Source organism: Dermacentor albipictus, chromosome 1 (assembly GCF_038994185.2).
Source record: "Dermacentor albipictus isolate Rhodes 1998 colony chromosome 1, USDA_Dalb.pri_finalv2, whole genome shotgun sequence".
Classification (NCBI taxonomy): Eukaryota; Metazoa; Arthropoda; class Arachnida; order Ixodida; family Ixodidae; genus Dermacentor; species Dermacentor albipictus.
Window position 1 is genome coordinate 52,764,565 of NC_091821.1, and position 72,089 is coordinate 52,836,653.

Here is a 72,089-nt window from a genome sequence, read left to right on the forward strand (position 1 = left end):
ATATATATATATATATATATGTATGTATGTATGTATGTATGTATGTATGTATGTATGTATGTATATGTGTGTGTGTGTGTGTGTGTGTGTGTGTGTGTGTGTGTGTGTGTGTGTGTGTGCAAATCAAGTTTTTACGATATGTTCTCAGCAGTTGCAGTGGCTGCGATGAACTATATATATATATATATATAAAAATTTTTAACTCCGGTAAACACATTGCGCTTCATCATGTTTTCGCAATGTTCAGTGTCTCGCAGGTAGCCAGTCTCGCAGGCAGCCAGTGTATATATATATATATATATATATATATATATATATATATATATATACACTGGCTGCCTGCGAGACTGGCTACCTGCGAGACACTGAACATTGCGAAAACATGATGAAGCGCAATGTGTTTACCGGAGTTAAAAATTTTTACGATAGCGCTTCACTGCATAATACTTAATGCTGCTGCAAAGCCCATTTGCAGACAACAATTATGCATTGCAGCGAATAGCTGGGTTTATTAGTTGGCTTTATTGTTGTTCGCGAGCGGTTGTGTAAAGAGGGCGCAAACAGAGAGGAATCCTGAGGGCAAAAAAACGGTTTAAAACACCACACCAGAAACACCTCTGAATGCATGTCGGTACACATATAAGATGGTTCTGTGCTCATACTGTGACCGGAGACGACGTGTACGCACGTGTGTAATTAGGGACTCTTATTATAGTCCCCGTGAGAGTTGAACTGAGCCCCCTTTCAATCTCAGTATGCTTCACAGCAATGCAGTTAGTTTGTATAACTCACCACATAACTTGTCTGTATTGTGGTGAAGATAAAGCAAAAAAACAACCATTAAGAAACACATACAAGACCTTTGCCCACGTGTAGGTGTGTGTGTGTGTGTGTGTGTGTGTGTGTGTATATATATATATATATATATATATATATATATATATTAGCACATATGCTCCTCTGCACTGCATTTTGTACAATTTAGCCCACAAGATGTCTATGGTGCGGTCAAGTTTGCCCCTGTGGGTTGTATTTTGTCCCCAAACAATAATCGTCATTTATGTTGCCCACACTTCCTTTCTTTAATGCTGCGAAGCCGGTACTTCCTAGTCACGAACGGCTTGTGCGTAATCAGCTTGACACAGCAGTCTCAACAGTAAAGTATCGAGCACTGAGTTTTCAAGAAAGGAAATATGCAAGTAAGGCAGATATGACGATTATCGCTGTAGGACAAGACAAGCCCTAAAGGATGTAAACTTTTTTAGAGTGTACTGTGGACTGTCAGTGGCTGTGAAATCTTCAACGTCTAGCTCTTCTCTCTCTTTCAAGATAAAATTTAATTGCATCTAGAGAAGCCCCAGGCTTGGAAAACTATTCTCCATGTTAGACGGCAAGGGACTAAAGAAAGGAAGTGAGCAAAAAAAGAAAAAAAGCACACTGACTTACACTTACATCCGTGCGAAATGCACTATCGCAAAAGTGATTTTCTCATTGCCTTTGTGGAGCACAGCTCACATATATTTTTGGTTGCACCACAAATCGTGTATTGTGTGGCTACTGAATTCCTAAAGACAGCCCTCACTGTTACAAAGCCTCTGCAAATATAAATCAATGGTCCCTGTCCTAGTTAACACAACAGAGGGGTACATGTATGGCATATGCTAGACAAATAATTCTAAATAAATCCCTCTTGAGCACATGGCCGTTAACGAGACCTTTAGCATTTTGAAATGCAAGTTTAGCTCTGAAGTGGTTAAATTGGTGATACAGCCATGGTGCGTCTCGAGGTAGCATTTTCTTGATTCTACTGCGTGTAAAACACACTCACGATTGTTGACAGTTGAATCGTTACAATTGCAATCAGCAGAGAGGCCTAATCTCGGCCTATATAGCTATACATACTAAAGGGCTCAGAGCACATATTCAACATTCCACCATCTTGCTTGAGTACCATCTCGTTTGCTTGAAAGTGGTGAGCTCTCAGGCTACATTTTCAAGAACCATTGTTACTCACTAGCCTCCACTTTCAAAGATGTTTGCACGTGCTGCAACATCACCATTTCTCCTTCGGGGTGAGAGAAAGCTCTATTAGAACTGTTTATGACATCTGGGCCTTCTTTGTAACCCCTGGTAATTAGAGGCATACTTGATCAAGTGCCTTTACAAATTCACTGTCCTTCGTTATTAAATGTGACCACTGTAACTGCAAAAAGACCATTGAACACCTCCCCTGTCAGTCTTTGATATCCAATGTCAGCCCTTTTAGAGTTTACCCACACAACTGGATAGTCGACCTTTCACAGAGGCTAGGATCCTGGGTGCTTGGCCATATTAATGAAGAAAGCTATGCATACATGCTCTTATGACTTTCTAAAATAAACGAATCTGAAAAGATACTTATAGACACCATCTGTCTTTTGTGCGAGTGAACTGTCTCGACTTGCCTCCTTTTTTTCTTTTAAACCCTCATACCCTCACCCCCATGCAGGGTAGCCAACTGGATGTACGTCTGGTTAACTTACCCGGCCTTCCTTGTTCCTTTCTTTCTCTCTCAGATGTAAACCCCATGCAGAAAAACCAAAAACCACACAATATCTAGTCAGCCATACCTATTGAAACTAAGATGTGACATGCTTAAACAATTTCAGACATGTAAATGCACCTAAAATACAAGTACAAAAGAAAGGACAACACACATGTAGCACATGCACTACTGATTCTTGTGCTTTCTTTTAATTGTTCTTGTATCTTATATACATTTACAAGCCTGCAATGCTGAACCAACTCGCCCAACTACCTACATTGCTTAAACCAATTCAATTAATATTTTGGTTAATGTATACCCAAGAATTCGTGCGATGACTGGCAGATTCTTCTCTTGCAGAACTTCATCCGACCAAACACCAGAGAAAAGAGTGATGCTGATACAGACACACAAGTTTTTTTGGCAGTGGAATATGTTAACTGCACAAACTGCTGCAAGCGTTGCATAGCAACATGCATTGAAGCTGGTGAGCAAGTTGAAGCGCATGATCTGCAAATTTTCTGCCAATAATTTGCATTGTCAGACATCTCTGACGAAGGTGCAGAAAGGATTGCTGGCATCTGGACCAGGTTCTTGCTAAGTTCGTAGCAACTGCTATTACACTGGAGGACAAAATAAAGCAACCACTGGGCCACATGAAGCAGTATTCTCGCTTGTTGCTTAATCCAGCAAGGACAGAAAAAGAGTGGAGAATGCTGCCTTCCAAGCTTAATTACAAGCAATGCAAAAGCAACCTTGGAAATCGAATCAACTGCATCATTCTGGGCAGAAATGGGAGAAGTAAAAAGATAGGATGACATGCAAGAGTACAGAAATATCTGTACATTGGCCCAGCACATATTAATTTTATATTATTGCTGCAGCTGAAGGAAGCTATGCTTAAAAAAAAGAGCAGCAGCTGGGCTTGGAGTTTAAAAACTGCATGCCATAATCACAATAATATCAGCTTTTGCCATGACTGGCAGGAGCTATGTCAACGTGTACAAGCATCAATGACCAGCAAATTAAAGTCCGCCAAACAGGAAGTGGACTAAACGAGACATTTGCTTGAGCTTTGGCAAGTGTTATCACCTGGCATTTCTACTTTCATGGCCTCATCAATAAAGTAATACGCATAAGTAATACAATATTGCTTTTGCTGTAATGGACTGTTTATTGTGTATTTGCTTATGTTAGTATACGTTTTTTTGATGTAGTTTTATAGGTGCAACAAAGCACAAAATTTTTTGTTATAGTTTGTATTGAAAGATTTCAATAATGGGGTTGTTACTCTTACATGTTTTTATGCCAACCCAGTAGCCCAAGTTGTATATTAGCTTGTGCCACTAGATGTGTGGATGTGTTATGTTTGTGATGCCATCGTGTTCGCTGCGTTGTCGTCATTCCAGCTTTGCCATGCGACTCTCACGCTACCTGCGTTGGAACCAGATGGCTCACATGAAAAGATTCAGGTGTCTCAGCAGCAGCACACCCACCCGTTGTTGGTCACCTCCATTTGAAATTCAAAAGGAAGTTTCACACGAGTGTTCATTTCGAATCACCGATAGCAATACCTCACCTTGGCATAGCCAACTACCTGTAAAATACTTCACATAACATCAATTTTCACATTGCGTGGGATTTACGCAAGTTTATCTCATAGTTTTCATGTAGAGCCTTTTGGACCTTTATGTGGGGGATAATAAAATGGCTTTTCAAATCTAGCTCCTCTGAAATATATATAATTCGACACCTTGCATGCTAAGCTGCAGCTTCTTAAGTTCGAAACTGGCATCAAGAAAGCCAGGACTGTAAAATGATACTGGGCTGGACAAATCAGTTTCCAAAGATTTATGTTACGTTCTTGACCTCCTTTCCAGAGTTCCTGTGATAAGTTTGTGTGAAAAGACATTCTCAAAGCTAACATATGTAGAGACCAGGCTGAGAAGCTTTATGTCAAGAATTGCTTAGCTGGCTGATGGTGCCTTTGGTGGAGCAATGAATTGCAATTTTTTTTATGATGTTATGAAGATAAATAACACCATAGCATGCAGACTTATGCTGCAGAAAGAAAGCAGGAAGCGAATGAGTAATTGCAAAGTGATCTGCATATTGTATCCCAGCTGTATTGTGCATGCCACATTACCAGAGAATCCTGCTGACCTTTAATTAACCTTTCCAGCACAACATGTCTTTATCAAGCCATACCTTTACATTGGGTTGATATATGCAGGGATGCCCTTTCACCTTCATGTAAGCTTAGCTCTGTCAACAGCAGATGCACTAAAGCTGAACACTCTTGCTACCTACTTCACATACTGCAACTGAAATGAAGGAAACACAAGTCTTAACAGTAAACTTTTAAACAGTGCATTTAAATACTTGTGCAACCTTCTTTTTGGAAAGACCATGTGGTGCCTAGAGATGTAGCTTGACAAATAAGAAACTGATGTGCTTTTATCTAAAAATAGAATTGATTGATGTTTTTGGGACAGGGTGCCTGGTGTCTCAATGAGCACACTTTATGGCTGAGAATATTTTTGCCATTGTGTCAGCTTTGAAAACTTGTCAGAATCTTTAATCTTGGTGCATTAGAAAACACCTTGACACAAAATGAATGTAACCCTTGATGTCATTGAAAGAACAGTGCTGAAAACAATTCGATAAATACAGCAGAATGAAATGCAGAGAACTTAGGTGGGAAATAGGTAAGAAATTTACCAACCACATTATCAATGCAAGCAGCTGACACTTAATAAAATAAGAAAGCCCTGGAGCAAGTCTCTGGCTTGCAGTGCAAGACCTGTGCACACTTATGATGATATTGCAGTATTCATGGCAGGGACGGGACCATTCAAGCTTACGCACTGTAACACTCTGTATATCTCTCTGAAATCTTCTTGTACCAACATGTACAAACTGCATGTTGCAAACAGCAAAATCATTGCTATTGTCCTACAGACAGTTTCCATGTTTATTGGATTCTCATTTTAACAGCTGACTTTAAGCTTCCATACTGAGAGCTGGACGAGTTAGTGCGTTTTTGAAAGAGTAGAAACAGTGCACAAAGTATGAAGGACAGTGAAAACGCAACAGGAGCACTGACTTGCAACTGAATTTTTTATTCAGGTATACATACAAGAATAATATGCACACACCATGCAATGTGAAAAAAAGCAAGCAAATGAAGTGCAAACTATTAATCATGATTGACATTGCTAGAAAACACAAGCATGAGTGACGTCGTGAGTTAACTGCGACATCATACTAAATCCATGCAAAAAAACATGTTAGAACTTACATGGGCATTATGCGATTCAATGAATTCAACAGTATGCTTATAACCTATGTATTCTAACATTTTACTTGAATAAGGTGCTAAGAAGATCAATCTATATATAGCTACAAATGCCTTAGTCACCAGATTTGAAAAGCGGGAGGACTTTCGTTTGTTTCAGAGATGAAAGAATACCTGTTGTGGGAGAATGCTGAGAAATAACAGCGATACTGAGGAGTCCATTGGGAATAATATAATGTACCAACATGCATTAGGAATTACGTCAGGATCTCCAAATTTATTAAATTTGCAGACATACTTCTATATTTTAACAATATTATTAAGGCATACAAATTTTAAAAAGAAATGCCACTACGTTAGTATTTGCCATAGCAAATGATTTCCTAGGGGTGCATGTACAATGGCACCCAATTGAATATTGTACAACTAAAGCTCTACCACATGTGTTTGACCCCTGTTGATTGCAAGTCGCACAAGCCTGTTCCCTTAGTGAGTGAAACTCAGTGAAAGAAACTTTGCCTTCTTTGTGGAGCAAAGACAGTTGGCAAAAATGAAGCACACAAAGGTAGAGAGGTTTTGGTATAGCCTGCACAGTGAAAGATCCACTCAAGATCCAGGTGCTGTACCGTATCTTCAGAAGATAAAGCATTCATCTAAACACAAGCACAGGGTGTAAATGATCGCACTCCGATGCACGTGATACATAATGACAATCACCACGAAAGCCTATCGCATTACTATTACTTCCACAGGTAATTTTCATGGCTGCTATGGAATGGCTGTCTCGCTGCACCACAATCTATAGCAACTAATACACTGGGCATTTCAAATGGTTCATGAACGCGGGTTGGGCCCTGGCCAGACAGAAGCAGCGGCACTCGAGAGACACTTTTCAACGCCCAGCCTCGTGTGAGTCACTTGACACTCGTCACGGACACTTGCTGACATTGCCTTCAGGCGGGAACAGGCCTTTCTGTTAGATTCACGTTTCACGTCCAGGCTTTCGTTACTAGGCTTCTGCGTGCGTAAGGCAACGCGAAATGTTTGAACGCACTTTGCTCATCGACAAAAGGCGCCCTTACTTTGCACAGCGATTTGGAAATGTGTATGCACCCTACATCGACGTCAATGCCGACGCGCACCACTTCTGCGTTTTCGAGCTCGAGAGCAGTATGTCGACGTGGTGTCCAAGGCCAAATAGGCATCCGACTTTGCCAGAAGGCGTACACACAAGTTAAAGAATCGCTACATACGACACACCCTGCAATATGCATGATCCGTGTCGGCACCATATGCAGTCGGCGCTGTGCTACCACGACTCTTCGAAACCGACAGTCCAAATGAGGCGACATGTCGTGCTGTTTCGTGGATGCAGCACAGTTCGTTCGAAGCTTCTGTAGCTTCGTAACGGCAGCGTTATTCGTACTCGCCGATATTACACAGTGACCCAATATGCAGTCGGCGCTGTGCTACCACGACTCTTCGAAACCAACAGTCCAAATGATGCGACATGTCGTGCTGTTTCGTGGATGCAGCACAGTTCGTTCGAAGCTTCTGTAGCTTCGTAACGGCAACGTTATTCGTACTCGCCGATATTACACAGTGATTTGTACACACCACACAGCCACAAGGAATCGCAACGGTCCTCCCACTGCGTGCACGCGTGTAGGCGCCGACAGTCATTTTCGATTTTAAAACGCTGCACAAAATAAATGCTTTATTTATTTAGGCGTAGTGTATTTAACAACAAAACGATAACGTTAGCATTTCATGTATTTTTTTCTAAGTTTTCTTTTTGTGACGTCATCATGCGTGGCAGCAGCGGACTCCACTTGGGGTCGTCTGCTGCCACGTGCGTGCACCCAGCGCCGGCCCCTATTCTAACACCATGACCTCACCCTAAGCGGGGGCGCGCGCATCGAAGCACCCTAACCGGTCCGCGCACAGCGCGCCACCTGTCGGGGCAGCGCCGTACATTGAGAGGAGGGGGTCTTCTGTGTTTGCCGCAAGATGGCTCTGCGTGTGCGGTAAGCGTAAAGCCCCTCAATCTCCCAAAGTAGCGCCATTCACTTCCCTCCTCCTCCGCTCGGCGCGGCCTCGACGGTGGCGCCGCTGGTGGTGGGCCTGCCGTAGCAGACGACGGCTAACACACTACGGGAGGAAATCCGCGGAAAAGTTCGTTCGAGTCCTGCGGAGCAGTTTTTTCAATCTAGATCTTGCTTTGTCAGTCGGTAACTGGCCTTAAGAATGTCGTGTCGGATTTGCGGAAGAAATAGAGAAAAGCACCATTATTCAAGGCGTATTTAAGGCGTAAAGCGCGCGCACGTTGAAAGTTCGTGTTGCTGAAACACGACACAAGCACGCGGTGTGCTCAGACACGCGAGTAATTACCAGAGTTTCAGGTTTTGACAGCGCGAAAGTATGTGCACGTGGTTTCGTAGGTTAATTTACGTACCTGCAGGATGCTTTTGTTCGGCCGGCACGTGAGAGATTCCGACTGTCTGCGGTCAGAAATGCCTGGCAGCAGGGCCGTTTCTGTTCCGCGCCTTTTACAGATGTACGTAGCTCATGCACAGGTTGTGGTGGCCATGAGCAACGTTTTCACACATAGGCGGTATAGATAATTTTAACAACGTACCAGCATATGAAATCGTTATTTATTTATTACAGTGCAAATGGTTAGAATTTGATAGAAAAGAAAGAAGGAACTTGATGGGACAACTGGAAAGAGGTTCAGAAAATAATTATCCCCCTCCCTCATTGGCACCAGCAACACTTTTGTTGAAGTGCTAATTTTATCTCTGTATACTACGTGCGTCTGTATTCTTTTGCGTTGTAAGTTTTCACAAGGAAGCAGTGTTGCGTTAACTGGAACAGTCAAGGCACACAAGACAGAAGAAAAGTTGATTCTTGGGTTTTACATCCCAACACCACGATCTCATAAGGCACGCCATAATGGGGGCTCTGGATTAATTTTTTTTGCAGCTGGGGTTCTTTAACGCACCCCCAATGCACTGGACACGGGCCCGTTTTGACACGGGCGTCAAAAGAAGAGGTTGGAGGAGCCATGTCACTTCACAAAGCCGCGCGTTCTTTGCCACTTGCTCGAAGTCAGCCCGCCCGATCTTGTGAATCCACACTTTTCTTCGTTTTGCGTTGCGCCCGGCGGATGGTAAAACAAAAAGCTTTTTGCCGTCACTGGGTCTGTTGTGGCAACCGTAGGCGCAGCAGCACGGCATCGCAATTAAGCACTCGGCCCTAACACATTGTATAAAACTACCGCGCTCCTTCAAACCGCCTGCCGTACTTCGTCGCGCAGGCCCAAGAATGGGGGTCGCAGCGCGCTGGAAAGAAAAGATATACAAAAGCGCGGCGCCTGCTCTGCGCCGGAAAGAAAAAAATATACAAAAGCGCGGGGCCCGCTTTCACGTGACACAGATTGGCCAATGGGGGAGCGGAGGAGGCTGGGGCGACAGGAGGAGTGGAGGAGGAAGCGCCTGGGTGAGCGGGGTGGCGGAAAGATCTAAGAATGGCGCTACTTTTGGAAAATTGAGGGGCTTTAGGTAAGCGCAGAAGAAATGTAGCGGAAACGTACTTCGCTACTCGTGTAAATGCGACTTCTGTAAGTTACATGCTCATAATTACCGATATACACCGCAGTATAACTTTCTACGGCACGTTTTTAAGGCAACACCGCGTTCACTAGAAGCGCGTTTGTACCGCTTTCAAGCATCGAACTCGTGGCTGAGTTGTAGCGTTTCCGTCTCACACACCGGAGACCCTGGTTCGATTCCCACCTAGCCCATCTTGGAAGTTGCTTTTTATTTATGAAGTGCCTGCCGTGATTTATCGCTCACGGTCAACGCCGCGGACGCCGACGCTGACGACACCGGCTTTTCTGCGACACGAGCTCCTTAACGCTATCGCGTTAAAACTCGCAAAAAATTCCCATGTGCGCAACCTTGTCATAGTAGGAGGTGGGCGAAATGACGTCCTAAACAGGAAAGACACAGGAATAGCCCAGTGCTTGGCGAAGGGGGTGGACGACTTGCGCGAGCTATCCCCTCAGGTGCTGATCCTGGTGAGCACGGCGCCGGAGGTGCCGGTACGTGCCAGTCACGTACAAAGTACCGTAATGGCTGCTAATGAGGCGATATGGAAAATGAGCCGAGAGAAAGGCTTCGAGGTCGTCGAAGTAAACAGGAAAGTGAGAAGGTGTGGTGGTTTTAAACGAGACGGGATCCACGTCAATTGCAGGCTGCCACGAGAAGTGGGCTGGTGACTTGGTGGTCGCGCTGTAGCTTTTTGAGGGGGCCCGCGGGCGCTCAGGAGGCCAGAGTAGGTAGTAACGAAGAAGGTCCCCTAGGGGAATCTCCGAACAGCATCAGCGTCGATAACATAAAAAGGAGGAAAGCAAGAAAGAGAGCTCGCCATGCATGAGGCTACATAAACATGCAGGGCGGCAGAAGAAAGGAAAAGTGGGCAGAGATTGAGGAGCAGTTAAATAGCGAACAAATAGGGGTGTATGCAGTTACAGAAACGCACCTTAGAGACTTAGAAGAGGCGCCAGTTATTGAGAATTATGTTTGGGAAGGGTGCAACAGAACAAAGTCGGAAAGAAAGGGAGTGGGAGTCGGAATGCTCATCCATCAGGGACCCAAATGGAAAATAGTAAATTCACAATGTCAAGAGCATCTTTGGTTATCAGGTACAATGAGTGGGAAAAAACTTGGCTGGGCGTTACGTATTTGTGGACCGGAAATAATTGCACAGAGAAGAATAAAGAGTTAGTGGAATGCATAAGCGCTAATATTAAGGGTTTCGGGAATGGTGCTGAAATTGTCCTATTAGGTGACATGAATACCCAAATAAAGGATTTAGATGGCTACACTAACAACGCGAACTCAATGCTAGACATTTGTGAGCAACATAACAGCGTTATCGTGAACACAGGGCCTAAGTGTGAAGGGCAGATCACGTGGGAGGTGGGAAACCGGCAATCGACCATTGATTATTGTCTGATGACAGAAGGAATTCATGATACTGAAAAGATTTTGCGCCAAAAAACGCCCGTGGTGTTGTCGTCTTTCTTGTGTGTGTTGTGTTTTTTGGCGCAAAATCTTTTCAGTATGCAAGATCACCAACTAGCCCAGCAGTTAACTCTTCTAAAGAATTCATGATAAGTTGAGAGAAATGGTCATCGATGAGGAAGGGTTTAGCAGCATAGGGAGTGACCATAAACGCATCATTTTGAAAATGGGATATGTAGTTGAGAAAGAGAGCAAGGAGCGCAATATGGCCAGTCCAATTAAATTTGAACGCTGAACAAATAGCAAATATAGTCACTAGAGTCGAGGAAGAACTTGCCAAAATTGCCAACATTGGGAATATGGTGAGCTTCTAAGTGTAATAGCGATAGAAATACGGAAAGAAAAACAACATGTTCGTTGGAAAGGAAAAAAGAAACCGAAAAGCTGGTGGAACAAGGAGATACGAGAAGCGATCTCCGAACGACAGAAAGCATCTCGAGAGCACAGGCAGGCAAAGAAGACGCAGTTGCCACAGGATGAAATACCAGTAAATGGGAAATATACCGGAAAAAAAGTCTATGGTTCAAATACTGGTGCAAGCAAAATTAAAAAGCGAAAGTGAACGTTGGTTGTCAGAAATACGTGAGAGAAAGAAGACCGCACCTAGAATATTTTGGAACCACACAGTATTAATAGGCAGGAAGTCAACAACAATACAACAACATATTCTAGACGAAAATAAAACAGACTGGATGGAGAAGTGGCAATAAATTACATCCGAAAAGTAACAGCCGACTCTTTCTAAGGCAATGGCGAGGTTGTACTTGAAGAAAAAAAGAGCATGAAAGAGACCCGAAGTGGAAAAGGAGCTGGTGCTGGCAAATTTCAACTGGAATAAAGAGGAAGAGGAAATTCCTAAGCGCACAGCCACAGGGCTAGACGAGGTTGCCGTTATGCTGATTAACGAACTAGGACAAAGAAGTAAGGAAGGTCTGGTGAAAGCAGTGAAAAAAACTTTAAAAAATAGACGAATACCAGACAGTTGGCCACAAAAAAGAATGAACTTAATTTACAAAGGTAAGGGGGTGAAAGACAGAATTCACTCGCATAGACCGTTGACCATTACATCGGTAATATAAGGCTAGCAATGCAGGTAATCAAATTAAAGCTGCAAGCATGGGCAGGGTATAATGGCATTTTGGAAGAGCTCCAGAATGGCTTCAGAATAGGTAGGCGTTTGGATGATAACTTCTTTTTTCTTACTCAGTGTATTGAAATATCAAAAACAGAAAGCAGACCGTTGTATGTGGCCTTTTTAGATATTACAGGAGCCCATGACAGCGTAGACCGCAACATTTTGTGGGATATTCTGGAAGGGGAAGGCTTAGGTGACGATTGTCTACAGCTTTTGAGAGAGATTTACCTAGAAAATACCGTTTGCGTTGAATGGGAAGCGATGAGGAGCGAGGACAAAGTTCATATCAACAAGGGACTGAGGCAGGGGTGCCCTTTATCGCCGCTGCTCTTTATGATGTACATGGTGAGGATGGAGAGGGCGCTAGAAGGAAGTAATATCGGGTTTAATCTCTCATACAAACAGGCGGCTACAGTAGTAGAGCAGCAGCTCCCAGGTTTATTTTATGTGGACGACATTGTGTTGCTAGCTAACAAGCAAAGTGATTTGCTTGTTAATTGCTTGAATGTCTGGCTAATATCTGTGGACAGGAAGGCAACAATTTAGGTTTGAAATTTAATGTTAGAAAATCAGGTGTTATGGTATTCAATGAAAACAGTGAACAGACAGTGGAGATACAGGGCCAGGAAATACCTCGGGTAACAGAATATAAATACCTTGGTATATGGATAAACGAAGGCAATAGATATATGGAAACACAGGAAAAAATAATAACAGTGAAGGGGAAGAGAAATTCAGCCATAATGAAGCACAGAGCGATATGGGGATACAATAGGTACAAGGTCCTCGGAGGTACGTGGAAAGGAGTAATGGTTCCAGGACTTACTTTTGGAAATGCGGTTGTTTGCTTTAAATCAGGCGTACAATCAGGACTCAACGGGAACCAAAGGTCAGTGGGTCGCCTCGCATTGGGCGCTCACGCGAAGACTACAAATGAAGCTGTGCAGAGTGATAGGGGGTGTACAAGTTTGGAAGTGAGGGAAGCTCACAGTAAAATTGATTATGAAGAATAACTGAGGAATATGTAAGAAAGTAAATGGGTTGGGAGAGTGTTGAGATATTTCTACAGGAAAAACGTTTATTAATAGTGGATGGAAAGAACTAGGAAGCTTACGAGCAAGTATGCGGCCTGCAGGGTGAGCAACACAGCAACAAAGAAGGTGAAGTGGAAAGTCAGAGAAGCTGAAATAATCTTATGAGTGGCGGCAATGGAAAAGAAACCTGCCATGAGTAACTACTTAAGAAGAAAAAACGAAATCAGGAAAGAAACCATTTATGATAACTCAAAGGGAAGCTGAGTTATCCGCAACAGAGGGTGCTAAGAATCCCTGGTTACGGACAGGCCGCCATTGGAATCTGAACCTGGCAACGTTTAACGCTAGAACGTTATCTAGTGAGGCGAGTCTAGCAGAAGGTTTAAATCTGGGCCAGTTGGTACATATTTGAACGAAAAAACCAGTCAAAAACACAACCAGTCGTTGTGATGTGAACTTCTCCTCCTGTCCTTTGTGTTTTTGACTGGTTTTTTCGTTCGAGTCTAGCAGTGCTATTGGAGGAATTAGACGGCAGTAAATGGGATATAATAGGGCTCAGTGAAGTTAGGAGGACGAAAGAAGCATATACAGTGCTGGAAAGCGGGCACGTCCTCTGCTACCGGGGATTAGCGGAGAGACAAGAACTAGGAGTCGGATTCCTGATTAATAACGATATAGCTGGTAACATACAGGAATTCTATAGCATTAACGAGAGGGTGGCAGGTCTTGTTGTGAAACTTAATAAGAGGTACAAATTGAAGGTCGTACAGGTCTACGCTCCTACACCCAGTCATGATGACCAGGAAGTCGAAAGCTTCTATGAAGACGTGGAATCAGCGATAGGTAAAGTCAAAACAAAATACACTATACTGATGGGCGACTTCAATGCCATAGTAGGCAAGGAGCAGGCTGGAGACAAGTCAGTGGGGGAATATGGCATAGGCTCTAGAAATAGCAGGGGAGAGTTATTAGTAGAGTTTGCGGAACAGAATAATATATATATGGATAATGAATACCTTCTTCCGCAATCGGGATAGCCGAAAGTGGACGTGGAGAAGCCCGAATGGCGAGGCTAGAAATGAAATAGACTTTATACTCTGCGCTAACCCTAGCATCATACAGTATGTGTACGTGCTCAGCAAGGTGCGCTGCAGTGACCATAGGATGGTAAGAGCTCGAATTAGATTAGACTTGAGGAGGGAACGGAAGAAACTGGTCCATAAGAAGACGATATAGGAGTTAGCAGCTAGAGGGAAAATATAGGACTTCCGGATCAAGCTACAAAACAGGTATTCGGCCTTAACTCAGGAAGAGGACCTTAGTGTTGAAGATATGAACGACAATCTTATGGGCATCATTAAGGAATGTAAAATAGAAGTCGGTGGTAACTCCGTTAGACAGGATGCCAGTAAGCTATCGCAGGAGACGAAAGATCTGATCAAGGAACGCCAATTTATGAAAGCCTCTAACCTTACAGCTAGAATAGAACTGGCAGAACTTTCCAAGTTAATCAACAAGCGTAAGATAGCTGACATAAGGAAGTATAATATTGATAGAATTGAGCATGCTCTCAGGAACGGAGGAAGCCTAAAAGCAGTGAAGAAACTAGGAATAGGGAAGAAACAAATGTATGCGTTAAGAGACAAAGCCAGCAATATCATTACTAATATGGATGAGATCGTTCAAGTGGCTGAGGAGTTCTATAGAGATTTATACAGTACCAGTGGCACCCATGACGATAATGGAAGAGAGAATAGTCTAGAGGAATTTGAAATCCCACAAGTAACGCCGGAAGAAGTAAAGAAAGCCTTGAGAGTTATGCAAAGGGGAAAGGCAGCTGGGGAGGATCAGGTAACAGCAGATTTGTTGAAGAATGGTGGGCAGATTGTTCTAGAAAAACTGGGCACCCTGTATACGCAATGCCTCATGACCTCGAGCGTGCCAGAATCTTGGAAGAACGCTAACATAATCCTAATCCATAAGAAAGGGGATGCCAAAGACTCGAAAAAATTATAGACCGATCAGCTTACTGTCCGTTGCCTACAAAGTGTTTACTAAGGTAATCGCAAATAGAATCAGGAACACCTTAGTCTTCTGTCAACCAAAGGACCAGGCAGGATTCCGTAAAGGCTACTCAACAATAGACCACATTCACACTATCAATATCAGATGATAGAGAAATGTGCGGAATATAACCAACCCTTATATATAGCTTTCATTGATTCCGAAAAAGCGTTTGATTCAGTCGAAACCTCAGCAGTCATGGAGGCGCTACGGAATGAGGGTGTAGATGAGCCGTACGTAAAAATACTGAAAGATATCTATTGTGGCTGCACAGCCACCGTAGTCCTTCATAAAGAAAGCAACAAAATCCCAATAGAGAAAGGCGTCAGGCAGGGACATACGATCTCTCCAATGTTATTCACAGCGTGTTTACAGGAGGTATTCAGAGACCTGGATTGGGAAGAATTGGGGATAAGAGTTTTAATTGAGAATACCTTAGTAACCTGAGATTCGCTGATGATATTGCCTTGCTAGTAACTCAGGGGACCAACTGCAATACATGCTCACTGACCTGGAGAGACAAAGCAGAAGGTTGGGTCTAAAAATTAATCTGCAGAAAACTAAAGTAATGTTTAACAGTCTCGGAAGAGAACCGCAGTTTATGATAGGTAGCGAGGCACTGGAAGTCAGGGAATACATCTACTTAGAACAAGTAGTGACTGCGGATCCGGATCATGGGACTGAAATCATCAGAAGAATAAGAATGGGCTGGGGTGCGTTTGGCAGGCATTCTCAGATCATGAAAAGCAGGTTGCAAGAGAAAAGTGCATAACAGCTGTGTCTTACCAGTACTCACGTACGGGGCAGAAACCTGGAGTGTTACGAAAAGGGTTCTACTTCTTTCTTTCTTGTTTCGTGCCGTGGCAAAGGCGCTGTGTGGGCGGGTTTGCGTTAGTCACCGTGTCTTGTTGCGATGTGTTGCCTGCACCGTGCTCTGCCGGATGTTGCGCGAGCGCGCGCGCTCCGCGCGCGAAACCACGCGCAGCGCGGCATGGTTTCGCGAAAGATGTAAACAAGCACGGTGCAATCGCAGCAACCATAGTTGTTTGCCACTGAAGTTGCGTTAGTCCCGTATCTTCTGTTGAAGTGCGCATAAAGCAGTGTTAAACTTGTAACATAAATTGATAACTTAATACCGCATGTAAAAGGCCGTAATATTTACCGACATCAATGAGCGTATCGCAGAGAAGGGAACACGGCAGGCGGGAAGATCGCAAAAGTACGGCCGTAGTCAGCCGTAGTTGCGCACAGCACGTGTGCACTGGCGGCTACCATGTTGCAGTGTACTGTAGCCATGTCAAGGCGGGGTGTGCGCGATTTTTAGTGAATTAACGATGTGTTTTTAAGGAGCCCGAGGTGCTGGCGTCTGCGCAATCTTATTCCTGCAATATAATACTTGGATATGGGTGTTGTGTGACTTCAAAACAACGGAAGGCAACTGTTTTTACCCCTGCGCTTCGTGGATCTATCAGCGTGCATCGATGTGATGTGTCTTCGCCGGCGCCGTTTCCTTTCCATTTGGAGGTAACTATTGTACTTATTTATGCTTCTATAGTATAGTATAAAGTTGTTTCTTTTTATCCCATTGGTGGATGCACTTCAGTACAGTGTGATTGGGCCGATTGTTGTGCGCATAGCAGCAGTGACATGCATGTTTCCGACAATGCTGTGCAAGATTTCTGTCTAGAGTTGTTCTTTATCTGCCTACAGTTTTGATGTAACACACAGAACATTTTTGGTGCATTTTATGTGCTGTCTAATTGTTTTGTCATATCAGATGGCGTCATTTTTCTTTATGATAAACATATCGAACTAAGCATATAAAACTTTGTCCTAAAATTAGTTTGGAAATTACGGGGCTATATTATTCCGATTTAGAAGCAAATATTGCCTGCTTAAACATTTAGTGGTAGAACTAGCACCCCTGCTTTTAAATGTTTCTATATATGTGTATGTTTCAACCCAGGTTTTTCTGACCACCCCAAAAGGACGTTCTCTGGTCGAAGTGGTGGAGTAAGAGCTCTGGCAATCAAAATTGCTGACCTGACGAAGATCTCGAAAGAGAAATCTGTAAAAATATTTGTGTGCTAATAAATGCTCCTAGCAATTATGCCTGTTTTTCATTCTGTAACTGGTGCATTGAAACCTTTTCTTTCACACCAATAGGCCTATTAGACTAATACGCCGATATACCTATTAGACTAATACGCCGATATACCTATTAGACTAATACACCAATAGACCTATTAGAGTAATACACCAATAGACCTATCAGACTAATAGGCCAATACACCAATAGGTCTATTAGACTAATACACTAATAGACGTAATAGACTGTATTAGTGTCAATAACCTCATAGGCTATTAGTTTTTGTATTAGAATTTTTGATAGGGGACGTGCCGCTTCCGAAGCGTTATGGCGTGGCTTTGCACTTGCCCATTTTGCGACACTAGAATACAGCCAGGAAGCAGCAACCTTTCCTACCACAAGTAAGTTTGTGTTCTAAAAGTCCTAAAACACGCATTTCAATGAGCACATAAACGAGCAATGCATAATAAAGCCCACAATAAAATTTGATTGTCAAGCCACTAGAAGTGTATAAGTAGTGCCTTCCTTTTACTATTCTGAAGTTTCATAAAGCACGTAACGCTACAGCGGCAACCTAACACACTTAAGAAACCAAAGTCCAAACGGTCACAACACGTTCTTTCAACGTATACAATGCCGTCGCTTTCTCGTCAGGGCTTCGACACCACACCATACCACACCGCGACACAAACATCGTCTCAGCCGCTGGCCCAGCGCGCTATCGCCACTTCGAGCAACATAACAAAGGCAGAGAGCTTTGCGTTGCACTGTCCCACTGCAGGTTATATCAATTTTCGCTTGAACCGAAACCAAAACTGACAAAAAAAAATACTTGTAGACTAATTCGCCAGTCAACAGAATGCCAATCCGAAGTCCGTACTTTCCATCATTCCTATGATGGTCGAACGATCGCAGTGCCAGATTTCCCTCTAGTTATTCTAATATGAAACTCTATGGTGCTTATCAATGCGCTTATCACCACTAAGCGTGGCGTGTGCGAAGGCCGCTCGCGGTCAGCGAAGCGGAGTTTCCTGCTTGGAGGCATGGGGGAGGAGGAAAAGTCGCAAGACGAAGATGGTTGTTCTGTGGGATCAGCGTCAACCTTTCTCCTTTCCCACAACGAACCACATCTCTCAGTAATTGTACATGGAGAAAGGATATGAAGTTGGATGAAGTTGGAGATGGCTGTAGCGTTGTAGCGACACGGGCGTTCTAGTGCTGAGCCGTGCTCCCGCAAGGGCTGCTGAAGAAAGCGCCAACCTTTATTTTCTCGCAACGAACCACTTCTCTGTAGTGTGGTTGTAGCGCAGACCGCCTACAGTGGGAGATCCAGTTTCGCACTCACAGTAGCGCGCTGACAACATTCTGTGCTGATCTGCCCCAGATTTTGTTGTGTGCCAGCAAGAACATCGACGGCGAAATATGCTCTCCGCGCTTGCCGGCGTTTTCAATCCTCTTGATGTATTCTGGACGCTTGTTACGACTACAATGCTCCTCGCCAGTTGCTGGTATTTCATCAAGAAAGATGCCGCTCCAGGGCTGCTGACGGCGGCGATGCTATACGGCAAAGTGGCCGAAACAAACAAGAAAGCTCAACTTCTCGAAGACATTTCAATTCCTAAAAGGTACTACAGTGCATGGTGTGAACGCGTACACTTTGACGTAAACCGACTCTACCATTGGTGAAGGATTGTGTCAGACCCCTAATGTTATTTGGAGCGTCTTCCTGAACAGAGATCGCAAAACGATTTATTCCGTTTATAGGTCACGTATTGCGTGGAGGATGTACCTGTCTGGTGTTTTTATTTCTTTTATATCTTTTTCTGTTAAGACGGGTGCAATGTCGCGCGAAGAAACTCCGAGTGCCCGACGTTTAAGAGTTGTTCCGGCTTCTTGCTCAGGGATTAAATTGCTGCAGGACGGCGAAGGAGCCGGTTCGCTCCGAAACGTACACCCGTGAGTATCAATACGTACACGGACAATTGATGATGCACACAGAAATGGTGATTTTTGTTTAGCCTGAAATTGACGAGCGCACTTTGGTGTATGCTACGCTAGTTCTCGCTGCAGTTATCTTTTGCTGGCTGTGTGCCTATGCTGCGAAGCGATTCATTATTTAGCGGCACCCATGGTCCGTATACATAATGTCACGGGTGTGCGTCGAAGTTCTTTAGTAACACATGATCATTTATGAACACAGGGACAGAGCCATGTCGACTCAAGTGTTGCGTGAAGTGCACGTTCATGACAACGAACTTCGTTTTTAAGGTGAATAGCATTCTTTGCCTACTTCAGCTGTTTTGAGCTTATCTATCTATCTATCTAACTGTCTATCTATCTATCCAGCCTACTACATCGACCCAGTTGCCCAAGTCATCTGCCAGCTTGAGTCACTAGGCATGTGTCTGTGGTCATGATGCTGTCGTAATTCTAGCTTCGTAATCTGGCTCTCATCATACAGTTGTCACACCTTCTACCCCAACCCAGTGGCCCAAGTTTTCTAATAGCTTGGGCTACTAAATATGTGCTTGTGGTCATGGGGCCTTCATGGCCATTGCACCGTCGTCATTCTGTCTTTGTCATCTGACTCTCATCATGCCAACATCATCATGCATTTGTTTTTACACCACCTGTTGTGATGCCGTCGTGGTCATTCAATGGTCGTCACTCCAGCTTCGTCATACATCTTTCATCATGCCACCATTGTCATACAAACTATGTGATATAATCATCATGCCATTGTCATTCAACACTCGTATCCCATTGTTCTCATACGCTTGTCATGCCATTGTCATCATACCATCGTCGTCGTCAGGCACACATTGTCATACCGTCATCATGATGCCATCACATCATTCCATTGTCCTCATTTAACTTTGTCATCCGACTCTCATCATGCCGTCATCGTCACACTCTATCACTTTGCTATCGTCATCACTTAAGTAATGTCGTCCCATTGTCATCATGCCTCATCATCATACTGCCATCGATATCATTTCTTGTTCGCCGTTCTATAAGAGTCATGCTGTCGTCGTTCAATTGAGATTATGCCGGCGTCGCCATGCCATCATCGTCAGAGAGTTGCTGTCGTGCATCTGTTCTCGTACTGTTGTCATGCCATCGTGGTCGTGCCATCGTCGTAATTCCAGCTTCGTCATCATGCCTATGTTGTCACACACTTATCATTGTCCCATTGTCGTGATGTTGTCACGTGTCATCACCATCATCATGATTTAAAAGTCGACTTCTTACTGTGGCCATGTCGTCCTCATTATACTGCCCTTGCTGTTCCATCGGCATCATTCCTTCTTCGCCATTCCATCATCATCACTGCATTGACATCATATAGTCATCAAACCACCATGCTCATGGGCAACCTTGGCAAGCAAGTGCCATAGCAAAGTAGGACGATACCGGAGTATGTCGCATGCAGCTGAAGCAATAGAACTCTCAGAATGACCACTACAGATGTTAAATAAATGTGACTTCAAGAATACAGCGTGTTGCTGCATTGGTCGAATGCAAATTGCATTACCATCGACAGTCGTCGTGAAATTAGTTCTTCCATAATTTTGTTTACTAGTACTGGTGTAGAAAATATGAATCTGTACTAAGTAAAATTTTTCAAGCTGTTTTTGTTTGTTCTAGCCAAGCCTGTTCTGTACATCGTACAAAAGCCCAATCCCTTCCATCTGCATTTTGAAGCAGGGCGTGCAATAAGCAATCAAAATTAACAAGGCCCTGCATTACCCCATCTCAGGGGCCTGCACAGTTTAGCAACCTTAGTTTTAAGTTGTAGAAGAAGAAAAACTGTTTATATTTCCGTTTCTTTGTTTTTCTATTCTTGGTGTGCTCATTTCTAGGTGCTTTGCCTTCAAGAAGCATGTTTAATTAACAAGTGTACGTAGCCACTAAGGCCACTTAATGGGTGTTGACATTCGGAGAATATGTTTTCATAGAGTGCACTAATTCTATAACATTATTTTTACAGATGGTTCCAGCACTTTTATCAGTTTGGAGTTGTCATCTTTACCTTCATCACTGTGTTCATGGTGCGGTCATATATTTTCGGTTTGCCACTGCCAGGCACCATCATTAAAGTGGTTGATTTCTTTGAGCCAAGGCCTGCTATGACTGGTAAGCAAAATTCATACTCACTATATCATTCAGTCATACATGTTTGGCAACTAGATTTCTTACTGTGGCAGCAGTTGAAAGCTCGAAACTGAATTTGCGGTGTCCATCCACTTGTCCTTTCCATTACGGTTGTGGCCTTCTTTTAACCTCAGCTTCGCCCTTGCCATAAGGCAGAAAAGAAAAACTGCACGCTGCCACCACAGCATTGCTCACACTGACAAACAATTCCGACCATAAGGTGTGAAGCTCCGCACTTTTTAGCAGGTCCTATTTTCATATGCAGTGCATTTTATACATAGTAAAAGCTTGTTATGACCTGTTTAAATGGGTTGACAAAAAGTTAGAAAGGCACTTAAGTCTCCTTATGTGCATTGAATGCGAAGACAGTATGACTCTTCCGTGTGATACTTTTCACTTGGTCATGTGCTCGAATTGGGCAGAGTTAATTTTTCGGGTGTAGGCCACCCAAATTTTGGGAGTGAGACCAAGTCAATTTTGGGACTGTGCCAGGTCAGTTTTGGAGTGGGTTAACTCGATTTTCAAGTTGGACAAAGTCAATTTTTTGGGTGTGGGCCAATGCATCCGTCCAATGCCGTGGCTGTTCATCATGCTGTTTGGCAGTGTGAGCCGCAGCAGGTCCAGTGCGGGAACGTAACATTATCACTTGATCACGTGAGCGTTTGTATCATCGTATGTTAGCGCTGGACGGACACCGGATTTTCTGCTCCAGGAGGCATATAATGCGTTCACATTAAAAATGGGAGCCCTAGTATTGTCCAACAGAAAAAGAAAAACATTATCAGTGGTCTCGTATGTGCATCACTTCTAGCATGGCTTGAAAAATGTCGGCAGCAGATTTAGTGTTGACAGTGTTCTTTCTTCAGTGTAAAAATTGGGACACATTTGCTCTCTAATAAGCAGAAAATATGTAGTACAAGGAAATAAAAAACAATCTGGGTACCAGATCAAACACACGTCAAATAAGTTACTTGCAGATCTGGTGCAATATGCATTAGCCCACTTTCTTCTAGCAAAGTTAGAAATAAGGGAGATGAAGGCACCCTGGGTGGTGGATTTATCGGTGCTTGTCTGCAAGAGCACCACCATTCCCTCTTATTTGGTGTTTCTACCTGGCCACTCATTGTCATTCATGCAGTTGTAACCCTATACTAAGGTATATAGCTGCCCTATCATATTGTTGCGGGAAGAAAGCAGGCCCACGAGTGTAAAATAACTTATATTTACAAATGATGGATATGGCGTTCAGGCAACCGCCAGACTTCGTCTTTTTTCTAGTCCAACTCAACGTCTTCCTTCACTTCACCGTAACATCACCCTCCCGGTGGGGGAGCTCCGTCCCGGTGCAAGTTAAACAGCCTCACTTATTGGGGGGACATAGGGCTTGAGCCTGGTGACGTGAACAACATCACTGGTTAAGTTGGGAGGCACGGAAGGCTGACCGAGTGGGGCGATCTCGTAGGTCACGTCGGACAGTTGGCGTAAGATCTGGTACGGACCAGAAAAACGGGACAGTAATTTTTCCGACAAGCCGACACGACGTGAAGGCGTCCAGAGAAGGACAAGGGAACCAGGTGAAAAATGATGGTCTCGGTGCCGAAGGTCGTAGCGTCGCTTTTGAGAAGCTTGCGAGACTGTGAGGCGATGACGGGCGACATCTCGGGCCTGGGCGGCTAAGTCAATAGCCTCGCGAGCGTAAGCAGTGCTGGGTGACTGTACTGCGGAAGGTAGCAACGTGTCAAAAGGCAAGGTGGGGTCGCGGCCGTACAAAAGGAAAAATGGTGAAAATCCGGCAGTGTCGTGACGGGACGAGTTGTATGCGAAAGTGACGTATGGTAAAGCGACGTCCCAGTCGCGGTGATCGTTGGAGACGTACATGGCGAGCATTTCAGTGAGTGTGCGGTTGAGTCGCTCGGTGAGGCCGTTCGTTTGAGGGTGGTACGCGGTAGCAATCCGATGTTCTGTAGAACAGGAGCGGAGCAGATCATCAACGACCTTCGATAGAAAGTAGCGGCCGCGATCCGTCAGCAACTGGCGAGGGGCGCCGTGGTGCAGGATGACGTCTTTTAGTAAGAAGTCGGCGACATCTGTAGCGCAGCTGGTTGGCAGGGCTCGTGCGATGGCATATCTAGTGGCATAATCGGTTGCTACAGCAATCCATTTGTTTCCTTTGATGGAAATTGGAAACGGACCAAGGAGGTCGAGGCCCACACGGCAGAAGGGCTCTGTAGGTAAAGCAATGGGTTGAAGCAAACCAGCGGGAGGCATAGCAGGCGTCTTCCGGCGCTGACACAGGTCGCAAGAAGCGACATAACGGCGCACAGAGCGATAAATGCCAGGCCAGAAGAAGCGGCGCCGCAGGTGGTCGTAAGTACGAGTGACGCCCAGATGTCCAGCAGTAGGAGCGTCATGAAGTTGCTGGAGCACGGTGAGTCGAAGGTGCTTGGGGACGACTAGGAGGAGCTCCGGGCCGTCAGGACGAACGCTACGACGGTATAAAGTTCCATCGCGCAAGGTGAACATCCGAAGGGACGGGTCATTGGGCGAGGAGCTTAGGCGGTCCATAAGTGTTCGAAGAACAGGATCCTTGCGCTGCTCGTCGCCAATGTGGAGGAAGCCGGAGAGGGACAGAATACTGATGTCCGAGTCTGCATCGGTATCGTCCGGTTGATCCACGGGATTGCGGGACAGGCAGTCAGCGTCTTTATGCAGGCGTCCTGACTTATATATAATAGAAAATGTATATTCTTGTAGGCGCAATGCCCAACGTGCAAGTCGTCCAGTTGGGTCCTTCAAAGAGGAGAGCCAGCAGAGGGCGTGATGGTCGGTGACAACGCAGAAGCTCCGACCGAAAAGGTACGGGCGAAATTTCGCGACCGCCCATACGAGCGCGAGACATTCTCTCTCAGTAATGGAGTAATTTCGCTCGGGCGTGGAAAGGCGGCGGCTAGCGTAAGCGATGACACGGTCTTGGCCCTGTTGACGCTGAGCGAGGACAGCGCCGATGCCATGACCACTCGCGTCAGTTCGTACTTCAGTGGGCGCAGAAGGGTCAAAGTGGGAGAGAATCGGGGAAGTGGTAAGCCGCTCAATCAGGGTAGAGAAGGCTTTCTCCTGTAGTGGTCCCCAAGAGAAAGAGGCGTCTTTCTTAAGAAGGTCAGTGAGAGGGTGAGCGATGTCCGCAAAATTTTTCACAAATCGCCGAAAATAAGAGCATAAGCCCAGAAAACTACGGACATCGTTCGTTGAACAAGGTACAGGAAAATTTCGCACGGCGTGAACTTTCTGTGGATCAGGTTGGATTCCGGCGGCGTTGACGAGATGACCAAGCATGTTAATTTCACGGCGACCGAAATGGCACTTGGAGGAGTTTAGCTGAAGGCCAGCCCTGCGAAACACGGAGAGTATGGTTGTGAGGCGCCGCAGGTGGCTCTCAAAGTTCGGCGAAAACACAATCACATCGTCGAGGTAACACAGGCATGTAGACCACTTCAAGCCGCGCAAGAGAGAGTCCATCATGCGCTCGAATGTAGCTGGCGCATTGCATAATCCAAAGGGCATGACTTTAAATTGGTACAGACCGTCCGGTGTGACAAAGGCGGTTTTCTCGCGGTCCATCTCATCGACGCTAATCTGCCAATAGCCGGAGCGGAGGTCAATTGATGAAAAGTATTGGGATCCGTGAAGGCAGTCAAGAGCGTCATCAATGCGAGGCAAGGGATAAACATCCTTCTTTGTTATCCGGTTGAGGTGACGGTAGTCAACGCAGAAGCGCCACGAGTTATCTTTTTTCTTTACTAAGACAACCGGTGATGCCCACGGGCTACTGGAGGGTTCAATGATGTCCTTGTCCATCATCCTGTCTACTTCTTTCTGTATGATGGCCCTTTCTGTTGCCGAGACACGATATGGCCGCCTATGAATGGGGCTGGCGTCACCGGTGTTGATGCGATGCGTGACAACAGATGTCTGGCCAAGTGGACGGTCGTCCAAATCAAAGATGTCCCGATAAGATGACAGAAGATGACGAAGAGCTGTGGTTTGCTCGGAAGGAAGGTCGGGGGCGATCATCTTAGAAACATCGTCCGCAGGCGTCGAGTACGAAGGAGTGGATGACAAAGGTCCGTTCGTACTGAGGAAGGATTCAGAGGTCAAAACAGAAATCTGAAATTCTTCCAAAGGAGTGATATGCGCTATGGCGATACCGTGTGGCAAAACATGTGACGAGAACCCAAAATTGAGGATGGGCACGCGAGCGCAGTTTTCGCGGATCCGAATTAAGGTGCTCGGTAGGGCAATATTACGCGACAAAACCACGTCAGTAAGCGGCGACAGGACGTACTCGCCATCAGGTACGGGAGGACAGGGCGTCAGCAGGACATTTGTAGCAGCCTGTGGAGACAGCCTTGCAAATTCAGCAGCACATAAGCGGTGTGGAGCACAAGTGGTTGCGTCGGCAGGAAGCGGCAGGTCCAACTGTACAACACCTGCGGAGCAGTCAATTTGGGCAGAGTGTTTCGAAAGGAAGTCGAGGCCGAGAATTAGGTCGTGTGGGCAGTGTTCAAGGACGATAAATAGAACAACGGTATAATGGCCCCCAATGGTCACACGTGCTGTGCACATTCCAAGGACAGGTGACGTACTCCCATCGGCGACTCGCACGGTGCACGGTACGGCGGGGGTCAGAACCTTTTTGAGCCGGCGGCGGAGAGCAGCGCTCATAACTGAAAGCTGCGCTCCTGTATCAACGAGAGATCTAACAGGAACGCCATCGACTTCAATGTCCAGCAGGTTTCCACATGTAGGCAGGGTCAATAGAGGATTTGTGGGCCGGGTCGGAGTTGCAGCTTCACCTCCGGGAGCTGCACCGCCTAGTTTCCCGAAGCGAAGCGACCGGTTGCAGAAGGGGACGAAGAGCGGTGAACGAGAGGCGAACGGGACCTACGACCTTGCGGAGACGGGGATCGGCTGGATCTTGGTGGAGCACTGTCGGCGTTGATGTTCCTAGTCGGCGTATAGGGCGAGAAAGTGCGATTGTCGGGTACTTGGCTGTAGTGACTCGGAGACGACCACCGAGGAGGCGACGACCAGTGGTTGCGGCAATGACGGGCGATGTGTCCAATACCGGAACAATTAAAACAGATGGGTTTATCATCCGCTGTGCGCCATTCAGCTGGGTTGCGACGGAGTGGTGGAAAGCTTTGCGTCCGGGAGCGAGCGGTCGGAGAAATTTGGTAGGTGTTGGTATGGCGGACTGAGCAGAGAGATGGAATGCCCAAACTTGCTATTTCCTCCCGAACGACCGCTTGTATAAGGGAGATAGCGGGTACGCTTTCCCGACAGTCTGAACGAACGGGAGCCGGGGCCATGGCCTCAAGCTCACGGCGAACGATGCGCGTTATTTCTTCCGGTCCTGCGGGCTGAACGAACCGCGGCGGGTCTTCGCAAGAAGATGTCGCGGCGGTATTGGGCAACCGGTCGAAAGTTTGAGTGACGCGGCGGCCCTTCGCTTGTTCGAAGCGCCGGCACTCCTTAATAATTGCATCCACAGTGGCACAATCCTTACACATCAAGAGATTGAAGGCATCGTCTGCAATACCTTTCAATATATGGCCAATCTTGTCTGCCTCGGTCATGTTGTCATCAGCCTTGCGACAGAGGGCCAGCACATCCTGTATGTACACGACATAGGATTCTGTGGACGTCTGAGCGCGGCACGCAAGTTCTTTTTTTGCTGCCAGCTGACGACCGACAGGTCTGCCGAACAGGTCTCGCATTTTTTCTTTGCAAACATCCCAGCTCGTTAGGTCAGCTTCATGTGTGTCATACCATTGCTTCGCAGTTCCCTTCAGATAAAATATTACGTTTGCAAGCATCATTGTAGGATCCCACCTGTTGTTGTCGCACACTCGCTCGTACATCGTAAGCCAGTCCTCGACGTCGACGTTGTCCGTGCCACAAAATGTTCCCGGGTCCCGTGGGTGAGTGAGGATGACCGTGGGCACGGGCTGCCGAGGCGTTGTCGCTTGTGTCGGTTGATTTGCCATTGTGGCAGCAGGTAGATGACGTCCGCTGCGAAGTTCCGTGGTGGTACCCCGCACCTTCCACCAAAATGTTGCGGGAAGAAAGCAGGCCCACGAGTGTAAAATAACTTATATTTACAAATGATGGATATGGCGTTCAGGCAACCGCCAGACTTCGTCTTTTTTCTAGTCCAACTCAACGTCTTCCTTCACTTCACCGTAACAATATGATAGTACCCAAATAACAAGGAAAGTAATTGTTTGATACATGACAAATATTTTTAAAGTGCAAACAAGAGAAACGGCACAAAAGGAAGGACATACACAGGACAAGCGCTACATGAAACAGGCACGTGCGCAGATGAACTTATAGAAAAATACAAGGTATGAATGTATGAACAAGAAATGCCTAATTCATATGTGCATCGAGGTATGCAAACTATTTTGTGTACAGACTTAACGAAGGCTCACTGATGCAACCTTCACCCCTCTTTTTTATGTGATATTCTTCCAGTATCCAGTGGGCCTGCTCACTGTGGCTTTTGCCTAGAATCTTTGCGTCACGAAATAATGCCTCACATCCTCCGCAATAATTCATGCGATCTGCCAAATGTGTTCATTCCGTCTTTTTAATATTTAAGGTGCACTCTCTAGATCTGTCATTTACACACCTTCCTGTTTGACCAATATAGCTTTTGCCACAGGTCAAAGGAATGTCATAGACAACTCCGCTGGTGCAGTTTAGATAGGGCCAGCGGTGCGCCTTTCGGCAGCCTCACTTTGTTTCACCTGCTGTAGCTATTTGAGGGCAAAGACAGTCAAGTTTGTTGGGGACAGAGAAAACCACTCCAACATCGTGCCTATTCACAGCCTTCTTGAGAATATGCGAGACTTTGAATGTAGGGAACTACTTCAGGCACACGCTTTTTTCCCCTGAAATCGTTATTGTCTTTCTTTTTTCCTTGCTTAAACTTCTGCAACAAACCCTCAGCAACTGCAGTGATGACTGTTGGGATAACACAGTTGACTGTTGGGTGGGGATAACCTGCTACCAGCAGTTTTGTCACTTGTGCTTGAAAGTTTTCTCGCATCTTGTGGTGGCACGATTTCTTTAGCAAAGATTCAAGGCAAAGAGATGCTATAGTCCTATTCATTGTCTTAGAGTAAGACGAGTCAAAAGGTGGGATCCCCTTCCTAGTTCGAGGCCTATAAGACCAACACACATGTCCCCTAGAAAAACTAAAATGAATATCTAGAAACTGAAGGGATTTCTACATGGGAAGTTCATGTGTGAAGGGCAATCCCTTCCCATGTCTGTTAAAAAGTTCTAAAATCACTTCTTGGTGCTCGTACAGGCCTCCTGTAGTGTGTGGTCGACCTGGGACAAAAAATATAGCATAAAATTGGCGCCGCACAGGAACCAGTGCAAATTCCCTCCCTCTGTCAGTCAGTCAGTCAAGAACTTTATTGAGGTCCTGAGGGGTCTAAGCCGTTGGAGATCGCATGCGGCGAGATCCTTGGGCCGAAACCGTAGGCGACGCCCAAGTCGGGACGGGAACGTGGTGACGCTCCGCCAGTTCTTGGGCCCTCTGGACGGCCTTGAATTGCAGTTTGAGGTCCGGGCTTTTGAGGGCTTCTTCCCATTCGGGCTCACTGGAGAGAGGGCCCTCTGGTAACGCGGTACATTGCCAAAGCATGTGCGAGAGTGAGCAGTAGGGTTCTGGGCAGTCTGGGCAATTTGCCGGGATTTCTGAATTGTAGTGGCTTAATAGGCCTCGTGACGGATACGAGTCCGTTTGCAGCATTCGAAACGCGGCCGCCTGCGCGCGCTCGAGTTTGGCGTGCGGGAGCGGGTATTTCATTCTGCCTTTCCGATAGTGTGAGGTGATTTCTTGGTATGTGAGTAGCGGGTCATTAAACTGAATGTCCAGCCCCTCGGAGGCCGTGGGACCGTCGCGGCGGGCAAGTTCTCGCGCACGGTCATGGGCCGTTTCATTGAGGTTGGGTTTTTGCGGGTGGATGTCTTTCCCCATGTGAGCGGGGAACCAGGAGAGGCACCGTTTGCACTCGTTTGAGCTCGCTAGTAATATATGCGCTACCTCTTTCGGTACATTGCCGCTTTCGTAAGCCCGAATTGCAGCACGCGAATCCGTGAGGACATGGGTAAATGTGGGGTCTGCCATGGCGATGGCCACGGCTATCTGTTCGGCTTTAGCGCTGGTGGTCGATTTAACCGATGCCGATGACCGTAACGTTCCGTTGCCGTCCACAACTGCTATCGCGAAAGTTGATGTATTGCCGTACTGGGCCGCGTCAACAAATGCGGTGGCTTCACGATCCGCGTCTGTGCGGTCGAGAATCGCGCGGGCGCGGGCCCGACGCCTACCCACGTTGTATAGTGGGTGGACGTTTCTGGGAAACGGTGAGACTCTGTAGTTGTCTCTAATTTCACTCGGTAGGGTAACAGCGTGCTCGAGATAGGGAGATGGGGAGACATTAGCTTCGCTTAGAATTAGTCTACCGGCTTTGGACGAGGATAGGCGGAGTATTTGCGCCATAGTCTGAGCCTCGATCACTTCGTCGATGTTGTTGTGCATGCCTAGCTGATCAACCTTTGCTGTACTTGCTCTTTGTGGAATGCCCAAGACCTGTTTGATGCTCTTGCGCATGAGTGTGTTTAGTTTCGTCTTTTCTGTTTTCGTCCAGTTGTGGGCAGAGGCGACGTAATTAATATGGCTCATAAGGAATGCGTGGTATACGCGCAGAAGGTTATCTTCGCAGAGACCCTTCCTGCGCCCTGAGACTCTGTGGATGAGTCTGATCATATTTTCGGTTTTGGCGGTTAAGTGTTTGATCGAGTGTGCGTGGCATCCGGTGGCTTCGATTAGGAGCCCAAGAATGCGTATGTGGTCGACTTGTGGAATCTGTTGGCCGTCTCTTGTATGTAGTGCGATCGGAAGTTCGTCTAGAGGAGTTAGGTATCGGACTCCTTGGCAAGACTTGCGATATAGTAAGAGTTCCGATTTCTTGGAAGATAGCTTCATTCCTGTCTCTAGTAGGTACTCCTCCGTGGCATCTAGGGCAGACTGTAATGCCTGCTCCATGTCTGCCAGGGAGCCTCCCGGGCTCCAGATGGTGATGTCATCTGCATATAGAGCGCAATTTACGTTCGGGATGTCTCGTAGTTTGTCTGCGAGTCCCTTCATCACTATGTTAAAGAGTAATGGAGAGATGACTGAGCCTTGCGGTGTTCCGACGGAACCCAGCCTGTAGCAGTCCGACTTAAGTTGTGAGACTCGCAGTCGGGCTTCTCTGTCCTTAAGGAAGGAGCGCACGTACTCCTGAAATCTCTGGCCGAGGCCGAGGCCTGCCACAGACTCCAATATGAAGCGGTGCGAGACGGTGTCGAATGCTCTCGTGATATCGAGGGCGAGGATGCCTCGAACGTCTCGTGTTTTAACGTCAAAGACCTGTCTTTTTAGGAGCAACATGACATCTTGCGTGGAAAGGTGGGGTCGAAACCCTACCATGTTGTGTGGGAGGAGTTCGTGTTCCTCAATGTAGCGTGACACTCGGTTTTGAATGACGTGCTCGGCTACTTTACCCACGCATGAGGTAAGAGAGATAGGGCGTAAATTGTCGAGGTTAAGTGGTTTGCCGGGTTTTGGGATAAGGACCACCGTGGCCGTGCGCCATTGCGTTGGTACCTCTCCTGTTTCCCACACATGGTTGATGTCTTTAATGAGTAGTGTAATGGCCTGATCGTCTAAGTTACGTAACATTCGGTTGGTTACCCCGTCGGGTCCTGAGGCCGACCTGCTGTTGAGGTTGTGTAGCGCCTCTCGAACTTCTGCTTCCGTGAAGGCAGCGTCTAGTTCGGGAGTGGTGTCGCACTTTATGCTCGGGTAATCGTTGGGGTGAGCGTCGCCTAATGGAAGGTAACGTGTGGCGATTTCTGCCAGGAAGGACTCTTCCGTTCCCCCTTTCGCTTTATGTAAGTGTAAAAGTCGGTCTAGCGCGTGGCTGTGATTGTCCTTTGTTTGGCTGTCGTCTAACATGCGTTTCAGGAGGTTCCACTTACCTCCGGTTCGCATGCGGCCGTCGACCGCCGAACATAGTTCCTGCCATTGGAGTCTTGTGAGCTCCGTACAGTATTGTTCGATATCTCGGTTGAGTATCGCGATGCGTTTGCGCAGACGTCTGTTGAGACGTTGTTTTCTCCATCGCGCAAGTATCGAGGCCTTGGCCTCGAGTAAGTGTGCAAGGTGAGGGTCAACCCTTGGGACCTCCAATTCCGTTTGTATGGTTTTCGTGGCTCTAGCTACGTCGCCCTTTATCGCAGAGAGGAGCTCTGCGAAGGAATCGTACGTGTTCGTGTCTTCCTTCCGTAACTGGCGGAAGCTATCCCAGTCTGTAAGGGTGAAAGACCGGGGTGGGGCCGCCGTGTTTGGTATTTCTGTGCGTATGACGAAGTGATCGCTGCCCAGGTTCTCTTGCGTATTCGTCCATGTGTAGTTTGCTACATTTCGGAGTAATGTGAGGTCCGGCGTAGTATCGCGTTGTGTCGACGTACCCAATCTGGTGGGGAACCTGTGGTCCGTCACCAGGGTGAGGGACAGGTCGTCGATAGCGCGCGAGAGGTTGTTGCCGCTAGGCTTGATTGTGGGGTAACCCCACGACGGGTGGGGGGCGTTGAAGTCCCCTGCGATAATGAGCGGTGAGTTTCGTGCCAGTGATGTGGCTTTAGTAAGGATCGCGTGGAAAGATTGTTTGTAGTGCGCAGGGGAGCTGTAGACGTTTAGTACAAAAATGCTTTGTTTTAGGAGTCGGTTAGGTACGAGCTCGATTAGGATCGCCTCGATGCGACTGTTTTTCGGAAGGACGTTATGAACGATATGCGCGAATTTTCTATTAACGAGCGTGGCGATGCCTCTCCTGGCGTCCCCTCCTTTTTGGGAGACGGGCCTGTACCCTGAGAGCGTGAGGGTTTCGCATAGGGTTTCTTGTAATAGTATTACGTGCGGCTTTTTGGGTTGAATTTTGAGGTACTGTTGCAGCGAGGATTTGCGTTTCGCGTAGCTAGCGCAATTCCACTGCCAAATTTCTAAGGTGTCCTGTGTCGTGTTAGCCATGATGGTTTTGCGGGGGATTTATTGGTGACGAGGGGTGCGTCGTCGTGTCCATCTGTTGTGGCTGACTAGCTTTGTTTTTAATTTTTATGGCGACTTTATTTTCGACCACCTCTACACGATTCGTTAGGATACGAATACTTTCTAGGTTCTCTCGCGTGAGGCGCAGAATTTCGCCTAGGGTGTCTTGCGGCGCATTACTCTCTTCTTCCGTCTCTGGGAGCGGAGGGGGCTTGCGTTTGGCTGTGCTAACTTTTACGTTTGTCTCCTGGGGTGGTGCTTGTTTGGGAGCTTTAAGGTTTTGAATCTCCTGTTTTGCGTCATTAAGCTGCGCTGTAAGCACTTGTATGGTGGCCCGGAGACCCGCTAGTTCCTGTCGTAGGGCTGTGACTATCTCGCTCTCATGCTCGGGCAATGAAGACCGCGTTACCTGTCTGGTAGATGAAACGTCCCGTTGCTGCTGCTGGTGATGTCTCCCTCGTACTCGGTCGGCCCACGTCAGTTCGGTGGGGCCGGATGTAGGGCGCCCCCTGGAGCAGGGCCGGCTGTTGCGTCGTCCCCTGGAGCGGGAGCGGCTGCTGCGTAGGGCGCTGCGGCGCTCGGGTGTCGGCGTGACCGAGCGACTCCTTGTGGTCGCTACGGGAATACCCGAGGTGGCGGTCGAGTCACTGTGACTGGCGCCGCTTGGTCCTTGGGAGCGGCTACGGCCTCGTCGGTTGCGTCTGCGGCGGCGTCTCTGTCGAACGATGTAAGGGACCTGAAACTTGCGCTTGCAGTCCTTGTCGGCGGTGGGGTGCGGTCCGCCGCACAGGGTGCAGTGAGGGGAACACTGGTGATCTTCCGCTGGAGTTTTGATGCCACACTTCCGGCACCACGTCGTACTGGGGTTAGGGCAGACATCCGCGCGGTGACCGATGTTGCCACAGTTGTAGCAAACTTCTGTGTGTCTGCGAAAGAGTGTGCATCGAACAATGCTTGCTCCGCAGTAGATGTAATTTGGTACTTGCATTCCTTGGAAAAGGATTGTCACGGCTGTGGTGTTCTTGATTCTCATCACCTCCAAGGCGTTGGGGTTGCGTTTCGTGATGATCAGTTCTCGGAGTTGGGAGTCGTTGAGCTCGAGGTCAATGCCTCGGACTACGCCTTTGCAGGTATCATCGGGTGGCGCCGGGTATACTGCGACCCGATACGTAGTATCTTTCATGCGAATTTGTTGCACCGTGGCGTATGCTCTTGCATTACGTTCGCTGGGGGTGCAGATGATGAAGATATTCTGAGTTACGTTGGGGCAGATGGAGTCTTCCGTGAGGTCTTGAGGAGCCAGGGCTGCCGCCATTGCCAGGGCTTGCTCAACCTGCACTGGTGTAGATTTGGCCACGTTAAGACCGTCTCGGGGTCTCACGATTATACGGAACGTGTCCCTCGGTAGCTGAGGGAGTCTCGAGGTAGCAACGAGGCGCTGGTATGCGCTGTTCGGTCCGGCGGTGCGATCGCCGTCCCTTCGTCTGCCACGAGTACTTGAACTTGCTCCTTGTGGTTGACTGGCCTTTACCTTGCGCGATTTGCGGTTATATGCCGCAATCCAGCCCGGGTCATTCGCATCTTCCGGCGATATCGTCACACCGGTGACGATTTCCATGGCGACAATGACTGACTTGCAGTGTTAGGCCTAGGCCTACCCGCCTTTGAACGACGAGGTTGAGAATTCGAATGCAGAAAATGTTGAGAAAGAATCCACCCACCGAAATAAATCCGGTATCCACGGAATCCGTGGAACTTGCTGCTTTCGTTGGTACACAATTCACTTCGATTTAGCGTGAATAACCTCGTGAAATCATTGATGATATCGGGAGCCGATGTTTGCACGTCCGCACCAGTCGGCGCCCCACTACCCTCCCTCTGCGAAAAAGAATTCGTCGTCAAAAGATATAAAAGTGGAGTGTTAAGCCTCTGATAACATAAATAAAGTTACTCGTACTAATACCCACTGTGTTCTGGAAGGCGACCTCGGGGTTTTCGTCAATACACTCTTTAAGAGAGGCTAGCTATGCATGCTGAGGTACAGAGTAAAAAAGGCCCTCCACATCAATGGAAAAGGCGTGTCCGATGTCTAGTTCTTCCTTGAAAAACTGGACCAATGAATCTGATTTGCGAACAATGAAAGGATCTCAAAATGTTAACTGTTTCAGATGTTTCAGCAAAAACATGCTAACACAGTTGCATGTTTTCACTTTCAAGACCCGTTTTCACTTACGATTGACCAGAACAGAACATTTTCTTCATGAGATTTTGCTGAAAAAGACACTTGCAATGAGTTTACAAAACATTTGTTGAGGCTGCTTGGCAAACGAGTAAGGTTAAGTTCCTTGCATTGGTGCTTGAGATCCTTCTTTGCACACGTAGCTTTTACCTTGACTGCCCTGAAGTTCTTGTGAATTGCTTGAAGAGCCTTGTCTTTGAACTTGGAGTTAGACAGGATGATGAATCCGCCCTCTTTGTCTGCCTGCAGCAACGACAAACCATTTTTACGAAAGTACGAGACAACTTTTCCAATAGGTAGATTGTCTCTTTGTGGTCTGTGTTGGGATCCAGTGTTGGAAGTTGCTGAAGAAAACATTTGGAGGTCTTTGTTCCAGCTTTGTTTGCTACTCTCCTCTTTATTGCTAGGAGCTCATGTGCTTGAACATGAGGCGCGGCACCAAACTTTGCTCCTTTCCTGAGCACTGCTGCTATGTCTTCGGGTATGGTTACCCCACCAAGTAGAACCAGGCCGTTATTTTCCTTATCTTGCGCCTTATTCTTCCTTTCAGTCGACCGAAGTATGTTGCGGACCAACCCTTGCCATGACACTTCTGTCATCCGAGCTGTGAAAGACCTGATTTGCTGCAACTTTTTGTCAGCAATCCAAGGAGGATCGCTGGAATAGCAGATGATGCGTAACCAGTCTTGGTAGATTTGTACTTGATACCAGAGCTCACAATGGAGAATCTTGCAGATGTGCTTGACATGACGCCAAGACGGGCGTACATTGCCGAAGAGGTATGACAACTCAGTCGGGATGATGCTGTTCCCTGTGTAGTAGGCATAAAATCTGTGTGGGTGAAAAAACAAGTCGATGCTGCAATGTGAACTTGAACACAAAAAAGATGGGCCCAATGTAGAAGAAATATCGCTTAGAAGAACTTTCTGTGGGCCTAGTTGGTGCATACTTGACAAATTCCTGGACAGCCACAGCCACAATTCCTGTTGCTGCATTTTCCTGGATACTTCTGTTGCATCGATCATCATGCTTTTGTTCTTTCTGCATTTGTGGGTTTCGCCTTATATATAAGCCTACTTATTTTTTTTTTCCAATAATAAACTTGTAGTGGATGTGACATTTCCTCTGTTTTTTCTTCTTTTATATTGTTCGCGTTGTACTGCCCAATTTAACTATGATTCTGTGCTGACCTGGTTATCTTTCAGTCACTCTATGTCCATGAAGTTTCTCATGTGCAATAGAAATGTGTAATATGCTGGAAAAAAATATGATCAAGAGCTGCACTTGCATGCATGAGTAACAGCATTGCTCTCTGTCTGATGAAGTATAAAAACCATTTTGCTGAGCACCACAGGAAGTTCAGGAAACTTTTCCATGGTAGCTACTTGAGTGTACCACCTACCGTCTCCTTGGTTCATATTGAGCATGTTCTCTTTATTCAGTAGTTCATTCTTAGTCCCTGTTATTTTTTTCTTTGAATAATTGGTTTCTTGCTTTTCCTTCAGTAATTGGTTTCTTGCAGAGACTAACCCCTGCGCATGAAAGAATTAGTCATGTTTGAAGTTTACTTTTTATATCATTTGTTTATTTCTGTTTGTAAAAATGAATTAACCAAACTTATAAAGCGAAAAAAGTAAATGAAAAGAAGTTAAGCTGAGGTATAACCAGATGTTTCTTACGGGCATTTCATGATGCCTTACCAGCTGTGCTACACTAGTTGTTTAATTTCAAAAGTTGTTTTCCACACACTTTGAAATTACAGATGCTGAGGCAGTTTTGAAGAACTATCCTGGGAAACTGAAGCACTTCATATTGCAGCATGCTAATAGCAGTAACATAGGGGTCTAACCACTGGCTGATTTCCACTCACATTTCACATAGATTTAGCATTTTTATGTCGGTTCAGTTTAATACTATGTTTGCGAGCATTACTTGCCCATGTTGTTTACAAAATATTCGAAGTGTGCGTTGTCCGTGCTTGGTAAAATGCCAATTGTGGTGCAACAGCATGGTGGTGCCATCTGTCACTGTTATAGTTAAATGCACCCTTCACGATAGTAATGAGAGATGGCACCTCTGTTCCATTGCAAAAAAGCAATTTTTTTAGTTCCGTCACAGCAGATGATGCGCACTTTGGCTTGAAAACTTAGTCTTAAACTGAAGCCACTGTGAAATTCCATCTCTGTACGAAATTTAAGCCAGCAGTTTTGAAGAGTCGTGTATACCTGTTGCTCTATTTATACGACACTCAGTAGATTGCATTCAGCTTTTATTACAGTTACTTTGACATTTTTATTTTAAGTTTTAACTTATCGATATAATAGCACAGGGTCCTGACAGTGTTAAGATTGTCTTCTGCACCTCAAACCTGATCAAGCATAGCTTCTTCAGTGGAAATACTGGCTTTACAGTCCAGTGGTAAGAGTGGCAGTTTCTGCAGTGTTGCTATGTGGCTCCGAGTCACACTCTCCGAGTGCCATGCCCCTGGAGAGTGTGACTGAGAGTGTGACTGAGTTGTGTTCAAATTGCATTGTGTACATGTTCGAAATAAGCTGAAGTGCATGGAACAAGTGAACATGCACATGTCATTTGTTGGCGTAACAAAATTGAGACTGTATTATATAATAAAGATTACCATTTTAAGTGCGATACTGTGTGCTCTTAGCTGAAAAATCATGCTGCGTGATTGATTGCGACTCTCATTGAGCTCAGAAAGTTGCAAATTTTGCACTTCACAATGTGTATGTGGTTGCCTTCTCTTCTTGCCCAGTTGCTGGAACGCAGAATTTTTGCACATTCCAGCATCTTGCCCACAGCCAAGCGCCTTAATTGACATTTCTCCCTACCATTATTTTTCATGCATACTTGTTCAAATATGCTGTTAGGCTAACTTATGCATTGAGGCTGTGAACAGTTCATTTTCTTAACTGATATGTGTTCTTTCCCCCCCCCCTCCCTCTCTCTCTTGCAGTGTCAGCAACCAGCATCCTCCTAGTACAAGTGCTAGAGACATGCCATGTGTATCGACGTTGCTACGAGTGTATGTTTGTGTCGGTCTACTCTAACGTGCGCATGCACGTGTGGCATTACCTCATGGGGTACTTTTTCTATTTTGGAGTGCAGCTCACCATACTGGCAAATGCGCCAAGTACATCAGGTAATGACTAAACTATTGATCTCGGCTTTCTGGCTTTGCTACCATGCTGTAGGCAGGAGTGCCCATGTACAATGATTTCAGTATCTGTAATCCCAAGCTCCTAGGCACAAGAAACTTCATGTGACCACTGACATTGAGAGACTTATGCAGTGTTGAAAGGCATGTGAGACATTCACTGTTTATTCGTAGTTCATCAGTTTACTTCTTGCGCTAAAACATATCACCATAACAAGCCATAAAATAAAATATGAGCACTGAGTGTAAGCATGGTACACCAGTTAAGTTTTCAAATAAATTTGTTCACCTTTTTGAGACGTGCATACCTGAAAATAGTGGTTTTGCTGCGACATCTTCAAGAACGAAGAATGACAGTTTAAATTTTATGAGCTTTGTTTAGAGCTTTGACTTTTCATTTATTACTAAAAAAAATTCTGCAAGTAGTTATTAGCTGTCTGAATTTATGATCTGGCATTTAGCGAAATGTACCTTTTCCTTTTACTACTCTACGTTTCAAACTTGTTCTCAAATTGCTTTCAAAAACATAGTTGTTAACCATTCAAGTTACGCAAAGAAATCACCTGAATGTCCAAATTTGTATCTTGATGTGCTACAGGTGCTCTTAGAAGTTCAAACAATGATTCAGAATTTCACTACCTCGCATGGGTCATCCTGTCAACAATAATCTTTACAAAGGAAGTCTCTGACACGGTCTTGGTTTGAGGTCATTGTCATGGTGCTTTTTCCATGCATTTTTTACTTCAACAAGCCTGGGAAAATGGAATGATTGCTTGCATAGCTCTCACAGTAACCTTCTCATTCAAAATTTCATTATGCATCTGTGTAATGCATGATGATCTGTACGGACAGATCTGCATGGATGTTGGACAGGCTTCCAACTGCTTAAATGCTTTGGCCAACTAAGATCAACAAAAAAATGTCATACGTACTGAACTGTGAAAATTACTTATCTAGAGGCTTCCAGTCTGGACACTCGAATGGTATGTGTAATTTATTTTATGTTGTCCAAATTTTAAATGCTTGGTGCAGCTAAAAGAAGAAAACTACTAAGACTCACCTCTGGTATCCAAAGCCTGTCTTCCTGCTCTGAAATGTTCTTTTGTTGCTCATGCTCCTGGACTTTCTTTAGTTCATGCAGTCTTTCTGATGAAAGTATATTCAAGTATGAAAGGACAGAAGGTATATTTAGGAAATTATTGCTAAAATACATACTGAAAAATTCTAAGTCCCACGTAGTCAGGGCTGCCTGTCAAGGCAGTCTAGTGCTAACATTGAAAGTTTCTGCAGTGTTGCTAGGTGGCTCGTGCCATGTGCCTGGAGGGTGTGACTGAGTTTGCACGCAGAAATCGCACTCAAATGCAGCCAGCCCTTTTTTTATTGCCAGTAGCTCAGCTGTAGGGAGATTTCATTGGATGTCACAACTCGATAGTGTTTAAAAACATCCTTAATGCATTGTGAACTCACAGTCATGAAGAAAATGACAAAAGCATGACATAGGTGCAGTGTGCTTGTTTTGTGTGTTAGTATACATATTTTAATGTGCTTAGTTAGCATTCTTTGCTTACTTTTGGTACTTTTGAGTCTATCTATCTATCTAGTGTATTATGCCATTGTGATTCTGTCATGATCGTTTCTTTAACTGGATATACAGTGAACGCTCACTTGAGTGAACTTTAAGGAACCCAAGGAAATACTTGGGTCCCTTGGGTCCCTTGGGTCCCTTGGGTCCTGACTTACTTCACTTAACTGAAAGTTCACTAAACTGAATATTCACTAGAATATGGAACAGCATAGGGCACAGCAGACGAGTCAAACATGCGAAATGCAATTTATGGAGTTATGTACATCACCATATACGAAATGCATATCGGTTACATTGCTGCCTATTTCATATGAAAAAAAAAAATCCCCAATTTTCATTTGCACTCATGCTCTTCAAGCAAAAGAAGTAACACAGCTGTTCAGAGAGTCTATGTTTTTGTGCCCTTCCTCTGGCACACATTGTTGCTGAGACACGAAGTCCCGCAACTTTCCAAGGCATCCTAAATCCTCGGCTAGAATTACAGTACGTGAATCTGCTTCTGCCATTGCATCTTCCTCGTTGCACTCTTCCTCAGGATGAACATTGGAAAAAATTTCCAGATCTATTAGTTCGGCACAGGTAATGAGCTCACTGTCCCTGCACATAGTCTTCAAATGAAGTGTTGCTGTCAATATCCAGCTGGTGACAGTCCTCTGTCCACATCGCAGGGTCGATCACCTCTTCGCGCTGTTCCTCCTGCTCGCTTACACCGCACAGGGGGGAAATGCCTGATTGATGCCAGCAGTTTCTAATTGTAGCCGGTGTTACTATCCACCAGGAGCCTCGGGTTCATTCAACTGAAATATTCGCTATTCAGAAATTTGTTTAACTGAAAGATTTTGCATAGAATGCATAGGAAAACTGCTGGGGATATTTTGCGTTGATACAGGCACCTGACGGAAAATTTGGCCCAAGTAACACCTGGCTAGGGTATCTGCGAGTGTCGTCCGTTACCAGCCGTGAACCCTTGGTGCTTTTGACGATGCCTGGACGCCTACGCCTCCCTTGGCCAAAGTTGCACACCCACACCTGGTCCCCGGACTGGAAACTGAGAGGCTGTGAATAACTTCGAGGTAGAGAAGGGACACAAGTATCCAAGCGTGAACGAATTTGGTAGTTCAGCAGCATCTCTGAAGGAGGCTTGCCGCATGGTAGTGGAGTACATCGATAGCCTAGCAGCACTCGTGCTAGTTTTGTTTCGAGATCGTTCACCATCGAGTGCTTGAGAAGGCCATCCTTTATTGCACGGACCGCGCTTTCTGCGAGGCCATTAGATTATGGGTGGTACGGCGCACTGCGTAGATGAGTTATGTTGTGGGCAGTCATGAACTGGGAAAACTGCTGACTTGCAAACTGAGGCCCGTCATCTGATACAACTGTTTGTGGCAAGCCAAAACGAGCGAACAATTCGCGAAGCCGTGCAATTGGGACTTCTGTAGTCGCTGACCTGATGGGAAGTGCCTCGATCCACTTAGTATGCGAGTCGACGACTATCAACAGCATGCGTCCCTCTATTGGTCCGGCATAATCAATGTGAAGCCGTGACCACTTGGTCCCCGTTTCTGGCCAGCAGATAGGAGCCTGGCGATGAGGCATTGGCTGTGCTTGTACACATGAGATGCACGAACGTGCAAGGCTTTCGATTTCACCATCCAACCCAGGCCACCAGAACAGCATCCGAGCCAATCTTTTCATCACAGATGCACCCTGGTGTGACCAATGTAGCTCATCGAGCATGGAGACTCGCGCTTTACAGGGCACGGCGATGCGATGACCCCAGTAGAGCAGGCCTTCTACACTTGACAGCTCCAGTCTTCTGCAAAAATAAGGTTGAAGGTGATTGTGACACGGTGACAAGCGTTTAGGCCATCCATTGAGTACTAAGTGCTGCACAATGCTGAGGTATTCATCTGCATTTGTCAGCGCCCGTATGGCACTCGCTGGCACGAACAAGCTGTCAAGGTTTTCTGAAGACAGCACGTATTCTGGTAAGCTGCCTAATCGACAAGCATCTCGGCACGGGCAAGCGGCTGAGTGCGCCCGCATTGGCGTTTTCTTTGCTGGCCTTGTACTCAATGCGGTATCGATGTTGGCTTAGAAACAGAGCACATCTCTGAATACGTGTCGACGCCATGGGAGGCACAAGTCGATCTTCTCGTAGAAGTCCCACTAATGGTTGGTAGTCCATGACCAATACAAACTCGCAGCCCAGCAGGTAGTCTCGAAACTTTGCTACTCCGAACACCAGTGCGAGAGCTTCCTTCTCGAGCTGAGAAGAATTCTTTTCAGCTTGTGTTAACGTGCGTGAACAGAAGGCAATGGGCTTATCCAATTTCCCAATTCAGTGCGAGATTACAGCACCTAAACCAGAAGGTGACGCATCACATTCCAAGCACACAGGTTGGTTGGGATCGAAATACGTCAGAACAGACGAACTCAGAAGTGTTTGTTTAGCCTTGAGATATGAATTTTCCTGTGCCGTTCCCCAATGCTATTTATCCTCTTTTTCAAGCAGAAGATACAATGGGGCCAACATAGTTGTGCGGCAAGAACCAGTGATAATAATTCAAAAGACCCAAAAACGAGCGCAGTTTGCTCACATTCGTAGGCCGTGGTGAGTCGCATATTGCTGCTAGGTTCTTCTCAAGCGGATGCAAGCTGTCTTTGTTGATGCGATGGCCCAGGTAGATGATGGCGTCTTTGCAAAAATGCCATTTTTTGGCCTTCAGCTTGATACCATTCTCTTGAAGCCTGCGTAAAACATACCGGAGCACTGAGCCATTACCGTCTTGACGTTCCGCTATCAATACATCATCCAAATACACCTGCACCGCTGGAACGCCGGCCAGGACCGTTTCCATGTGTCGCTGAAAAATAGCGGGAGCCAAGACAACTCCAAACAACCCCTCGTGAGTGTTTATCACGGTCAACTTCCTCGCCTCCTCATCTAAAGGGAGTTGGTTATGTGCATCCTTAAGGTCCAGTGTTGTGAAAAACGATCCCCCACGTAGCGACGCAAAAATGTCTTCAATGTTTGGTAAAGGGAACTGCTCAGTTATACAGGCAGCATTGATTGTGGTTTTGAAGTCACCGCAGATGTGAAGGAACCCATCTTACTTCAGTACTGGTACAAGTGGCACCGCCCACTTGGAATGTGCTATGGGCGATAATATGCCTTGCTCCACTAAACGGTCCAGCTCTGTTTCCATTTTTTCATGAAGAGCATAAGGGATTGACCACGCCTTGTGGAACTTCGGTTGGGTGCCTTCTCGAGTGTGGAATTTCACAGGTGGCCCCTGAATGTTTCCAAGCCCTGGCTCAAAAAGGGCAGAAAACTCGGTTCTGAGGCTGTCAGGATCTGCTGACGTCGATTCAACCATAGTGAGAAAACCGAACGGCAGAAGCGAGAATGCTTGGATTAAGTCTCTTCCGCAGAGGCTGGGACCCGAACAGCCTATAACAATCAATGTGGCAGGTACAGCCTTCCCCGCAAAATGGGCTTGAAGGTGCAGTTCCCCGACAGTGGGTAGCTTGCCCAACTACAGCTGAGTGTGTGTTTGCATTTCAATAAGCGTGGCCAACTCAGACGGTGCTTTAGATACACCTCCTGCAGAATGATAGAAAACGGTGATCCCTTGTCAAAAATCATGTTCAAGGGCACGCCACTCAAGCGGATAACTCTGCGGAACGCCTGGAGCGAACATTTCTTTTCTCGTGATCCCTGCAATGGAAAGACTGTTGAAATATCACTTTCCTCCGTTTCGCATACAGCACTCTCATAATGAACTGTGCTAGCGACGCCATCACACCTACGACCAGCTCGGAGCCCTGATTGGGAGCGGCATTTCCTTGCGAAATGACCAATCTTCGACAGCGAAAACGCTGCTCTCTTTTTGACAGTCGCTTGCTTCGCGATTGTAGTTTCAGCAGCGTGCGCAATCAGTATGGCTTTGCTTAATATGGTGAAGGTCTGATATCGGCGCGATTTTCTCGCTACACTGCACACACTGCCTCATTATCAGGTCTGGTCATGGCGCTTACTTCCAGTGTGGCTGTCTCTGCCGCTGTGGCAATCGTTTCAGCTTGGGCAAGTGTGAGCTCAGTTCTTTCAAGCAGCGTCTGCTGCGCCGCGCGATTTAGGATGCCACAGACAATGCGGTCCCGTAACATGCGGTCCAAGCTGGTGCCGAAGTTACACTTATCCGCAAGCTTGCGTAGCTCAACAACATAGTCCCAGACAGATTCGTTTACAGCCTGGTCCTTTGTAAAGAACTTGTAACTTGCAGCAACCTCATTACACTTCGATGCACAGTGGTCGTTTAGGAGGGTAAGTGCTTCCTTGTAACTCAGGCCATTTACTTTCCGGGGGGGCGCAGTGTCCAGCAAGAATGCCTACCATCTTCGTTGACAGTGTTGAAATCAAGAGCACCCTTTTCTTATCATCTGTCTTAATATCATTCGCTTGAAAGACTGCCTCCAGTCGAGTCAAGTAAATATCCCAATTATCTTGATTTTCGACGAAACTTGGGGTACCGAGGTTCGTAGCCAGGGCCATCACCGCCGACGCTTCGTAGACTCAATTACTTCCAGTACCCAGCAGCACTCTCAGCGCTACCGAGACGCCACTGTTGGTGGCAGGGGCTCCGCAGGGTGGTCACCCTCGTCGCCACTGTTGTAGCGGGTGACAGAGTGACGGAGATGGCCCAAGAGCAAACGCACAACAATGTTTATTTCAGAGACAACGAACTATACATATAGGCTGCTTGCCTATGACATAACACAAAGGAACTAATGTTTGACACGTGTTAGCACAGCACTTCATATCACTTCTAGTTTGACACGTGTTAGCACAGCGCTTCCAAGCATTTCATATCAGGGAGCAACTGGGTTTTTGCGTGACTACAACAATGCTACTTGTGAGCCAATACAAGCTTTGCCTGAAAAAAATCAAAGCACCACACATAATCAGAAATTTTCAGTGCTCATGGCTAGGGATGGGTGTCCAAACTATCAATCAGCTACTGTAGCTGAGCATAATCATGCACTAAAGTTTCTTCATTATCAAACTTTTTGTATTGTGCCATTGCATATGCAGATTTAGAGTGCTGCTGTTAGGCACCCATTCTTGGGTTGAGCATCACCGTCCCTAGGCGTAATCGCGTGAATGCACTCGTGCCACTGCTCGCACATTCGTTGTCTTCTTCCACAGCTGGCTTCAATGCCACTCGTCATGCCAGCATTCCTACACTGCACCTCGCGCTCGTGCCACTGCTCGCACCTTTGTCATCATCTTCTTTCATAGCTGGCTACCATGCCATTCATCATGCTAGCGTTCCCATCCTGCCCCTCCCGCTGCGAAGGCACTGACGACACCGGCCCACTGCCAGTCAGTGTGGTGAATTCGGTATCAAATTCTTTGCCTAAATATATCGCAAAAAGAAAACACATGTACAGTTGTGCTCAAATTTCGCATTAGGTAGTATTGTAATTGTCAGACATTTTTTTTCCTTGCAGAATCTGCTATGCCAAGGTTTTCTGTATCAGATATCTCGGCGCATCACATCATTGGCACAGTCATCTTCCTGTGGGCTTTCTGCGTGCAGTTTGACTCTCACCTTCGCATGGCTTCCTTACGGAAAGACCATAAAGGTATTTGGCACTTTATTACTAGCAGCCATTTGGATGGTAACTGAATTACATAACATAGGTACATATATTTGTTTTACTTTTTGACAGTTCACTATGATGTGCTACCACATATCACGCTATACCTGTGCCACATGGGCAAGGTTAATGCCATCAAGTGTCTAGGACCTTTAAGGAGTGCTTAAAATTTTGCATTCCGTTGTATTTTTGCTTCTTTAAGTAGCTGCCATAATTATGGTACAAAACCTCAGTTTCTCGAAAGCGCCACAGATTATTAACTGCAGCACTTCTTATACGACCTGTTCAGTGTTCACCAAGTGTAGCACAGCTTTGGATATGAAGACTATTGGCGTCATCAAAAGTGAAGGTGGTGGTCATGTGGTACCACAATGAACTCAAGAGCGCACCAGTCAGCCCAGTGCAGTGGTCGAAGGCTGTACATTCACTATGTGGCCCAAAGCTGCAAGATTGGCCCATCCTATTGTGTGTATCTCTTGGAAATGCAGGGAAATACACTCTCCCCTCTTGTCTCGTTGAGTGCAGAATGGACTTGGCTTTCAGCAGCATGGTCATAGTGTTTGTGTATGCATTAGTGTGTCAGGTACCACAAAACTGGTACATCAGGTTTCGGTGACAAGAATAGTCTCCTTTTTTCCACACCTGAAGCCACGCTGCACATGGCGTACATTTTGAGATGGTCGTGTTGAAAGGTAATGTAATCAATTATTTGGTGTGCTCTTGAGGAATTTAGGTTCCATAGCATAATTACTGGGTCGGCAACTATCCAATAAAGATGTAAACATGTGAAAAATTTTCTGTCAGTACTTCTTGAACTGCCTTAATTCTATTATAGCTGATGTTGGTGCTACACATGCATTTTTTAATTACATTAGCACTGTGTGTCTCTAACTTTCATTACGACATTAAATTTGAGCTTGCTGTTCGGTCAAAAAGACAAAAAAGAAAGACCTACAAAACGCTGATTTGCGCACAGCAAAATATGTCAAGGACGGGGGTGCTGGGTCAGGGAAGCTAAGAAACCACCACAACCAACAGGTTGGAGGGCAGGTAGGTGAATGGCCTCGAAATACATGCAGAAACAGAAATATAGGGATATTAGCAGCCATTGTACCATTCAACAACCCGGTGAATGTTGAAGAGCATGACAGTGACCAACGGAAAATTAAGAAGGCGAATGACGTGATGGGTACGAGGAGGGGGATGCGCATAAAAGGCATCAAGAGTTAAGTTGGCAGATAATTATGGACCTAAGGAGAGCATCTCGCCATTGCCCTGTCTCAGAACAACAGACGGCCATGGCCGGTCACCTAGCTGAGACTCACCTACCCCATCGTAACACGTGCTGCTTGGTGCGGAGAGCCCATCCTAACTGAACGTCTCGGCAATTTTGAGAATAGACGGGTGTCATAAGACAACGCTTCTGAACCTCTCGGAGCTACTGGCCCTTATTTTACTGCGAACTACAGATGCCATAACACAATACTCACAAAGGCTTCCAAAAAGGGAGCAGCCCTGCTTAGGACTGTCTGCCTCATCAATTCTCGAGTGTCATCAAATAAAAATATGCATCACATGATGACTACAATACCATGATCGCAAATTACTTCCAAACATATCCTCAAACAACTCAGACAGCAGGTCACCGAAAGTGAGCGAAACTTCTATCATATGACACTATCAGAGTTTTAGCACAAAGCTTCGTTCCTGTATTCTTAAATCTAGAATAATATAGCCTGCCCACAACGCCGAAAGCACGATTGAGTGATAGCCGACTTGCAAAATAGTGGCCACCATCTTCCATATGTAGCCGTGGCTGTACCACTCACTAGAAGATCTGGCTGGAAAACAATGGTGATCTCCGCTGTTACCTGGGCTGCAACAAGTCTGGCCTGCAAACAAGAAGACACGCGATAGTGCACTGTCTTGTTATTGTTTGGCCCTGTCTTTAGTGCTGTTCGTTTTTCCAAGTCATGTACCAGCTTAGCTAGATCATTAACATACATTATACAAATGCATCAATTCGTAAACAAAATTTTGGCTTTCTTTATATCATATGTTTTTAAAATAGCACAAGGATGACAGCATAATTTGATGCGAAGTGGCTGCACGCCATAGCAATGGAAAGCTTTTGTCAGAAGTTAAGCAAAGTGTTGTTTCGGCAACGCAAAAATGTACGTCCTCATTGTTAAAGCATTCTTGTCCGGGGAGTGCTAGGAGTTTGCCTTTACGTAGTGTACAACCTCCAAACACACACACGTGCATGCATGCACGCATATATCATAAGAAGCTAACAACCAAATACACCAAGGACAGCACAGGGAAAATTATTTGTGCTTATTAATTGAATTAAAGAAATGATAAATGAATGGAAATGAAAGTAAATGAGAAAACAACTGGCTGCAGGTGGGATACGAATCCACGTCTTTGCATTACGCGTGCGATGCTCTTAGAGCTACCGCAGTGCTGTTTTCCCATCTACTTTCTTAAGTATTTGTGTTTACTAGACCTAACCCTTCATGTAATGCGAAGACATGAGATTATGAGAACATATTCCAAGTGCATCCGCCTTGCATACTCCACAGCTAGAATTTGTAAATTGCAATATGGACCACAAGGTAATTAGTATTTTTTTGTTCATTGGTTGATTATGCATATTGATTTTTTAATGAGCATGAAAGAAATGCTTTATTCGGAGGTTATTTGAGGTGCCCTACAGCTTTGTAATTGATATGTTTGCGATTCAAGCAATAATTAGAAAGGTCACTAATTAAAAGCAATTAATTAATACTTCGTGATGAAGAAGTACTGGCTATAAGTACAAACGACTACAGCTACTATGCAGTCGGCACAATTTATCTAGAGCTCTTTGTTTCTTTTTGTTTAAATCTTGGTTCAAGTTAACTGGGACACCCCCGGTGTGTGTGTGTGTGTGTGTGTGTGTGTGTGTGTGTGTGTGTGTGTGTGTGTGTGTGTGTGTGTGTGTGCGTGCGTGCGTGTGTGTGTGTGTGTGTATATATATGTATATATACCGGGGGTGTCCCAGCTAACTTTTGCTGGTGTTTAAAAATATGCAAATGCCACGTAGCTAGACAGAACAAAGGAAATGTTGTTTGCCGTCGTTTGGAGATACTCAAAACAGTTTTTTTTTTTTTCATTCCACCTAAGTAGATAATCAGTCTTGATTAATTAATCAACTTCTCAAATATTATAGTTAGATGAAAAGTGTCACTGAAAAAATTGTAGAGCAACATGAAAAACTCCCGATACAGCATTCTGTTCCTCAATACATGCTACATAAAAGTTTTTCCAAGTGTGAATACACGCAAAGTGCCTCGAGTGGCCAGTTACGCAGCAATTTTGCGTGCGTTTGCAGGCTGCTTTCACGCTCGGAAAAACACTTTTATTTAGGACGTATTGAGGAACAGAAAGTTGTATCAGGAGTTTGTCATGTCGCTCTACAATTTTCTTATTGACACTTTTCATCTAATTATCTGATTAGGTGGAATGAAAAAAGTAGTTTGAGTATCTGCAAGTGATGGCAAACAACATTACCGTTGTTCTGTCCAGTTACATAGCATTTGCATATTCTTGAACTCTGACTAAAGTTAGCTGGGGGCACCCTAGAGAGAGAGAGAGAGAGAGATGTGAAGGAGTGGGAGGAGTGGTAGTTGTCGGTGGAAAACCCCCTCGAAATAAATTTCTGGCTACGCCACTAATCATAGCATCATGCACATTGCATTTAATCACTACATTGATTATATGAGGTTACTTGTGAAGAAATGTGTAAGAAAGTCTAATCAATGAAGCTGGCCACAAGAAATACCGAGGCATAAATGTGCTGCTCAAGCTGCCAACACTGCATCATTGCAAACATTGTAGGCTGGGTTTAAGAAGTCCTCTGAATTTCTTTCTTCTAGTGTTCAGCAGGCCTTGGCTTTGCACTGGTGCAAGTGAATGGAATCACAAGCTTATAAGCAGATACATCATATTCATTTACTCATTCAAACACAACAATAGGTTACTTACCTTTCAGTTTACTTTCTTACCATGTCACAATAAATGTGAAGATGTTGATGGTTTGTGAGCGAATTTCAGGCCGTTTTATAGCCTTGCATGTGCCATGGAAACAGAAAGCCCTTATTGATTTTTTGTGCCTATACACCAAACACAGGCTAGAGCTAGTGGATACCTTTTAATGTCACTGTTTATGACAGTCGCAGTTAACAGTGGGCAGATGAGGGAGGCCTCAGGCAAACATTAACAACAAGGGGTGTCAAATGTTGGCACCTGTGTGAGGCTTCCCTTGTTTACCCACTGTTGACCACTTCAACTACCTGTGAACCCTTTGAGTTGGATTTCTCATAACTGTTTTGCAAGCTGTTAATCTGGTGGACAGTGTCAATAAATGCATCAGTATCACTCAATTTTTAAATGTCTGTTCATCATAATGGAACATGCATCACATGCATTCATTATAAAACTGTTCAGAAGTTTTAATGCCAAGTGATGCAGTCACAAACCACATTAATTGGGCAGGAGCTACTGCCTGTGTCTTGGCCAAGTCACTTGACAATGGATTTTGTTTGGTTGAAGCCCAACACAGCATTTAATAATGATCATGTCAGGTTGACTATTTAGCCATCACTGTCAAGCCGCACCCCCGTAATCTCTGGTGCGCCACAAGGTACAGCACTTGGACCCCTACTTCTCATTTATTTAAATGACCTCCCAGCTAATATCTCTTCTACCGTTCATCTATTTGCAGATGACTGCATCGTATATCGCGCCATTAGAAACAGCACAGATATTAATACTCTTCAAAATGACCTCAGCCTTATTGAGTCCTTTTGCAACACATGGTTAATGTCTTCAGATATCAAGAAAACTTCATTAACCCTTTCAGGGTCCATTTTTATTGCAGATTTAAATTCTTCAGAGAGACCTGCTTCGAAAAAAATTTACAGTAATTTTTCTAGGGTGACCGTAAAGTGAGAAAAAAATATTTTCCGTTGATATATATGTACTGTTTATTCATAAATAACAACAATAAAAAAAGAAAATAAACTTATGAGAATTAAAAATTTGATGCATTGTTATATGCATAGTTCAAGGCTCAAAAAATGTGCACACGAGAATATTTCTCAAGTCTCAAATTTTCCTGCTCTTACACTAATATTTATGTCCATAGCGTAATCAAACTGCGTAGGTGAGTGCATTCAAGAAAACTGTAGTTGTGTGCCCGTCAAAAAAAACAACACATGTGACAAACTTCCACTAATCTTCATCTTATCGCTAACCAGAGATTATTAGTTTTCGCGAGTCTCAAAAAAAAAAAAAGGAAACGCATGCACGGCAACATCTTTCGTATGCGCACCCCTGTGAGCAATAAACGAGCGAGTTACAGGCGGTCACCCTTTGAGCGATTAGTAACGAGATAGCCATCAGTTTTGTGAGCACAAGAAGCCGAAGCCGCCCACGGAACAAAACTCACACTGACCACTACCCACCCGCGCACACACCAATGCGCGAGTGGTAGCACATAGACACGCTGGTGCAAACATACTAGCTCTAAAACAAACCATCCGACGAAAACCAAGAGAGGGAGGGGCGATAAAAAAATTCCCTGTATTCCCGCACAGTGGCAGCACATGCCAGGAAAGAAAAAATTAGGAAATTGGCGTGCTTTTTGAACATACAAACGGCACAGTAAATATATGGCATCGACCATTTTGGACTTGTGCACGGCGCCGTATACTTACGTCATTCACCCTGAAAGGGTTCATATTTTTCCACCGCACTGCAGGCCACATTACCAGCCAGCACAATATATTATTTCCAGCTCCACAATATCATCCACTGAATCTTATAAATATCTTAACGTTTTCAAGCAATCTTTCCTGGCCAACCTACATAACAAACATAGTTAACTTCGTGAATCGCGCTTTGGGCTTTCTTCGTAGGCACTTAAGACTCGCTCCCCCATCAGTGAAACTATTAGCTTATCTTACATTTGTTCACCCAAAGTTAAAATATGCATGTGCTGTTTGGGATCCTCATCAATCTAACCTATCTAATATTCTCTAATCAGTCCAAAATCGTGGCACTTGTTTGATTTACTCTGTGTATTCTTACCATTCCAGAGTTTCCGAGCTTAAGGCTCATGGTCACCTTACCAACCTTCAATTGCAATGTCACATATCTAGACTATGCCTTTACCACAAATTTTATAATGCTCCCTTCGAAGTTCCAGCTATCTTACCAGTTCGTCGCTTGCCCAGCCGCACAAGCCACCCTAGAGCAGTTTACCCTCCGCCAGCGCGAACTACCGCTCATCTTCACTCCTTTTTTGTGACGACCGCACAGGACTGCACCACCATGCACCACTCCAATCCACATCAATTCAAGGCAGCACTAGAATCGCACTTTCACTGTAATTAAAACCCATCCTCATGTTATACCCCAACTGGGGCCTTTGAGGTATAATAAATGAAAATGAAATAATCATAGCAGCACCAGCATCACCAACATCAGGTGTTATCATGTGGTGGTGATTTGCCAGAGGCAATTGAAAAGGTTATCAGCAGTTGGCGGGCATGTTGTATCATCTTCAGACTTGCACAGCAGCTTTCTTCATTGTGCGATCCCTACTTGCAGGCAATGTGGTCACACTGAATCACAAGATTCCCCAGGGCGGCATGTTTGCATATGTCTCCTGCCCTCACTACATGGCTGAGCTTGCAATCTACTGTGCACTCAGCCTGGTCTTAGGCCAGCCCAACACCACCTGGTGGCTCATGATGGCCTGGAACTGGTCCAACCAAGTGGCCATCTCTTTCTTCAGCCACAACTGGTATCGGCAAAATTTCCCCAGTTACCCAAAGCACAGAAAGGCAATCATACCCTTTGTGCTCTAGGATTGTGTGAGAATGTCATAGCTGTTTACTGTTCACTCTTTTAATGGTTACAGCTGTACAAATAAATTAAAAAGTGCCTCTAGAATGTTGTTCAATGTTTCAAGTAGTCAATCAAGTTCTGTGGAAATCAGCAAGGTGGGAGAAGTTTCATGGAAGTGAAAGTTAACCTCATCCATCTTCTCGTGGATGCCAGCTTTTGCTTTTATTAAAGTTTCAGTAAATGATGTCGTCATTACATCATGTGTTTTAAAGATTTTTCACATTAAACATTTACTGCTATAGCGTAGCCACAAGTTGGCTACGCACCATTTATTTCTACTGCTCAACAGCCATGTGTGTGCCCACCAGGAGTGGGCAAACAAACCTCAGAGGACCTCTGACCTATTAATATATGACATTAAGCTGTGGGTACCAACAGTGCAGAAACCATGCATTTGAATGTTGAGTACAGTGTGTTTAGTGCCTGCTGCAGGGAAGGAAATGTGTAAGCATGCTTTCAGAGTATGTAATTGTTTTCAGTAGAGTTGTGCATTTCAAGCTGCAGGTACTGTCAAGTAAAATGCTCTTATGACAAGCAAGGTGGCATCCCACATGCATCTTGTTTTATAAAGGTCACCCCCACACACACACACACACAAACACACTTTTTTGTTTTTCTTTTATCTTGGTTCTCACTTAGTGAGAAAGTTTGCTACACCTGTGTTTGTAGTTAGTGCCACTCGTCTGCCCAAAGTGGCACTTTTTATGGAATATGTAGCATATACTCACCTGTAAAGTGAACTGAATAAGTAAGGTCACCTTGAAAACACCATTCTTCGTTGCATTTACATAGGGGAGCAAGATCATGCTTTCACTTAACAGATATTTATGAGCTGGAGTTATTCTTCGTATTTGGCCAAAAACTTCTCAGAGAAGTAACATGATGCCAAACTGATTTGCTACACAGAGTAGCACACTGAACAGTGACTGTAAAAATGAAGGCATTCAAGTTGTACTGTAGCACAACCTGTTTGCAACATTCACCTAGGCGTGAAATAGCATGCAGTAGAATTAAGAGTGCAGTTCCAGCCACATTGTTGTCAGCACTACTGCCATCTTTACACCATTTGGAATGCACAACTAATTGCCTGCAATGTCCTTAAAAGGGCCCTGCAGCACCTTCCAAGAATGTGGAATGCATAACATGTTTAAGAATCTTCTTGACAAAAAAAATATTTTCGAATGCATCTTTTAAGAACAAAGTTATTGGCAATCAAACGTTGCCTCTGCCATTCCTTCAATATCTTTTAATTCCTACTGCTCTTGAAACTGTACCGAAGTGGAGCGATGCAATGTTGCTTCGCCTATCATTACACTGAGCTTTGATGTCGGCATAGCAAATAAGACCAACTTGTTACACTCTCTGATAATGAAGGCCACAGTATTGGTACAATGGTATTCTTCTCCTCCCTACCACCAGATGATGCCACTGCCTAATTTGTAATGAGGTTTCTCCATTTTCAGTACTGCCCAACATGTAAAAAAAAATCTGGCCAATAGCAGTCATGTTTGCAAAATAGTAGGTGCATGACAGTAAGCATAAAATGTAGCAAATTCAAGAGATTCAGGTAAGCAGCAGGCAGTCATTCAAGATATATTGTAGCCTCCCTACCCATGCACAGAAATAATATTTGGCTGAGGTGTTCATGACAACATGCCTAGTGACTAGATGATTTACCATAAGCTAAAAATGTTGCAAGGCCACTTTAAAGCCATTGTTCTTTTGTCAGTGGTAGCATAATACACTTCACATTTGGTGTTAGGGATAGTGATTACTTTTGCACTAATATACTGCAAGACGTCGAACATTTACTAGATACACTTAAAGCCTATGCTGGTGCTTCCACAAAACTGCTTGTATGACCACATTGCATAGGCTGCACAAAGAATGGGAGGACTTTTTGTGATTTGTTATCATAATCTCTATGCATGACTGTGTACATTTGCTAAAAGTCAGTGTATTTCTTTACACTTCTCGATAAATGTATGCCTGAACTTCTGCTGTCAAGTAAAACTTCCTTTCATACTTTGAGCTACCTCTTGAGCTCGCCTTGCTCAATCTTGACTTGGAAGTGTTTCTATTTTGTTCCTGACTTTGTGGCTGAATAAATAAATATACAAATGACCTCTGCATCCAACAGTGCTCATTTTTGGCCCTGGGAAATCTGTGTTAAAATATTGCAGTGTGTATATATTACAATAAAATTCCTTTGCAAATGTATGCCAATCTGAGGAACTGATACATCAAACATACTAAAGTGTATAAGCGACTTCTCACACTCTTAAAGTACTAAGCATATGTTTGTTGGCGGTTCTTATTGATGATACGTATATCACCAACACCCTGGTCATGCGGCCACTTCAGCACTCCCACGCAGGCGTCGTTGCTGGACAACACAATCAGCTATCACTGTCACAGCCATACATACATCTAGATGGCTTTCAATATGGAGACAATAAAATGTGATGTGAAAAGCATAAATTACAGATTGCTGGCCAAAAAAATGCGCAGTGAAGTATACGTGATAAGTATAAGTGAAGTATATTCCAGTGATCGAAGTATATGCAAAGCAACATTTATGTTATAATCATTAATATTTACATTTTAGAGCAGATACAAGGTCAACACATCAGGAACTGGCCTATGCACATGAAGCTGCACAAAGTAACTATGCGAATAATCTTTAAAGTATTTCTCTCACTGGCCGCTCTGCAGTGCAACCACTGATGTGGGGCCTGGCGCGAGCAAAGCCCCTCTATACACATTTTCGCCGCAAAATCAGCAGTGTCGCGTGTATGGGGGGCTTTAAGCATGACCGTCTGTGTAAAGTCTGAAATTCCGGACGTAAAAACCCTTTTGGACGTAAAAACCGCAGCATAGAGTTTCATACAATTTGATGAAACTCTAGCGACAGCAGGTCCGAAACGACATTAATCAAAGACACCACCGCCACCTTTTTGATTACCTTTCAGCCCCGAACCGGCGCTCATTCACGCCGATCCGCAGGCATCGGTACCCACAACCGCGGCAACGCTAGGCCTAGCTGCTTCGATGTTCGCTACCAAGCTTTCTGCTGTTCAGTGCCGTGTTTTTCATTTGAACAATTCACCGCTGTCAGAAATGATGCCGACTCTGCCTTTGAAATTCTCGCCAATGGCTTCGTAGCGCGGAAAGCACAACGTGTTGCATAATGCCGGTTTCCAAGTCAGCTTCGCCGCAATACAGTAGTGTTACGCGGTGAAGCATACAAAGTCAAACGGAGTCACTGACCTTTTCACGGGGCACAGTATGTTTTCTTTAATTATACAGGCATGTACCCGCCTTCCCCTGTGACAGTACGAACACTGATATCTGTAATAAAGAGTACTGGCAGGCATTCAGAGCTGTTTTGGACATATCTGTGGCGATTTTTGCCCTTTGGGGCAGTAAAAGGCCTGCATTTATTTTTTCGGATATTTAAGAGAGTTTTAGAATAGGGGCCCCAAATAAATAGCGTCGAAGCCACTGTGCATGCGCGAGACGCAAACTGTGTTTGGGTTTTTCGTTGGGAATGCTATTTCACCGATTTAGCGGCATCCCAAATAGTGGCCCCAAAAGCTTTGCGTCAGCAAACTTGGCGGCCCCCATCAAAGCGACAGCTCTAGCCTAGCATCAAACTTTGCGACCCCTAGGGAGTCCGAAAAGTCAGATGCTGACTGTAGTTCCTAGAAAAGTGCTTAATTCTTTTCAGGCACCCAAATAAGCAGTGGCTTTTGGAGGCACACACACACACGCACAAAAAAAACACAAAACAGACTGTAAGAAAGGGACACAAAATGTGCGAAATATGCGCACAAAATGTGTACACACTGTGTGCTCCTTAAAACCAATTTTGTTTACTGCAGAAGGATGGTGAAGTTGGAAGTCATCCATTGTAAGCAGTGCATAAATTGACAAGGGCAACTTAAGGCTAACATATAGGATGGACGCTGTCTCTCAGCTGAAAGTTCTAGAAAAAACACGCAAATAAAAATGAGCAACCTTGGAAAAAAGAATTCCCATAAGGTCATGTGATCAAAACGCTCAAGAGCCATGAATTAAATCAAAATTTTTTAGAGCATAATCAAAGCCTGGCTGACCTACATTGGATTGGATAAACTTTATTAAAGGTCCTGCAGGACGCACGTCCGCGCATAGCGGGCGTCTCCACTGCAGGTACCGACAGAGAGTACCTGGTGGCCGCTACGCGGGCCTGCTGGACAGCCCATCGCTGGTCTTAGAGTAGCGGGCTTTGTAAGGTCTCCTCCCACTTGTCCGAGGTAGAGTCGGCAGGAGAGTTTCTACACTCCCAGAGCACGTGTGCGAGTGTCACCATGTCGCCGCACCAGGAGTACGTGTCCTTGGGGTAAACGGCGGGGTAGACGATCTGTAACGTGGCGGGGCTGGGATAGGTATGCGTCTGCAACAAGTATAGCATTAGCGCCTACGGCCTGTTTAGTTTGGGACGCACATGCCCTTATTTTTTACGTTGTAAAAAGCCTCGGCTCATAGGCGCCTAGCACGGGGGGGGGGGGGGGGGGGGCTCCGGGCCCCAAGCCCCCTCCAGAGTTTTCATGGGGGGGGGGTCTCCGCCCCCCCCCAGCGATGCCGAAGCCTACTCCCCCCCACCCTCACCTAAAGTGTCATTACCAGAATTTTGTCGCCACATCATTTTAAGTTTCTTTTGACTTGCCTCGACTTTTTCACTTAAAATTTCATTGTGTCTAATAGCTTACTTCATCATTGTTGGTGCGGACGTACATAGATTTTAGAACTGAGGTGAAACAGCACGAAAAAGACGAGGACACAAGGAAATAAATACCACAGACAAGCGCTGACTGCCAACTGGAGGTTTATTTGAATATCACTGGGCATTTATAGCTTCATCAGCATAGGCATGCGCACATCATTCACAAAAACATCTGCAAATCATCATTTTAATCTTTCTTCCAAAAATGTTATTTCTTTTCCCGACAAGGCAAGAGAGGGAGTGCTTACACATTTATCGCCTTCCTTTCTTATATGAAAGGCCTCTACTATTTCCCTTTCCTTGCTCTTTCCTTTCCCTATGAATTTAGTCTTTTCAAATATGGGGGTGCATTGACACTTGTTACAGTGTCCAGCTAAATGACTCCCGTAGCCATTCTTTAGGTTAGTGCTGTGCTGACGAGCTCTTTCATTGAAGCACTGTCCCGTTTGACCTATATAAGATTTCCCACAGCTTAGCGGTATTTGATAGATGACATTGCGCCTGCACTCAGTGAAACGAGTTTTATGATTAGTGGTGCACAAGTGCCTTTCGCACTTGTTCATGCGATTGCATATCGAGGACAACTTGCACGGGGCACTGAAAACCAAATTAATATTATGTCTATTGGAAACTTTCTTCAGATTGTGAGACAGCTTGTGTAGGTATGGCACCACGTGCGCTAGTCTTTTGTCTTTGTTTTCTTCTTGGGAAGCATCGGAAGCATCGGAAAAAAAAAAAGAAGTTCCGATGCTTAATTTGGTTTTCAGTGCCCCGTGCAAGTTGTCCTCGATATGCAATCGCATGAACAAGCGCGAAAGGTACTTGTGCACCACTAATCATAAAACTCGTTTCACTGAGTGCAGGCGCAATGTCATCTATCAAATACCGCTAAGCTGTGGGAAATCTTATATAGGTCAAACGGGACAGTGCTTCAATGAAAGAGCTCGTCAGCACAGCACTAACCTAAAGAATGGCTATGGGAGTCATTTAGCTGGACACTGTAACAAGTGTCAATGCACCCCCATATTTGAAAAGACTAAATTCATAGGGAAAGGAAAGAGCAAGAAGGAAAGGGAAATAGTAGAGGCCTTTCATATAAGAAAGGAAGGCGATAAATGTGGAAGCACTCCCTCTCTTGCCTTGTCGGGAAAAGAAATAACATTTTTGGAAGAAAGATTAAAATGATGATTTGCAGATGTTTTTGTGAATGATGTGCGCATGCCTATGCTGATGAAGCTATAAATGTTCGGTGATTTTCAAATAAACCTCCAGTTGGCAGTCAGCGCTTGTCTGTGGTATTTGTTTCCTTGTGTCCTCGTCTTTTTCGCGCTGTTTCACCTCAGTTCTAAGTATGAACCAACTAGCCCTCATCAAGATCTTACTAATGGATTTTAATTCATAATTTTGCTTTATTTCTGCAAATCCTGTCAATAAGAGGACAAGTGCATTAGAAGTGCCAGCGGCAGCTGCCTCATCCCGATTTTTTCTCTTCAGCATTGTCTGAAATTTCCGCTGTAAGCACATGCACATATACAATATATTTAAATATATACACAGGACAAAGTTTATTATATTTTTGAACGAGAAGGAGGTAGTCAATTAAGTATTTCTGAAGGTACGCATATGTATGTTCACCAAGCTTCATATTGCTTTGCATGCGTTTTTGAGCCTGAAAAAAGCCTGTAGACTTCAGTGACCCCTCCGTCAGAGTATTTTATCAGCAGCGTGTGAAATGCACATTAATATGTGCAGTGGAGGTCCAACTGCGCCACTTGCGCCATTCTGCTACAATTCGACTTGCCTGCTCCTGGCTGCGCCCACTCAAGTGTCATTTGCGCCAACCGCGCGAAAGTGCGGCATTTTCGCGTTTTTACGGCAATGCAATGTTTTCAGTAGGGTTATGCAACCATACGTTCTCCACCACACGAATTGATTTGTGAACATTCAAATACAGTCAACGATTAACTTTTCGGACATGACCAAAAATTCGGACGCATTCGTGGCACCGCCACCTACCCATAGTAAATGTATATGAACGTCTAAAATTTCGGACGCAAAAAACCTAAGCCGTCTGATATTCTGCACTTTTTGACATGACCGCAGGTACGACACGGCATCAATCGAAGCCTCGAACCGGCGCTCTCGCACGCAGACCCGCTGGCAGCCGTAGCCACAACCGCGGCAACGCTAGGCCTAGCTACTTCGACGTTAGCTACGAAGCTTGATGTGCGGCGCCGTGTTTTTCATTGAAACGATTCGCCGTTGTTAGTAATGGCGCCGACTCCACCTTTGTATTCATCCACTAGTACATGTTGCTGGGCTAGTCGGTTCATATCGCTGAGTAGACCATAAATACGATCGCCTGGCCAAACAAGGAAGGACGGAAGGGAAGGTGACCCTCCATCTGTTCCCTTCTGTCCTTCCCTTGTTTTCGCCAAGCGATCATATTTATGGTCTCAGCAATTTGTAATCCTCGCCAATGGCATCGAAGCTCGGGAAGTACGACGCGTTGCATAATGCCAGTTCTCGAAAGTCAGCTTCGCCTCAATACGGAAGTGTTACGCGGGGAAGCATACCAAAAGCGGTAAGGGGCACCGATACGAGCACCGATACGCCTAATAAGTGTACTGGCAGGTCTTCAGAGTTGTTTAGAGCTTTAGGTACATATCTTTGTTCTCGTTAGCCTACAAAATTTTATTGTTTACAAAATTAAGTTCCTTGCCTACCCAAATAAAGATGCTTGCAACATAGCGTGCAGGAAGCTTAATTGGTTGCTGTTGTCTTTATGCCTTGCTTCACTGTTGAACAGCGCTTTCTGATTGCACAGTAATAACAAGCTTCACCAAATGGCTACAGATTACTGCTTTACTACTCTAATGTTCCAAAAAGACCATTTTTTTTCTGCTCCGAAACTGCCCCAAAATGCTGGTGAGGCTGCTCCTAAATTGCTCCAAAATGTCATTTTTGCTGCTCCAAAACTTGCTCCAAATCCTAAACTGGCTGGACCACCACTGTATGTGTCTCAGTATTGCTTCTCTTTCCAGTAAGCAATGGTAACGACTCATGAAAAAAACACTTCTAATAATTTAGAACACTTAGTAGGGATTGAAACATCGTCACTTGCCCGCATAGGTCACAAATATATACAGGTTGTCCCAATTAACTAACATGCAACAAGATTTAAAAGGACAACAATGTGTTACTCAAAGAAAACCTAGTGCATATTGTTTCCAGTACAGTTGAGCAGCCGCCAGTAATTCTTTCGTTAATGAGATTTAATTAGATAATTGTAATTAATCTAACTCTAGACATACTATCCTAATTATCTAAGTGTCAATTAGGCGTTTGTAGGCACGTCCAGGGACATATAACTGCGGTATTTCCAGCGATCTAGTAATTGCGTACTATTTTTTCTGGCTGATAAACCATTGATAAACCCCGCAAAATATGGAGAATACCACGTGACTGTACTCCCACCGGATGGATGGATGGATGGATGTTACGAGCGTCCCGTTTGGAACGGGGCAGTGGGTTGCGCCACCAAGCTCTTGCTATTATACTGCCTAACGTCCTACCCAGGTTAAGAAGAAAAAAAGAAAAGAAAAAACACAAATTTCCGTAACCAAATTTTCTGACCCTCTATTGTGAACTTTGTTTCTGTAGGTATCCGTTTTTTGTCGTTTCCCTACTTTTCTTCCACCAATCTTCCAATTGCCTCTTATCCGCATCATAAAGCAGCACCCTCAAACAGGCTCCCTCTGAGTTAGCAAGCACAAAATAAAGGAAAAAGAAAAACATAGTGATCGAGCTAGTGCCTTATCTGCCGCGCTGCGGCCGCAGTAATGCGTTGCGTTTGGTGTTAGTCAGAAACAAGCTGTGATAGCTGTTGTCTTAGCATAAATAAAGTGCATGGATGGTTTTTTTTTTTTGCCTCAAACTCTATCAGATAAAAGCGAGTTTGCACAAACTGACAAGTGCAAATGATTAAAGATGTGTTATGTTTCGTCCCAGTCGCCATGTTTTTCTCTAATAAGCAGAATGTAAAAATGGTCCTTGCCTTGGGTGCTGCAAATGGCAACAAGAGGAAGGCTGCAAATATATATGTCATAGAAGTGTGGCAGCATACTAAACACAGACTTTTATCAGAAATTATGAAAACCTGAGATAAACCGGCAGCTTCTAGAAACAGCGGCGGAAGACTCCATCTTCGAGTCCTAGCCTACGCACGGAGGTTGTAGCATTTATGGCTGCAAACCCTCATGATAGCATGCAGTATGCAGCCGTTCAGGTACCAATTCCCAAGTCATCAGTTTGGAGGATTCTAAATGACTTGGCCTTTCACCCATACTACCTTAACCCGCACCAATGCTTGGAAGATAGGGACCTGTAGAATCATCTATATTTCTCGAACTGGGTCCTCACAAAAGCCGAAGAGTCACTGGACTTTTTGAGCAACATCATGTGCACACGTGAAGCCAATTTTCGCAGAAATGCCTAGGTAAATTTGCATAATGCACACTACTAGAGTGACTCCAATCTACACGTGGTAAAGCGCAATCGGCACCAGTACCAGTGGTCGTTCAATATGGGGTGCGGAATTTATGCCGGTGCTATAATCAGTCCCATCTTCTTCGATCACACACTGAATGGACAGTGTTGCGTGGACGAAATCCTTGAAGGAGTGGTGCATGAGTCTCGCAGCGAAGCCCCGCTGTCACATCTTCCACTTCTGTGGTATCAGCAAGATTGGGCACCAGCACACAGCAGCAGCCAAGCATGAAACTGGCTGGATGCAACTTTTCATGCACAATAGACTGGAAGACACGGGCCTGTGAATTGGCCGGCGAGGTCACCTGACCGAGTTCCCTCCCCTAGATTTTTCTCTGGGGTTATGTGAAAGATCATGCTATACATGATCAAGAAGGATGTCAGATTAGCCCAAGGCAAGGATAACAGATGTCTGCCATAGAATTGCAGCATCGGTCAACAAGAAAGCCACTAAGATGTGATAAAGCAGACTCGTTACTGCGTAGCTGCTGGAGACCTATTCGAACACGTCCTGTAGGCAACAGCTGGTGTTCAACGACGCTTATGAATTCATATATAATAAGGGCACACTGAAATTCGACGTTTTCCTTTTCTTCTTTCTTTCTTTCTTTCTTTTTTTTGCGCAGAATTGCCAATTCGGCTCATTTAGAAGTGGTATATTTACTTTATTGAACGCATTGGTTTTGCCTTTTCTCTACAACTGGGTCGCTTTCCCGGTATGTTTATTTCGCTTTTGTTTTTTGCCACAAACCTGTTTTTGCAGCATGTATACGCACTCATGAAAAATAAAACCGTCACTTTAATTTCGCTTTCGTCCAAAGCAAGTTTCTGGTGCAGAATATAGCTGCACGCACACTCTTTCGATGCACTACGAGTAGAGCCGGGATTTCGAAACATTCTATGACTATTCTATTAGTTTTCGCGTCTCGAGCATGGTCAGAGTGGCGCTTCGGCCGCGTTATCTAGGGGCTTTTGTTATCAATGTTATATGTGATCAGCTGACCTTGAGAGATGGATAATAAGTGTGGCGTAGAAACGAGAGGAAGGAATAGCTGCGAAGCCATGAAACCTTCTGTTCGTGCTCCTTTGGTACCATTATCAAGGTGATGCGCTGTCTCTTTGGGTTTACGACATGCAATGCAGTTGCTTTCAATCAGCTTATCTGAAGGCACTGTTTTATGATGCGGGTCGGAGCACAGTCCCGTGGTATTTTTATATTTCTTGAGATTTCTTTGCTAGCGAGAAAAAAAATTGTATGCAAATAGTATGTCACTGAAAACACCGCAGTTAGATGTCATTTGGGGGTGCCTACAAATTCCTCATTGGCACTTTGATAATTAGGCCAGTACTTCCCGAGTTAGATATTTTAACTGCAATTACCTAATTAAATATCAGTTACAAAATAATGTCTGGCAGCTTCACTGTACTGGAAATCATATGCACTAGGTTTTCTTCGACTAACGCAATTGCTCTTTTTTAAAGTCTTGGTGCATGATAGTTTGGGCACCCTGTAACTAATTACTCAGTAACCAAAATGAGACCAAGCCGGATTCACTTGAAATCAGAATCAACAGCAGTCGTGCATAGCAGCGCCTATGCTCGGACTCACAGAAAAGGAGAAAAAGAGAGAGAGAGAGAGGCTGCAGTTTCACCGGAAAGGCGAAGCAGTATTAGTGAGAGCGAAGTATACGTCTATTACGCGACGAAAGATTACACCACCGAGAGGCACCAGATACTTGGTGGTGCGAGAGGACTCGGGCTGTGAAATTGAACTGTCTCCTACTGTGAGGTCTTGTAAATTCTCAAACAAGGCTGTCACTTCAGTGAACAATTCTTTGAGGTCACATGAAGTATCAGTGTGCAGCGGTGGCGTAGAGGTAGAGCATCTGCCTCGCGTACAAGAGGACAGTAGTTCGAATCCCGGTGCCGCGCAATTTTCCACCGGATAAAAAGAAGAAAATCCGCGTGTTGATAAAATTGCATGAACAGGCCTGGTGTGCGGCCTGTTACCGGTTCTGGTAATACTGAAAGAGTGTGTTACCAGAACCAGTAACATACTCCCTCACCAGAGCAGGATTGGCCACCCTGGTGCAGTATTGGCCACAACCTCCTATATGAATACAACGATCAAACCTCGGCCCCTCAGTCCCCTGGAGCTGCGAAGCAACTGACCGCGGCGGCGGTCAGACCTGTGACGCAGCAGAGGGTGCTAAGAATCCCTGGATCCGGACAGGCCGCCATTGGAATCTGAACCTGGCAACGTTTAATGCTAAAACGTTATCTAGTGAGGCGAGTCTAGCAGTGCTATTAGAGGGCAGTAAATGGGATACAATTGGGCTCAGTGAAGTTAGGAGGACAAAAAAAAGCATATGCAGTGCTAAAATGTGGGCACGTCCTGTGCTACCGGGGCATAGGGGAGAGGCGAGAACTAAGAGTCGGATTCCTGATTAACAAGGATATAGCTGGTAACGTACAGGAATTCTATAGCATTAACGAGAGGGTGGCAGGCCTTGTTGTGAAACTTTATAAGAGGTACAAGTTGAAGGTCGTACAGGTCTACGCCCCTACATCCAGTCATGATGACCAGGAAGTCGAAAGCTTCTATGAAGACGTGGAATCGGCGATGCATGGGTAAAGTTAAAACAAAATACACTGCACTGGTGGGTGACTTCAATGCCAGGGTTGGCAAGAAGCAGGCTGGAGAGAAGTCAGTGGGGGAATATGGCATAGGTTTTAGGAATAGCAGGGGAGAGTTATTAGTGGAGTTTGCAGAACAGAATAATATGCGGATAATGAATACCTTCTTCCGCAAGCGGGATAGCCGAAAGTGGACGTGGAGGAGCCCAAACGGCAAGACTAGAAATGAAATCGAGTTCATACTCTGCGCTAACCCTGGCATCATATAAGATGTGGACATGCTCAGCAAGGTGCGCTGCAGTGACCACAAGATGGTAAGAACTCGAATTAGCCTAGACTTGAGGAGAGAACGGAAGAAACTGGTCCATAAGAAGCCGATCAATGAGTTAGCGGCAAGAGGGAAAATAGAGGAATTCCGGATCAAGCTATAGAACAGGTATTCGGCTTTAACTCAGGAAGAGGACCTTAGTGTTGAACCAATGAACAACAATCTCATGGGCATCATTAAGGAGTGTGCAAAATAAGTCGGTGGTAACTCCGTTAGACAGGATACCAGTAAGCTATCGCAGGAGACGAAAGATCTGATCAAGAAACGCCAATGTATGAAAGCTTCTAACCCTCCAGCTAGAATAGAACTGGCAGAACTTTCCAAATTAATCAATAAGCGTAAGACAGCTGACATAAGGAAGTATAATGTGGATGGAATTTAACATGCTCTTAGGAACGGGGGAAGCCTAAAAGCCGTGAGAAGAAACTGAAGGATACCTATAAAAAAGGGGGTCAGACAGGGAGACACAATCTCTCCAATGTTATTATTCACTGCGTGCTTGGAAGAAGTATTCAAGCTACTAAATTGTGAAGGCTTAGGAGTAAGGATCGACGGCGAATATCTCAGCAGCCTTCGATTTGCCGATGACATTGTTCTATTCAGCAACAATGCAGACAAGTTACAAATGATTGATGACCTAAACAGAGAGAGTGTAAGAGTGGGTCGGGTTGAAGATTAACACGCAGAAGACAAAGATAATTATGAATACAGGGTGTCTACCAAGTTGACATTTCCAAATTCCCTGAGTTTTCCAGGTTTTCCCCGTGTGCCTTTGCAAAATTCCCTGAGTGACGCAGCTAGAACTATGTTTTATGTCGAGACGGGCTGAAACATGTCGCCCGATGCTGTCACTCTCTAGTAAGCATGAGAAAAAGACTAAAAAAACGACTTGATCCAGTTTAATACTAAGAAGTAGTGTTTATTTTATTCAAAAATAGAACAGAAGGGAGGGGTAATAAAATACACAGCAAATAAAATGTTTTCGAAAAAAATTGTAAATCGAGTCAGACATTCTCAAATACGAATAAAAAGGAGATGCATAAAGAAGCAAATGTTTTCGAATACGAGCTATTTCTATCGGCTGATAGCAAGCTTAATGGCATGAGGCACGAACTCTGTCACAATTGAGATTCTCTCTCAACAGCTTGTAAGTCAACCTCAACTGTCCTGACATACTCTGAACTCGCGCACAATGCCCCAATGTTGTGTTTCACTGCTTTAAAGAGTTTATTTTGGTGTAGATGAGGGACAACTGCATTTCGGCATCAGCCAACATTTTGTTTTTTTTTAGCTCAAGCTCCTTCAAAACTGTGGCAGCACGCTTCCTTTCCTGTTCATTCCTCAATGCGTAGGTCCTTTCTGTTCTTGTCCTCCTTCAGCCGCTCGTTTGCCCCACGGACCATTTGAAGGATCTTTTTGTTCAGTTGTACAGTCAAGGTCCGATTTTTCGAACTCCTTAGGGGCCAAGATAACGTCCGAAAAATTGGCCAGTTGGAAAAGAACGCATATGCCTTTTACTGCCCTTAAAGGAATCAAACCGCCACGGGCACATTCGAAAAAGCTCTGAAGACCTGTCAATAGACGTATTAGTCATATCGGTGCTCGGACTGTGACAGGAGATATCGGGTACACGCGTGTATAATTAAGGAATACATACTGTGTCCCGTGGCAATAGCCCCTTCACACGCTTGTTATGCTTCACCGCAATACTTTTGCGCATGCTTCACGAAGCTCACGTATGCTTACGATTTCAGTACAGAGGCAAAGCTGACTTTCGAGAACCGGCATTATGTAACGCACCGTTTCTTCCGAGCTTCAAAGCCGATCGTGAGGACCACAAATGCGGAGTCGGTGCCATTGCTGACGGCGGCGAATTCATTCAATGAAAAACACTGCACCCAACAGCAAGAAAGTTAATGGGAAATGCTACTCGAAAAAGTTTTTTTTTATTTCTTGACCTAAAACTTTGAAATTTTAGCTATTAGTAGAGTTTGTGATGCTGACTTCAAAACTGTAATTGGTTTTCTTGTAACTGCAATAGTTCCAGAGTTCCAACAACTTTTATAACAGAATATAGGGTTTTTTGTGAACACTTTTTAGCTTAATAAAAATTTTCACACAGAATCCCACTGTAGCTCATTTTGCTGCACATGAGTAGTATATTGCTGAAAAGAACCTCAAATGTGGGCATAACATGCTACCTTTTTTTAAAAAAAATCGAGAGTACCAAATCTATATTTTACATCTCCCCCATCAGCATTTCAAGTTATGAAACAAAAAATCTGTAATGTATATTGCAACTTTATATAAATATCAGCACTCTAGAGTGTTTGAAGACGCTCTGTGCAAAATTTAGTTAAGATAGAACAATTTTAAATGCATGAAAGTTTGTGCACCACATGTCTGAATTGCCTCAAAATGCAAATTGAGAAAAACGCATTTGAAAGTTGTAAACATGTTTATTCTTCAATATACAGTGGGATTTGCATGAAACTTTGCGACAGAATAGAACAATCCACCCTATCCACAGTCAGTGCTTTTAAAAACATCCAGAACCATAGGTTCGTCCTTCTCAGCACTGGAGAATGGAGTCGTCAAGGCACGCTCTCTTTGCCACGTGGCGACGATGAACCCTTGCCTCAGCTGTCTCGCATGCAGACATTCTTTGAACTCTTCTGTGGTCACGGGATTGGCCCAAGGTGATCAGTTCATCAGGTGGCAGTACACCAAGCCCTTGAAGGACGTGTTAAAGCTTGAACGTCCCTTGTTGAACCGTAACAGCCATTGCGGCTGCAGTTTCCATTGCTGTCCGAGATGCAAACTTAGTCTTCGGACAGAGAAGCCAGATTTTGCTGTTCAAAAAATTCTGCGGCATTTTGTGTCTTTCCTTGTAGACAGCGAACCAACAGTTTTTCATCCGTGAGGCGCTTGTATATAGGAAGCACAGCCAACCCCTGAGCCTTCGTGAGGATTGGGATGTGGTCTGATGTAGGCTCCCCATGAGCTTCAGCTCGCCTGTGTTTGCACCAGGAAGTCGCCCCTTCTGGACAGTGTCTGTGGCTGCCTGCGGTAGCTGGATGACGAGTGAAAGTATGAGGCCTAGATAGCACGATACATCTTCAGGAGATCATCCCTGTTGGTGGATGCGATAATAGTTCTGCAGCTTCTGATATGCCATCTTTCAACTTCTCTCCACGTGGAAGTCGTGTTGGAAGCTTCCTAAGTGCAGTGCCTAGACACTTGGCTACATGCATTCGTGCATGTAGCATTTTTCTACGTGCATTCTTCCTTGTCCACAACTAGTTCACGCGAACGTCGAAGCAGCTAGGCCTAGCGTTGCCGCAGGATCTGCATGCGAGAGCGCCGGTTCGAGGCGGCGAGGTAATCAAAACGGCCGCGGTGGTGGCTTTGATTAATGCCGTTTCGGACCGGCGGTTCCGGCAGAAAACTCGGGAAAATCGCACGGCGAAGGGTTAATCTTGCGTCCGAAATTTCAGACGAATTCTGACTACCGCGAAGCCATCCGAAAAGTCGGTCGTTCAATGTGTACTGGCAACTCCTCCAGCCGACGATGGGGCATCAAAGACGATTCGTTACGATTCCTGTCTGTTACACGAGCCAACATTACCGCGACTTTCGTTCCCTTTCAATAAAATTACAGCAAATTTTCCCTGATAGAAGCACAAGTTCCCTGAGTTTTCCCTGACTTTTTCCAGACTACTCAATGTCCCCGAGAATTCCCGGTTTTCCCGGTTGGTAGACACCCTGTGAATAGCCGGGCAAGGGAGCAAGAGTTCAAGATAGCCAGTCAGCCTCTAGTTCGTGAAGGAGTACGCTTACCTAGGTCAACTAATCACAGGGATGCCTGATCATGAGAAGAAAATTCATAGAAGAATAAACATGGGTTGGATCGCATACGGCAGACATTGTCAGCTCCCCACTGGAAGCTTACCATTATCGCTGAAAAGGAAGGTGTACAATCAGTGCATTTTACCAGTGCTGACATATGGGGCAGAGACTTGGAGACTGACAAAGAAGCTTGAGAACAAGTTGAGGAGCGCACAAAAAGCGATGGAACGAAGAATGCTAGGCATGACGTTAAGAGACAGAAAGAGAGCGGTTTGGATCAGATAGCAAACGGGTATAGACAATATTCTAATTGACAACAAGAGAAAAAAATGGAGCTGGGCAGCTCATGTAATGCGCCGGTTAGATAACCGTTGGACCATTAGGGTTACAGAATGGATACCAAGAGAAGGGAAACGCAGTCGAGGACGGCAGAAGACTAGGTGGTGCGATGAAATTAGGAAATTCGCGGGCGCTAGTTGGAATCGGTTGGCGCAGGACAGGGGTAATTGGAGATCGCAGGGAGAGGCCTTCGTCCTCTCCCTGTGGACGTAAAACAGGATGATGATGATGATGATGATGATTTATGAGTGCTTTGCATGGATGTTGTTTTAGCGACATGGTTCTTATCAACGTTACTAAATTATAGTAGCGATGGTTCGTATTGCGTAGGTGACTCAGAGATATGTACGCTGATAATCCAGTGGCCACTGATCAGACTGCATAGAGACTTTGGACAGGGCTCGTGGCACCAAGTGCTAGGCGGATATCAAAGTAATAGACAGGATCGAGTAGCTTAAGTGTTGTCTTTAAAGCTGACTGGTAAACAATACATCCATAGTCTACGCGTGACAACACACGGCTTTTAAGTAGAGATAGGAGACCATACCTATCTGTTCCCCACGACTGGCGAGATAAAATCTTTAAAAGGTTCCTAGTTTTGAGACATTTCAGCTTCAACTGGTTTATATGCTGCATGTAGGTTAGCTTAGTATCGAAGATTACTCCTAAAAATTTTTGTTCTTTTCTATTTACAAGGCTTCTCCCATTCATCGTAATGCAAGGGTCAGGACATGCCCTTCTTCGTCTGGAAAACAGCACACTGGTAGTCTTTTCTGCACTGAATCTGAACCCGTTTTCGTCTGCCCATTTGGCAAGCCGATTAACAACACTTAACTGTATCTGGCGTTCACATATGGACAGGTTGCAAAATTTAAAGCTGATTTGGATGTCGTCCACATAGACAGAATAAGATACCATGAATGGTATAACAGAGCGGAAATAGTTAAATTTAATTATAAAAACTACGTGTGCAGCTTAGCACTCCTTCCTGTGGTACACCGTTTTCTTGAACAAAAGTGTGCGATAGGACAGTACATTGCCAATTCTTACGCGGAACTTCCTTTCAGATAAGTAATTTTGCAAAATGTTCAGCATACTACCACATATTCCATAGGACGACAGGTCTTGCAGAATACCATATTGCCAAGCAGTATCATATGCCTTCTCAAGATCAAAGAATACAGATGGACAGTATTGGCTGTGTACAAATGCATCACGTATATATGCCTCAAGAAGAGCAAGATTATCGGTTGTAGACCTTGCTTTTCTGAAGCCAGATTGGTGAGGATCCAATATACCATTATATTTCAAAAAGTAAATAAGGCGACGGTTAATCATTTTTTTCAAATACCTTAAGTAAACAGCTAGTGAGTGCAATTGATCTGTAACTGTTAACTAAGGAAGCCCCAATGAAGCCTGTCTATGGCTAGCTTCCCCAACCGACTCAATGTTGCCTTGTACATAGGTAGCAGTAGGAGCAGTGAAATTATTGTGGAGTGTGTGTGTGTGTGTGGGGGGGGGGGGGAGGGGGCTTCTCCGCCAGCCACTACCACTCTCCACCATCACACACTCACACACACATATTACAGGGATGGTAGACGAGATTTACCTCCCCCTCACCATTCCCTTACCGCCCATCAGGGTTCAATCTGGCGCTAGATCCAGACCAAAGCATTTATTTCTCCCTACCTGGCACATTTATTTTACCCTGGTCTCCATAATCCACAGTGTACTACCTGCCGAGCGCCCCGCGGGCAGATCTTTTCCACTGTTTGTGGAGCTGCCCCACGCCCATGGCGGTAGAGCCTATTCCCAACCCTTCCTTTACCTCTTGGTAGGCCGCTCTTCGGGCCACTTGCTCGGATGACCAGCTCTGGCTGGTAGACTGTGCTTGCCTAGAGATGTCGGCCAGTGGGCTCCCGGACGTCTAGGGGCCCAACCACATTTAAATAGACCCAATAAAGTTTTATCCATCCATCCTTATCCCACACACACACGCACAGAGAAACTGAGAGAGAGGTCATACACAACACAAAGACAAAAACTTCTAGCACTCGCCAGAAAAGCACGCTTTATCAATGACTATGAGTGTTTTTATGCTGCTGAAGCACAACCTTGCTCCGGCAAGCAGCCACTTCGCATCAAATTATGCTGTTGTCCTTGTGCTATTTTTAAAAATGATGCTATTAAAAAACAAAATGACAAAAAAAAGATCATAGCATTTCATTTACAACTTGATGCATTTATATAACGTATGTTGATGAGCTAGTTGGCCTTTTGGCGGCCAGATATGGGGTCGGTAACCATGAAGACACATTTTTTCAGGAATTCCAAGAAAGCCTTTGAGCTCACTCTCCTTCCCTTGAGGGACTACACTTAGAGGGAGAAATAGAGTCTGTGGAGGAGAGTTCTTGGTAAGCAAACGCCAAACAGCCGGGCAAGACAGCAAACTTAGATTTTTGCAAATGGTCTATAAAAGTCCGCCGTCTATATGTATTTTGTGAGCGAATGAGGGACTGGCGTTCACTTCACTCATTACTTGACACAGAAGTTAGGAGAGGAAAAAAAAAGGCGCTGGAAAGAAAGGCAAAGAGCAAGAAGAAATTTGTTGCAGCCCAGGTAACAGCAGAGATAAGCGTCGTTTTCCAACCATATTTTCTGATGTGCGGTTCAGCTACTGGTACGTACGAAAGAGGGTGCACACTATTTTGCAAGTCGCCTATTACTCAAGCACTCTTCCTGTGTTGTGCCCATGCTATATTCTACATTTCAACTACAGGAACGAAGTTTTGCACCAGAACTTCGACAGTAGCAGATGACGCAAGTCTCCCTCACTTTCGGTGAACTGCAGCCCGACATGTTTGAATAGATGTTTGGAGTGCGCTTGCGATCATGGTATTCTGGTCCTCATCCCGTGATGCATATAATTATTTTATCACACTCGTAATGTCCGCCCAAAATGTTGAGGCAGACAGTAGCATTTGTCAAAATTACACCATCCATATAGCTCGCAGTAAAATAATGGCTAGCAGCTCTGAAAGATTTGAAGATACCATGTCTTTTGACACCCGTCTGTTCTGAAGCCTTAAAAGATGTTTTGTTAGGATTGACTCTCAGCAGCAAGCAGCTTTTGTAACAACGGAGTAGGTGAACCACAGCTAAGCAACTGGCCACAGCTGTCTGGAGCTAAGGGATTGGGCAGTGATGAGACACTCTTCCTATGTCGCAAGTTTTTCGCTGCCATCGTTCATGCACGTCCTCCCCACCCCCCTTTTTGTAACCATCACTTCACTCCCCCTTCAAACTCTTTTCCGTCAGTCACTCACACTCAACATTCACCTTGTTGTTAAAGGACGCAGCGGCCCCTAACATGCCTGTATTTCTGTTTACCTTTTTAAAGCAGTGCCACTGCATATCTGTGGCAACCATTCACCTACCTCC

General features: G+C 45.2%; 1 protein-coding gene and 1 long non-coding RNA gene across 3 annotated transcripts; both read left to right on the top strand.

Moving 5' to 3' along the window:
• Positions 1 to 16,404: 16,404 nt before the first annotated feature.
• LOC135899286 (uncharacterized) lies at positions 16,405 to 17,255 on the top strand. The gene is made up of 2 exons (XR_010563573.1): positions 16,405 to 16,669; positions 17,112 to 17,255. It is a non-coding gene; the product is annotated as an uncharacterized lncRNA (long non-coding RNA).
• An 870-nt stretch (positions 17,256 to 18,125) lies between these two features.
• Positions 18,126 to 54,303, top strand: LOC135899334 (polyprenal reductase). Of its 2 annotated transcripts, none has more exons than XM_065428568.1 (5): positions 18,126 to 18,859; positions 21,226 to 21,371; positions 37,773 to 37,958; positions 45,073 to 45,207; positions 51,880 to 54,303. In XM_065428568.1, exons 1-5 carry the CDS (start codon positions 18,657 to 18,659, stop codon positions 52,137 to 52,139), a joined length of 930 nt encoding a protein of 309 aa, XP_065284640.1. In that variant the 5' UTR covers positions 18,126 to 18,656; the 3' UTR covers positions 52,140 to 54,303. The 2 variants fall into 2 exon arrangements, with proteins under 2 accessions (XP_065284640.1, XP_065284641.1); XM_065428569.1 differs by lacking the exon at positions 18,126 to 18,859 and adding an exon at positions 18,909 to 19,190.
• Positions 54,304 to 72,089: the final 17,786 nt, after the last annotated feature.

Bases quoted from the DNA above. Each gene is read 5' to 3' on its own strand.
- LOC135899334 (XM_065428568.1), top strand. From the start codon at position 18,657: ATGCTCTCCGCGCTTGCCGGCGTTTTCAATCCTCTTGATGTATTCTGG. The intron at 18,860-21,225 runs GTACTACAGTGC...TTATTTTTACAG, and splicing joins GACATTTCAATTCCTAAAAG to ATGGTTCCAGCACTTTTATC. The intron at 45,208-51,879 runs GTATTTGGCACT...CCCTACTTGCAG, and splicing joins CTTACGGAAAGACCATAAAG to GCAATGTGGTCACACTGAAT.